The following is a 72,089-nucleotide window of genomic DNA, read 5'->3' on the forward strand; positions in this document are numbered from 1 at the left end:
ACCCAAGTTCTGACCTGGTTTCATAATTCTGTAGATGACCGTATTGGAATGATGTTTTCTAAATACAGTACTGCCAAGGCAATGTGGGACTATTTATTGGGTGTGTATCAGCAGTCCAACTTTGCCAAGCGGTATGAGTTGGAAACAGCTATTCAGAGTGCTCGTCAGCGAGATCAATCTATTCAGGACTTCTACATTGAGATGACAGGTCTCTGGGATCAATTGGCTCTCATGGAACCATCTAGCCTCAAGACACTAGACGCTTATGTTAAGTTTCAAGAGTAAGGTCGTTTAGTGCAGTTCTTAATGGTTCTCTCCCCTCAGTGTGAGGATATCCGTGGTGGCATCCTCCACTGGTCTCCTCTCCCCTCTGTGGATGCTATTGTTCATGAGCTTCTCTCCGAGGAAACCAGTCTTAAGACGGCCAGTCAAACTCTGTCTCCATCTATCTTCTTGGCTCCTACTTAGCCTCCTCTGTTGTCGACACTACCACCTCATCAGCTTCAGGCCAATGCGAAGCCCAAGATGGGGCCACTAGCCTTTGATGAGTGTGTTTTTTGCCATCAGAAGGGCCATTGGAAGTACAACTGTCCCAAGAAGGGACGCCAGTCTGCTTAGTCTTCTCAGTCGTCTCAGACACAGTTCCAAGGTCCTGCTCTGAGTACTTTTCGACCTCCTGCTGTTTAAACTGCGTCTGCTCCGACTTCTGATCCTAACTTGGCTTCCTTGCGTACCCAAATTGCTCAGCTTCAGCATCTCCTGTCCACCTCTCAGCCATCCCCATCTGCCTCTGCTCTCACCTCTCTTCATTCAAGTTTGTTTGGGTTCTCTTCAGGTATCTCATCTTCTGTCTATCTTTTTTACTCTGGTGCCTCTCATCATATGACTCCCCACCTTTCCTTACTTCAAAACTATATCCCTCCTCCGTCTCCTATTATTATTAATACTGCTAATGGGTTTGGTATGCCTGTTCTATCTGTTGGATCTATCTTACCCTCTGCCATGTCTGTTGTTACTATTCCCTCTGTTCTTTATGTTCCTCAGCTATCTGTCAGTTTATTATCTATCAGTCAACTTGATACTTTTGGCTTTGATGTTATCTTTTCCTCTTCTGTCTGTTGTGTGCAGGATCGGGTGTCTAAGAAGCAAATTGAGACTGGCCGTAAAGTTGGAGATCTCTATGTGGTAGAAAGCTTGCATCTCCCTCTATCCACCTCTCCAGTTGTTTTTTTCTCATTTCAATTAAATTCTCAGTCGAGTTAGTTTTAGTTATGGCATTCTTGCCTAGGTCATTTGTCTGTTAATCGCTTACTGTTTTTAGCTCAGTCAGGATTATTGGGTAAAGTTTCTCCTAGTCAAATTGATGAATGTTGGGGGTGAAAACTTGCTAAAATGTCAGCTTTACCTTTTAATAAAAGTACTTCTGTTTCTATTTCTCCATTTTTTCTCGTGCATACTAATGTCTGGGGACCCTCTATTGTTCTCACTAAAAGGGGTTCCGCATACTATGTGTCTTTTGTTGATGATTGCACCCGTTATACTTGAATTTATCTTATGACTCATAAATCTTACTTCTACTAAATATATCGTACATTTCAGTCTATAAACACTACACAGTTTAGGGCTACCATTAAATTGTTACAATCTGACTTGGGTGGAGAATATTTTAAAACTGAGTTCTGTAAGTGTTTGGCCAATTTGGATACCATTCACCAAACTTCTTGTACTGATACACCTGATTAAAATGGTCAAGGCGAGCATATACACCGTCATCTCCTTGAGACAGCTAGGTCTCTTTTTATTTCTGCCTCAGTTCCAACTTCGTTTTGGAAAGAGACATTTCTTACTACTGCTTTTCATCTTAACCGCAAGCCTACTCCCTTTCTTTCTGGTCGGTCTCCTTATGAAGATCTGTTCTCTCAACTTCCCAATTACTCCCTCCTTCATGTGTTTAGGTCTGCTTGTTTTGTCCTTCTTCCCTGTAAAGATCGGACCAAACTTAGTGTCTGGTCTGTCCTATATGTCTTTTTGGGTTATAGTCTTACTCAGAAAGGCTATCGGTGTTACGACCCTATTTCCTGTCGCCTTTACGTCTCCCATCATGTTTCTTTTCTTGAACGTCTGCCTTACTTTCAGCTTTCTCCTATCACTGCTCCAGTTTCCAAAGAGGATTTGGTTCACATTGATCCATTTCCTTCTGACGTCCCTCCTGATGAGTACATCTCTATTGTTCCCTATGACCTTGTTCCCTCTTCTCCTCCTATCACCCCTCTTGATGTGTCTTTCTCCACTGAACCCCATGAATCTACTCCCTCTTCTCCTCCTCCTCCTCCTCCTCCTCCTCCCCAGCCTGCTCCTTCTCCTCCTCCATTGTTAGTTTATTCTCGTCGCAAGGCTCCCCCTCAATTGTCTCTACCCCTACTGCTGATCCTCTTGCTTCTGATGCCTCTGATCTTACTCACCGTAAGTATCCCCTTCGCATCCGTAAACTGGTTATGAAACTTGATTTTGCTAAAATAGTCTTTTCTCCTTCATATTGTACATTTTTGTCTGTTATTCACTCTTTTTTAGAATCTCAGTCTTACAAGAAAGCCTGTCAGGATCTCCATTGGATTCAAGCTATGTAGAATGAGTTGTCGGCTTTACAGAAAACTAGTACTTAGGAGTTGGTTCCTTTGCCTGCTGGTAAGAATCTAGTTGTTTGCAAATGGGTCTACAAAGTCAATACTCATTCTGATGGTTCTCTTAAGCGCTACAAAGCTCGTCTAGTTGTCTAAGGCTTCTCACAAGAGTATGGTATTGATTATGATGAGACTTTTGCTCCTGTTGCCAAGATGACTGTTGTCCGTACTTTGATCTTTGTCGCTGCTGTTCGTTCTTGGCCTCTTTATCAGATGGATGTTAAGAATGCTTTTCTTAATGGCCATCTCACAGAGCAGGTTTACATACGTCCTCCCCCTGGTCTTCACATTCCTCTGGACAAGTTTGTCGCCTTTGGCGTGCTTTGTATGGTCTGAAGCAATCTCCTCGTGCTTGGTATGATTGCTTTCAGACTGTTGTTGCTACGCTTGGGTTTCATCCTTGTGCTCAAGACTCTGCTTTATTTCTTCTCCACACCTCTGTTGGATTTGTTGCCTTATTACTGTATGTGAATGATATGATCATCATTGGCTCTAACTCTTCTGTTATCTCTGAGGTCAAGCAGTATCTTTTCCATACCTTTGAAATGAAGGACTTGGGCCCCTTGCGGTATTTTCTTGCTATTAAAGTAGCTTCTTCTCTCAAGGGCTACTTTCTATCTCAGGCTAAGTATGCTAATGAAGTTATTCATCATGGTAGTCTTACTGACACTAAGATTTTTTATGCCCCATTGAGCTTAATGTGAAGCTCACCATTACTGATGATGTTTTTCTAGATGATCCTACTTTACATCGAGAGCTTGTGGGTTGCTTAGTCTATTTGACGGTTACTCTCCCTAATCTTACCTATGTTGTTCATGTGGTTAGTCAGTTCGGTAGCCAAGAATAAGAGTCACCTGACATAGAGACCACACTGACCCCACACTCACCGCAAAGGGGACAAGCAGCATGCACAGTGAAGAATCATCACCAAGAAATATCAAGATAAGGCCAATCCAAGATATCTATAACGTAACCAGACACATGGATGAAGACTTTGAACTATTCTGCCTCTTCACAAGCAGTGATCCAATCAAATTTAAAGAAGCTCAACAAGAAGCCAAATGGAAAAAAGCCATGGATGAGGAAATAAGCGCCATCAAAAAGAATAACACACGAAAGTTTACAACTCTTCCAAAAAGATACAAGCCAATTGGCGTGAAATGGATCTACAAAACAAAGAGAAATGCCAAAGGAGAAGTCGAGAAGTATAAAGCAAGACTTGTAGTTAAGGGCTACAAGCAACAGTATGGAATTGATTATGAAAAAGTTTTCGCTCCAGTTGCTCGAATGAAGACAATCCGACTTTTCATCTCCTTAGCCGCACAACAAAGGTGACCAATTTATCAGATGAATGTCAAATCAGCATTTCTAAATGGCTATCTAGAAGAAGAAGTCTATGTTGATCAACCACTTGGGTATGTAAAGCAAGGACAAGAAGATAAGGTCTACAAATTGAAGAGAGCCCTCTACGGACTCAAGCAAGCCCCGCTAGCCTAGAATGCCAAAATCGACAAATATTTTGTCGCCAATGGGTTTATCAAACGCCCATATGAACATGCCTTATACATCAAGACAACCAATGGGGGAGATAAGTTATTTGTTTGTCTTTATGTTGATGATTTAATTTTTGCTGGCAACAATCTCAACATGATAAAAGACTTTAAAGCATCTATGATTCAAGAGTTCGAAATGAGATATCGGACTTATGGCATATTATTTTGGCATTGAAGTCAAACAAAGTCATGAAGGCATATTCATCTTACAAGTCCTCTATACCAAAGAAATCTTGGCAAAGTTTGGAATGGAGAATAGTCATCTAGTTGACACTCTAATTGAAGGCGGAAGCAAGCTATCAAAATATGATGAAGGCAAAAATATTGATCCAACTTATTTCAAAAGTTTAGTCGGAAGCCTCCGCTATCTCATAGCTACACGTAGGGCTGCAAATGAACCGAACTGTTCATGAACAAGCTCGGCTCGGCTCAGCTCGTTTAGCAAACGAGCCGAGCTCGAGCTCGAGCTCGCATAAGCTCGGCTCGTTAAGTTCAACTTGTTTATTTTTATTTAAATTATATAATAAATATATTATTTATGTATTAAATAATACATAAATATATATAAATATATTATTTATATATTATAAATATATATATAAATAATACTAAAAAAAATTTATCGAGCCGAGCTCGAGTTTCATTAAAATTAACGAGCCAAGCCGAGCTCGAGCCCAATTCCTTATCATGCCGAGTTCGAGCTCAATAAACGAGTTCGATAAGTAAATGAGCCAAGCTCGAGCTCAACTCGGCTCGGCTCAAATATTTTATATGGAGTTGGTGTAATCAGTCGCTTCATGGAAGAGCCCAAGACAACTCATTTGAAAACAACCAAGAGAATTCTTTGTTACTTGAAAGGAACAATAGAACATAGATTATTTTATCCATCTACAAATAACCACAGTCATATCGGATACAACAATAATGATTGGGCTAGTAATGTAGATGATCAGAAAAGCACCACAAGTTTTGCTTTCTTTCTAGGAGAGATAACATTGACCTGGTTGTCAAAGTAACAATCCATTGTGACTTTATCAACATGTGAAGCCAAGTACATTGCAGTTAACTCAGCAGGTATGTCATGGAATATGGCTAAGAAAAGTATTGAAGCATTTGGGTGTTGTACAAGAACAACCTATAGAAATTCATGTTGATAATCAATTAGCAATTGCACTAGCGAAGAATCCAGTGTTTCACGAACGAAGCAAACACATTGATACATGCTACCACTACATCCGAGAGCAAGTAAAGAATAAAGAAGTAAAATTAATCCCTTGCAAGTCTCAAGACCAAATAGCAGATATCTTTACAAAGCCGTTAACACATGAAGTGTTCAAAAGACTAGAGATACTTCTTGGAATGAAGAAACCCAGTGAATTGGGTTTGAGGGGGATGTTGAAAAATCCAAATCCAATTCCGTCAAGAATGATTGTCTCAACCATGAGATCATCAACAAGAAGCTTCATCATGAAGCAATGAAAGCTAGAAGCTTGCAGAATGATGAAGAAGATTGAAGAAGCATGAAGATGAAGATGGAGAAGCTTCATGGTCAAAACCTTCGTCATGAAGGAAATGAAGAAAACGTGAGGAATTGAGCTGTGACTAGCTCACAGCCATGAGGTATTCACACCTGAACGGAAATCTATAGATAGATGATGTATGTTATTTTTTTAAATTATGAGATAGAGAAATAAAATCCTCCATTAAAGAAATAGATAAATACTACATTTATTCCAAAAATTCAAGAAATAAAAATTGAGTGCTTGTTCTTCCAATTGTATTCTCAAAACATCATTGGGATTCCATTCCCATATCTCATCAGTGGAATTTAATTTTCCATCAGTGGTAGTGGGGTGGTGGCAGTGGTGGAGTTGATGGTGGCAGTGATTACTTTATTCCGGAAAATGTTTTTCACCTTTCAGAAGTAGAACACGTTCTGTTCAAATAAGTTTGTTTTCCATTGACAACGAAAAGCATTTCTTTTCAGTTGACTTTCATTTTCTGTTATACCAAACGCTAGAAAATGCAAAGAGTGAATGGTGAATGAAAAGCAAACATAGCAATTACATGTCACTAGTGTGAGGGCAATCACATTAGGAAACAAGAACAGACCCACTACCAACGACAACTATTGCTATCACTAAGACTAAACATGAAATGCCCAAAAACGGTTACGTTCACAAGCAAGTACTGAGCAACCTCATTTCCAGCTTGTGCACATTTGTATAACAACCCATTAGCTTGCTGGAATAGCTCATATCAATTTGTGACACTCAAATCGTCAAAACGCACAGCTTTCGGGTTATTTGGGTCTTCAGCAATCTTCGTGAACAACGTTGAATTTGAACTGAACAGAAAGGTTAAAAGAATAAAAACTGAAATTTTAGCGAACATTATGAAACAAAAACAAACACAAAAATAAAAAGCATTAGCCATAGTAAAAGTCGATATTGTCAAGGCAAATACTCAGCCAAGTGAATCAAACACAACCAACTGAGCTGAATCTAAATCTCTCACATTAAATCAAACCTAACTGTCCAATTTGCAATTCAGTTTCAAGCAAATTTTGTTAACAACAATATTAAGTAAAAAACCTTCCGAAATTCCATGGTATGTATAAAATATAATATGACTAACTATTGGGCTTTGACAAGTGTCATATTATATAGATCAATTCCCGAGATGGACCATTCTAACAAGGAAAAAATTGTAAGTGCAGAGAATCGGAAACAACCCTCTCATATTAGGGTGGATCCCATTCCATGTGAGAGAGTTATGTCCAATTTTGTGATTGGAGTATGTGCACATCAAAGAACTGCACTACAAGATATCAATCCTCAGCCAAGCCAACTGAGGATGGGTTTTCATATTATTAACCAAGAGAGGATCCACTTGTAAAGGAAAAAAAAACTGAAAAGAAAAGAACAGTAATTTCAGATTGAGTAAATGGGTATGGTTCATAGCAGGATAGTAATCTAAGTTGCCAATTACTTGTGAACTGCAAAAGGCCTTTAGAGAAGAGTCTTACACAATCATTGCTCTCAAAAGATTTCCTGGCCTGTGTAGATTCCACTATTAAAATCATGATAAACTTCAAAAGATCGAATGGCAGATCCGTAATTGTCACGACCATTGCTTTCGAAGTTTGAACTACTAGTAACATATGAACATGAAAGTCAAAAAATTACAGGGGTAAAAGAACCAAAAAATGATCAACAATCAGCCATAAAAGGAAATACCTTGTAAATTCCACATAAATGGATATGGGATGTAGACAATTTGTTCTTTTTTGTATACCAAGAAAGACACATCTCCAAGAAACCCATCAATACCAAGACAACTAATCCATGTTAACCAAATGGATTAGCAGTTTCAGAGCAAAAGCATTTTGAAAGTGACATCCTGAAATAAAACCTAAATCATCATTATATCAAAGATTCTTCTTATTAAGATTATATAGACAATTTCAAACAAATTAATTGAAAAAACTAATTATTTTACCGTGATGACAAAGAAAGAAAGTACAAGAGAAGAGATATATGAATCGCCTTTCTTGCTAGCCTCTAAATTAAGGCATATCCACTATGTTTAAAAGGATGTGTGAGAGGAAGCTATTTAAATTTACAAAAATGATACACCATAGCAACTAAAAACAATGCACAGCGATTGTATTTTAAGAAGAAAGTTAGAAGGAAATCGGCGATCAAAAGACTAGTAAACTTGCATAGTTTGATAACAAAATGCACATAATTCCATTTGACCCCATTCTTGCACAAACTCCTAATCTTGAGTGGAACATAAATACCAAATTCTTCAAGGGAAAGATTAGGGCACGGGGGTGGGGAAGAGAAGGTTCACAATAAAGCCTGATATGTCACTAAGGTGCAGAGGCACAATATGAAGAAAGTGTTGGGTATACCTCCTTATTGGAGTGTGGGACCCAATTGGTTTGTTAAAGAATTTTAATTTGACTTGATTTAGGTATAATATATTATATTTGTGGAGACCCAATTCAATTTGGTTACAATTAGGGTTTGATTACAAAACCCAATACCCAATTATATATATATATATATATATATTGTTCAATAGTTGAGATAGACATATATTGGTTTTCACCCAAAAAGAAAAACTGTAGCGGCTGCACTATTATTTTTCGATTTTTCAAAAAGGGGAGCAACCATTGGTTCTCATTGATAGTTGGTGAGATTAGTGCTTCCTAATTGATTCAGTGGGTTTGCTTGGGGATAACAGCGGCTGTTTGATCTGCGTTGATTGTGCTTTGTTCGTGACTGTTGTTGTCTCTTGATTCGGTTGATTTGGGATAATTATTTTGGATCTTCTACAACTCTGGTTCTGAAGATTTTGGTTCATCTATTTGGTGAGGTCTTTCCTCTTGTTTATTTGTGATTATTTGGAATTCACCTAAGGGTGGTTTTGTGAGACCATTAATGTCTCGTTTGTAATCGTTTGGAACTTATTTGGTTGATAGTGGAATCGGATTTCGATCCCGTGGACGTACCTCACATTGAGAGAACCACGTAAAAATTCTTGTGTTGCTTTTGATTTAATTTTTCCACATTAGTTTTTATTCCCATTGATTGATTTACTTGTGGGGAATCACATATTTTCCCTAACAGAAAGCACTTTATTTTATCCTAGGGGGCACTTAAATTTGTGATCTCTCTCCAATCTAAAATTAAAAATTAAAAAATTTGTGATCTCTCTCTCTCTGTATCTCTCTCTCTCTTCTTTTTTTAGTTTTTTTTCCTTTTGTACAAGGGTGGTGGCCCCTAGACACTTTCTCAAAAAAATAAATAAATAAATAAAATTATGGTGATATTGAGTGAAAAAGTGGGAATCAAAATTGTGTTACAAACAAGGAAAATGTAACCCCCATTTTTATATACATATATGATATTTCACTTAACTATCTATTCGCATGATAAACTCAAAATAATTATCATTTTTCCAAAATTGGTAATATTATGAGATATAAAAATGTTAAGCAAACAAAGAATCCCATAGTAGCTTTTAAATTTGCTAAGCTCTATTTTTACAAAATAGTTAGTTGCCAAATTTTCTAAATATCTAAATCTTAATCAACCTAGAAGATAAATGAATGAAGTTGACTAAAAAAAAAAAAAAACAAATTTATTGAAAGGAAATAAATATTTAAAGAAAAAAGGGAAACATATGTGACAAGCCTACTCGACCCTGCCCATCTAATTCCTCTCAAATAGGGATGGCAAGTCAGGTATGGGACTAGGCTCCCTCTTCCCAACCCTGCCCCTTTGGAAAGCCCAATCCCACCTCAACCTACATAGCAAAGTTGTTAAAATCGAAATCCTACATAGGATCCTTCTTGAGGATTGGATCGTAAGATTTTACTTTTAGTACAAAATGAGTGTAAACTTATCAATAATGATAATTTACATCAAATCATGAAAAATTATAAATTTGATATAATTCATTTACAAAAAATTTAAATTTCTCTCCAAATATTTTAATTCAAATAATTTAAAGAAATCTTATTCTATAAATAAATAGAAGATTTTCACATTCTCTTCATTGTCCCAAATGAATTTCCTCACAAAAGAAGACACTTGAAGAGGGAGTTTCTGGTCAAAATTTTGATATATATATACACAGACATACACATACATATATGAAATAAATAAATTATAAGAAAAAGGTTGGTAGAATTGGAATTCCCGTAGGATTGGGATCATATTGCAATTCTATAGGATTTTGTGATTAGGATCGCAGTCATCCTAAGATCCTATAAAATTTTCGATCCAGTGCGATCCAGATCGTTTATCCAAACTGGGGTCATAGAATCGTAAGATTCGGATTGAGAATCCAATATCCTGTTATATAGTAGTGCTTCTCAAACTTGCACTGCGCCGATTTACCTAATTCCATTACTGCCCCACTCATATCCCAAATAAGATCACAATTCGAGATCTCATGTATTACCTTAGAGGCAAACACAAGAGAGGACGGAGATAAATGGCAATTAAGAGAATGGTATCTCCATAGTTAGACACTTAGATAAGTATAGTTGAGATAAATGATGAGATTCATATCTCTCAATGTATATACACATGCACATATGCATACAAATGCCTACAATATATACAAATCAATGAATTTGATTTAAAAGAGAGAAACTTGCGAGGAATTGGAGAAATGGCATAAGCAAGGGAGCTGATAGGGGAGGCGGCCAATTAGTGAGATAGAGGAGTTTATATCAAGAACCCTAAAGTCTAAATATGTTATATATATTTGAGGTATGCTTAGAAATATGAATACAAATCTAGGGGTATTTAAGTAATAAAGCACAATGCTCCCTCTTTGACCCCACCTCACTCCCAATTGGGTTTTCATCTTCTACCCCGAACACGCCCCTAATTAAATTAAACTTGAACCAAAACCTATCCCATTAGGGTCAGGAACTAGGTCATGCCTGTTAAATTTCCATCATTGACTTGACCCCAACTTGTGTTACATGGACTCCTCTATTTCACCTCTTATACCTTTACCCAATTTAAAGACTTGGATCATCTTATTTTTTACTATGTTTGAAGAAGAAGAAACTCACATTTTCTATTAAAGAAATATTTCTAACATTTCACATGGATGAGAGATAGAGGGTTCGTTTGGTTTGTGTTTGTGAAAAATTTTTGGGAAATTTTCTCTACAAATAAGTTTTTAAAAGTAATCAAACCAAACAAATTTTCCCAAAAAAATTTCTCAAAACTTGTAAACCAAACAAGTTTTCCAAACAAATCTCTCTCTCAAACACAAACCAAACATACCCAGAAATTTCACATTTCTATAAATCTTATTTAATTTTAAGTACATTTCTACATAATTTACAACATTTTTTTTTTTTTTTGATAAATTACATAATTTACAACATTTTATCTAAGAATTTTATACAATTTGCAATATACGTGTGTGTGTCCATGATGTGTCTGTTAGCATATTATATTAGCCGAAAGTGTTTGGCATATTATATTAGCCGAAAGTGAGTAGGGTCTGTAATCATTTTATACCCTCAGGGATCATCTTGTAATTGTTTTCTTTGTAAACCCTAATCTTCATTTATAAATAAGGGGTGATCTTCTATCATACCCTAAGCTGGTTACCCAAGCTTCATGGTATCAGAGCTACACCTCTAGGGTTAGGGTTCAAAAACGTACCTAGTTGGATCATCTACTGGGTCGATCTTCAGTCACTGTTGTCACGCTGCTTCGTCTTCATCAACCGGTTGGACCATCTGCTTCGTCTTCGTTCTTCGTCTTCGTTCTTCTCCTCTGCTCGTCGATCTCCTCTGCTCGTCGATCTCCTCAGCTCGTCGTCGTCTTCCTCAGCTCCTCAGCCCCTCTGCTCGTCACTCGTCCTAGCATGGTCTCAAAGCTTGACTATGTTTTTGAAGAGCAGAGGGAAGATGGGATATGTTGATGGCAGAATACAGGCACCTAGTACCACTGACTCAGGTTATGACCAATGGGAGATTACCAACTCTTTAATTATGAGTTGGCTTATCCATTCGATGGTTCCAGAACTTGGTGAGGACTACTTATCTATGGAGACTGCCCAGGACGTTTGGGAGGCTGTGGCTGCTACCTATTCCCGCAAAGGGAATTTTTCACAGGCATTTGAGTTGCGCCGCTCTATTGAGAGCTCACTTCAGGGGGAGCAGACTGTTCTTCAGTACTTCACTTTCCTCACCAACGGCTGGAAACGCCTTGATCACCTGGAAGACTATAAGCCCGTTTGCCTTACTGATTCTGTCGGGTACAAGAAGTTCATCTCACGGGAACGGGTCTTTAAATTTTTGGCCGGCCTAAATGTAGAGTATGATCCAGTTAGGGGTCGAGTTCTGAGTATGGATACTCTTCCTTCACTTCAGGAGGCATTTTCTTATGTACAAAATGAGGAGAGTCGCCGGTCTGCTATGATGTCCCCTGTCTCTACTGATCGTTCCGCATTACTGTCTACTCCTCGAGATGGCCTCAGCCTGCCTCATCCGTCTGCTGCTAAGGAGTCTGTATTCTGTGATTATTGCAAGAAGCCGCGGCATACTCGTGAGACGTGTTGGAAGCTTCATGGGACTCCATCTGGGGGTCGCGGTGATCGGTCTGGTTCGCGAGGAGGTCGGTCAGGTCAATCTAGGGGCCGTAGTTCCTATTCCCGGGCTCATCAGTCTAGTGCCGTTGATACCCTTGATTCTAATTCTACTTCTGTTACCCAAGCTTCTGATACTGAGCTGGAGGATGCTTTGCGCCAATTGTTGGACCGCCGATCTTCTACTGCTCTCAGTACCGCTTCCTCGTCCTTTGCCCGCTCAGGTAACTTAGCATCTTCTCCTTGTGCTTTCCTGTGTCATCCATCTTTGCCGTGGATTATTGATTCTGGTGCCTCAGATCATATGTCTGGCTCCTCTGATCTTTTCTCTGTCTATAAGCCCTCTTCAGGTCAGGACAAAGTTAGGATTGCCGATGGAACTGTTTCTTCCATTTCTGGAAAAGGTTTAGTCCAAGTCACTCCTACCATACATCTATCTTCTGTTCTCCATGTTCCCAAGTTTTCTGTCAATCTGTTATCCTTAAGTCGTCTTACCCAGGATTTAAATTGTCGTGTGACGTTTTTTCCTGATCATTGTCTTTTTCAGGACCTTGTCACGGGGAGGACGATTGGCAGTGGTAGTGCAGAAAATGGTCTCTACTTCTTAGATCAACCGGACAAACTTGCTTATTCTACCACTACGTCTTCTACTACCTCCGCTGATGTATGGCTATGGCATCGGCGTCTTGGGCATCCCTCATTTCATTTACTTAAGCATTTATTTCCTTCTAGTTTCGCAAATCATCATGTGTCTGACTTTCTTTGTGAGTCTTGTCAACTTGGAAAACAACATAGAGCTTCTTTTGCTCCCAGTTTGAATAAAAGCTTAGTTCCTTTTTCATTAATACATTCTGATGTTTGGGGTCCCTCTCGTGTTCTGTCTGTGAACGGTCATCGCTGGTTTGTTACATTTATTGATGATTTTTCTCGTGCTACTTGGGTGTATCTCATGAAAGATAAGAGTGAGGTTTTCTCTGTGTTTCGCACTTTTCATAAGATGATTTGTACTCAGTTTGGGGCCACTATCAAAATATTTCGTTCTGATAATGGCGGGGAATACATAGCTTCTGGGTTAGGACAATATTTCTCTACTCATGGCATTATCCATCAGACCTCTTGCACCAATACCCCCCAACAAAATGGGGTGGCCGAACGCAAGAATCGGCATCTTCTTGACATAGCTCGGTGCATGTGTTTTTTTATGAATATGCCTCGACTCTATTGGGGCGACGCTGTTCTCACCGCTGCCCATCTTATTAATCGTCTCCCTACCCAGGTCTTGGACAAACAGGCTCCGCTTCACGTCCTCCTCGGTTCTCAGTCCTTGTTTTCTATTCCTCCCAAAATATTTGGTTGTGTCTGTTTTGTCCATAATCACTCTCCCTCTCGTGGTAAGTTGGACCCTCGCTCCCTCAAGTGTGTTTTCCTTGGTTACTCTCCTACTCAAAAGGGGTATAAATGTTACCACCCTTCTTCTCGTAAGTGGTTTGTGTCCATGGATGTCACTTTCTTTGAATCTCAGTCCTATTTCTTGTCCTCTCCGGTGTCACCGTCCTCATTTCCGGGAGAGCCTTGGTGTGAAGTGAGCCCTGTGCCTCCTATGGAAGAACCAGTTGCTCTTGCACCACCCTCTACTACTGTGCTTCCTATGGTGGAACCAGTTGTTGTTCTTGCACCTCCCTCTACTGAAACTATAGAACCCACTGTCACCAAGAATAAGGACGAGAATGTTTATGTCCGGGACATAGACAGAAAACAAGTTAACTGGATACACGGGACCGTTTCTGCTACTCCACTGCCATCTCCTGCTTCTGATGAGAGTCTAGGTAACTTTGAATCTCGTGAGACCATTGATCTTGATGTTCCTATTGCCAAGAGGAAGGGTGTGAGATCTTGTACTCAACATCCTATCTCACAATTTGTATCATACTCTCATTTGTCATCCTCATATAGAGCGTTTGTATCCAATATTTCCTCTGTTAGCATTCCTAACCATTTTCAGGATGCTCTTGCTACCTCTGAGTGGAAACTAGCCATGATTGAGGAAATGAAAGCACTTAGGAAGAATGGCACTTGGGAATTGACTGAGTTACCCACGGGCAAACGACCTGTGGGATGTAAATGGGTATATACTGTGAAACACAAAGCAGATGAGTCTATTGAGCGTTACAAGGCAAGACTTGTAGCAAAAGGGTTTACTCAGACATATGGCATTGATTATCAGGAGACCTTCGCACCCGTGGCTAAAATGAATTCAATCAGAGTACTTCTCTCTCTAGCAGCTAATCTAGATTGGCCGCTTTATCAGTTTGATGTCAAGAATGCTTTTCTCCATGGTGACCTCGAAGAAGAAGTATATATGGACATTCCTCCGGGTTTTGAGGATCATCAAACAGAAGGCAAAGTATGCAAACTTCGGAAGTCATTATATGGTCTCAAACAGTCTCCAAGGGCTTGGTTTGAGAGATTCACTCAGGCTATGTTGAAATTTGGCTTCAAACAAAGTCAGGCAGATCACACATTGTTTGTGAAACATTCCTCACGTGGTAAAACTACAGCACTTATTGTTTATGTAGATGACATAGTTCTTACAGGCAATGATAGTGGGGAAATACCTCTGTTGAAGAAATATTTAGCCAACGAGTTTGAAATCAAAGACTTGGGAAGCTTGAAGTATTTTCTGGGAATTGAAGTTGCTCGCTCTAAAGATGGGATATTTATCTCACAGAGAAAATATGTGCTTGACCTGTTGAAGGAAACTGGGATGCTTGGCTGCAAGGCATGTGCCACTCCACTGGAACCAAATCAGAAATTGGGGGATGATGAAGGAGGAGAAGTTGTGGATAGGGGGAGCTATCAACGATTAGTGGGTAAGCTCATTTACCTATCTCACTCCCGTCCTGATATTGCTGTTGCTGTCAGTATAGTTAGTCAATTTATGCATGCTCCTCATCAGATTCACTATGAGGCTGTCATGAGAATCTTGAGGTATTTGAAGTCTGCTCCTGGTAAGGGTCTGTATTTTTCAAAGTATGATCATCTTCGTGTAGAGGCCTATACAGATGCTGACTGGGCTGGGTCAGTAACTGATAGGAGATCAACTTCAGGGTATTGCACATTTGTTGGCGGCAACCTAGTTACTTGGAGGAGTAAGAAACAGAATGTGGTTGCCAGGTCAAGTGCAGAAGCTGAGTTTAGAGCTATGGCACAAGGTGTGTGTGAACTTTTATGGATCAAATTATTGTTAAGTGATCTAGGTATTGATCAGACGGACTCCATGCGGTTATACTGTGATAATAAGGCCGCCATCAACATCGCTCACAATCCCGTTCAACATGACAGGACAAAACATGTTGAGATTGATCGCCACTTCATTAAGGAGAAACTCACTAGTGGTACCATTTGTACTCCTTTTGTCCAGTCTGGTGAACAACTTGCTGACATTCTCACCAAGGGAATTGGGAATAAACCATTTCATGACATATTAGGCAAGCTGGGCATGAGAGATATCTTCGCACCAACTTGAGGGGGAGTGTTAGCATATTATATTAGCCGAAAGTGTTTGGCATATTATATTAGCCGAAAGTGAGTAGGGTCTGTAATCATTTTATACCCTCAGGGATCATCTTGTAATTGTTTTCTTTGTAAACCCTAATCTTCATTTATAAATAAGGGGTGATCTTCTATCATACCCTAAGCTGGTTACCCAAGCTTCAGTGTCCACATCCCCATAGCCAACTTTTGGATACATATCCCAATGGTTTATGAAGATTAGATGCTTGGATACACACCCGTACCCCATACTTGTACCTAAGTGTATGTAACATAGACCCCAACCTCAATAAGGATGTGACTCCAACCCCATCCCTATCTTGCCAATACCATAGAATAAACCAAAGAAGAAGAAAAAATGGAGAACTAAAATGTTCAAATACCATTTGAAGTTTAACATACACAACAAATCTAGTGCTAAGATTAAATGTTGAAATTAAAAAAACAAATAAATCAAAACAAATGAAAATATGATGATAAGATTAATGGAGTTAGAGAGGCTCTTCAAGGACAATCTTTGGCTACAATATGGCAAGATGATAGCAACTTGGTTGTACTGCTACTTGTCTGGGATGATGCACATGATGAGACTACAAGATGATGGTGATCAAAGATGGTGAAGTAGCAAAGTGATGATGATTTCCAAAGGTGAGATACTAAGATCCATCTGCATAGGAATCTGATTTTGTTCACACAGCCAAAGAATGTGTGAACAATACATACATTTTGATTGGTGAAGAATAGTGGGGCCTGCCATTTTGGGTGTGGTCATTACACTTTTTTGGTATGGGGTCCATATATTTGGGCCAATCATATTGTGTATTGTTCACACACTAAAAAAAGTGTGTGAACAAATTCATTTTCATCTTTGTAGTGTTAGAGATAACACGGCTTGAAAGAAACACTGAGTCTCTATAACAATGTAGAGCTTTTTATAAAGAAACTAGCCTAAATTCATGTGTAAAGAACATACAAGTCTAAATTTCCATCCCTAATTCCATCAATCAATGTTTATAAACAAATAAAATTCTACTCCAATGCAAATTTTTTTTTTAAAATTTTTAAATTTTGAGGAACTGGTCTAAATGCACACGCTACCTGTGACGTATTGTCATATAATTGTTTGGTACCATGGATACCAAGCTTTGGAATTGGAATTCAATGTCATCTTAGTTCAAAACTTTGACTAAGATGACCTCAAATTCCAAATCCAATACATGAATTATGTAGTGCAAAATGTGGCAATGAAGTACTTGGATAACATAATACTTGAAAAATATATTCTGTACGTAGATGTTTTGGATGGACAATGCATATATTATTAGTTTGTGTGACACACAAATTTGAGTTTACCCTGAGAAGCCTGATTCCATTACTATCTCCAGAAGGGCCAAATTTCATTCTTCACCTGAGATTCATATACTAGAATCAAGCATCCAGTTGAATCCTAAAAATTCAACTTTAGATTCTTTACTCCATCATAGAAACCTTTTGACAATAGGATAAGCATATGTATGGTATACGTTCAATGAGAGGGGGTAAAAAAAAAAAAACGAGCATACCTTCATGACATGAAATGTCTACTGTGAATGGTGTGATAAAAGGTTTCTTGTTCTTGTTCTTTTAATTCCAATTGTCTGACATAGTTTGTATTTTGCAGCACAAATTGACTCCGCTAATGAATGCTTGCCTAGCCAATTGGCCCAGTTCAGGTTTGCATCTCCAAATGCAGAGTTTGGATTTAAACTTTTAGGCAACTCGAAATGCACAATGATTGCCTACAAAATTCTTTTTGATGAAAGGGACGGTGCTGACAAGACTCTACTCTTATAAAAGTAAGCTAGAGGCACGGATACATTACCAGAAAATTGGCTGACTCTTGCTTCCTTTGCAAAGTTCTGCTTGTTGAAAGAACAAAAAAGGCTCCTTTGTCCTGGTTTCAGGCCATGAACCACTAAAGGTATTGTTCTTTGATGATTTAGTCTGAAAATTCTATAATGTACCTGCTAACAAAATCAATATGCTTAATAAGGTCCTTGTGGTTAATGAAAGGGACAGGCTGCACAGAAAGGAAATGAAGAATGTTTTATCATAAAAGGAAAGCATATGAAAAAATTTAAACTGCCGTTATTGCAAGTAATTATGACTTTATTAGGACAGTTTGTGTGCTTCAAGTTATAGACATGTAAGATTATAGAAGTTTTCCATCATCCAAATATGCAGAAAGGTATGGAGTTGCTCACATGAAAAAGCTAGTTATGAGTATGACCGGTGTTACCAGAAAGCAGTAATACCCTAGAGATTTATGTTTTGAAACACACATTCTGAAACATGATACACTTCCGGTCCAAAATACTGAACTTATCCATCTAAAGCAATCTAAAAAAAAAAATCTTATTTATTCCTAACATTATCCTTAAGAGGAAAGCAATCAAATATAATGAATTAAAATCTAGAAAGGGAATTGTGGCAGAGCGAAATGTAATAAAAGATGACATAATTCTCCTAGGAATGCATTTTTACATGATTAATTTGAAGAATAGTAGGCTATGCTTCATTCGATGTGTAATTGTTAACAAAAAATTGTTCTCGCAGTTAGAACTGTATAAAATCCAAATAGCGTGATCTTTTTGCAATCTACCCCTATTATATCACATTTTGGAACACATGGCTTACCATGTTCCTGTTCCTATTCCTTGTATTGTTACAATCAGCATTCCAAGTAACTTTGAGCATGACTTAACACAGTGTAGGCATCTAAAATAGATGGAACATGCCTAGCATGGCTAACTAAAAAAAAAGTGAACAGCAGCACGTACTACAGTCAAAATAATGCACATAGTACCAACATCTCCAAGACATTCATCTGGAAGAAACTGCAAACTATTCAGCCCTTAAAGATAAAAAAACTAAAGCAAGCAATCACTCATCTTACATACAGTGACATTGTAGTATATTAACAATATTGAAGTGACATGTAACTTATGTACCAAAATGTGAGATTGTCAAATCAGATTCTGAAGCATGGTTATTAAGCCAAAAGGAGGGAACTGCAAATTGTTTCCCTTGTTCATTCTTTCATCAGTTTGACATTGAAATGAGCTCTGATTGGTATGTTGAACTTATTTAAACTTTTCAGCAGCCTTTGAAGACTATTTCCTATAAATAAATAAAAAATCCTGGCAAGCACTAAAGAGAATTGAAGCCTTTCTTCGAGAACTTATTTAATTAGATTTTTTAATTTTTTGATTAGAGGACAAGAGAGAGATAAAATAGCATCCCCCAACCCTGAAAGACACACACTCATGCACAAAGAGACACAAATTGAGTGTGAAGCTCAGGCTTCAAAACACAACTTCAGTAGGTTCCAAGTCCTAATGCCTCAAATGCCAATGCATATACAGTCATGGTGAAAGGACATCACCTGGGAAAATTTAAGGCTCTATTTGGAAGAGCTTTGGAATTGTAATTCCATCTCTTGGTTTGCACGTGGTGTTTGGTTGTAGTTTTCAAAAATTAATTTCACACCCACTTTTGAAAACTCCTTTCCAGGCGAGAGAATTTGGCTAACCTAGTCGTCCCCCCGGACGTCCGAGTGGTTGACCGGCTAGTTGACCAGAATAATGTACATTTTTTTTTTTTTTTTGCACTGTTATTTTTATATTTTAAATAAAAAATATTTCCAAAATTTTTTTAAAATTGGATTTTGGGTTGTGTGTTTGGTTATGAGTTGTAAGTTTTTTAATTAAATATCATATGTCACATCATTCATTTCAAACTCAATTCAACCTTCTTTCCAAAACTCTTTTCAAGACTCATAACCAAATAAATTTTCCACACTCAAATCATAATTCCAAAACTCACAAACTCAAAATACAACTCCTATTCTCAAATCATATTTAGAAAACTCTACCAAACGCTACCTAAATTAAAATTGAATTGTAACTGTATAGACTATTGCCATGGACTTTCTATTTTTGCACCAAGGAAAGAAAGAAAAAGTTTGTGAACTGTACAAAAGAATATAAACTTCCTTTTATGCAGTTTTGAAGAGCAATGACCAGATGAAATTAAATTTAAAATGATAAACTCACATCATTGTTTAAAATAATTGAATAGATAAATACACATTTAATTTAAAGGCAAGCCTATCATTGCAGAAAGTTCATGCCCCTTCTAATAAGCTCTCCATTTAATTGGTCCACTTGTGAGTGCCATATCAACATCTTTCTCTCAATAAGATGGTTATACTAGTACAAAGTTGGAAGCAAATACTCAGAACTTGGCCCACATGTATCAAACAAACAAACCAGATCAAATGGGACTATGTGTTATTAGATCTGATATTGTTTTTAAGTGAACTTCTAACCGTAATATGGCCACACAATGTTTAATCAAATGGTAAGTTGTGTCTCAATTTACATACAATGCTGGACCTAAATATAGGGGTCTCAAGAACATGAGCAGAAACTCATGATAGATTTTTTAAATATAAAAAAAATAATAAAAAAAAATTAATGATCCACAATTAATTTATTGAATGACAATACTTACTTTATGATCACGTGGAGCTAAATTGGCAATTGACCTCATTTCCTTTTCTTTTTTTTCTTTTTTTGTTTTGGATTACTAGAGATTTCCTTCTTTGACATTTTTGGGATAAACTTTTTTTTTTTACTTTCATATTTCACCGGTTCACTATAATTCCCCAAAGCAATTGCAGTGCATTAAGAAAAGTTCAAATGGGCTACAATGAACATTATGTGATGTAATAAACAACTGGAATCAAAGGGCCATTTATTCAAAGCCCAGTATTCATTTCTTCATTCATGAAACTGTCCATGGCTGGCCGTAAAATGAGTGATGAAAGACAACGCTAGAGAATTGCTTGGGAGATAACACAACCAGACACCTTGACTATGGGGAAGAAACACTGAGAAGATTTTAGAAGGTCCTTATGTACTCTCCTCTCCAACTATTGGAAGTGTTTACAAATATTGTCTGCTTAAACCTGAAAACAGTGACTTAATCTGCTTAATTGCAATCTACGCATTTAGCTGTGAACAGATGTCCAAACTAAGGTTGGTCAGAAATCCCTTAATTCCAAATTTGAATTTGACAATGCATCATTTTGAAAAAGATAACTTTTGTCATTCACGCTATATGCCCAATTGGGGTTGATTTACCGTTTACTTATTTATTTATTATTGGTGTGGGGAGAAGAAACCCAAAAATAGTATACAGATAAACTAATCAGGACTGGCTTAGTTCACCAGAATCCTTGCATCTTACTTGGAGGTCAATGGCTCGAGTCTTGCCACAAGCCCCTCCTCCCAAGCTATGGCCTCCGATGTACCAAAAATATTTTTTTAAAGAAAGTGCATGAATAAAACTCAAGGGGTAAACAAGCTCAAGTTTGAACTGCCAAGCAAGATTCAGCAAATACCAAGTAAATATGAAAGTAACAACTACAGAAAATATGCTCGAAACCCCTTAAAGCTTAATAGATAGGTACTACAGTTACTCTCCAGGGAAAAAAAAAAAAAAAAAAAAGGAGGGCTTGAAGAGAATGATGAACATGGACACCAAGTACCTTAAACAAAATTATCAATACTGCATAGAGAGGGCAGATGCCTTCAAAATCCATTTTTGTGGAAGAAAATGTCATCCAAGGCAAAAGTTGCATTTCGTCGATGTGATTCATATACTCTGCCGAGATCTTTGCATTCCTTCTTCAGCTCTCTAAATGTAGAGCTGGAAAGTTCATTGGTCTCCTGAATTACTGCTTCCTTGAAGGTAAGCCAGTGCTTTACAAGATAGTAAAAAAACCTTTCTCCCAGGTCAATATACCGAATATTGGCTTCCTTCTTTCGCTTTCCAAGCTTCACTGGAATCAATTGTTCAGCTATATCATTGCATTCCCTCTTCAGCTCTTTTAGATTTGAGCTAGATGGTGCATAGGTCTCATGAAATTCTTCCCTTTTGAAGTCAATTTCCATGAGCTTTGCAGGACAGTGAAAAAGCCTTTCCCCCAGGTCAATACACAGAGCATTGAGTCCTCTATTTCCCTCTCCTGACTCTACTGAAAATCCCTTCAATTTTTGACATGGATACCACATTTTTCCTTTCTTACCCAGATGTACAACAGCTTGGAGAATGCTAGACATCCCATTGATGCTATAGAAGAAGTTGAGAGAGCCACTCACAGATCCAAAGAAGTACTTAAAGTAATTATCTAAATGCGGACGCATAGTAACAAAGTCTACAAGGCCGCATAGTAACACGAACAGTCTCACAAGTTCAGCGTGAGTTAAACTTCCACCTGATCTTTTGCTAGTACTTGCTTGGTCTGCCATAAAATGGGCCATGAAAGAAGCTGTAGTATCTTTCTCAGCAACCAAGCTGATGCTTGCTAGACCAATGAGATCTTTTGATGCCCTCTTCCACAACTGAGAAGAAGTTACCAGTATTATCTGCTAAAGGCAAGAAAAACATGTTCTTAAATTTAATATGAGTTTGTCAAGCACATTAAAAAGAACAAGCAAAAAAGATTTGACCGGTAAAAGACATCACCTAAACAAACAAAAAACTTCTACTGCTTTCAACTATGAAGACCCAAAAACATCAGTTGGTGACCCAATACAATTACCTTTGATAACATGTACTGGGCAGTAACATTTCCAGCTTGAGAACATTTGTTTATTAAACCATGAATGCACTGGTATGATTCATAGTGATCTGATAGCCCCAAATTGTCAAAATTGGCAGCTCTTAAGACATCCTCATCATTAGCAAATTTAGCGAAATCTCTGTTACTACAATGAAAGGTTGTCAGAACAGAAGGGACACTACATGGAAAACAAAATTGAATAATTAACTTGGAAATAGGTTTTAGTTAATAAATTTCCAAATTATCGATGTTTTCAAAATGTAGAAAGCCATGTTACATGTACTCTTCTAAATTTGTGAAGTACCCATCTCGGACACTTGGCACTTGGGTAAGGATAAGGGGTATGTGTTTGATATGCATAGTTGGAGATACACCTAACAAGAATGTATAGTCGAGTTTATTCTATAATTATGCATAAGACTTCTATTTTATACATAACATGATGTATTTTAGCATGCCAAAATCATTTTACCCCATAAAAATAATGCTAGTACTTAAAAAATATGAAATAAAGCCATGCCTTGGTGTCTTGAACATGAGAATTAAATGAATCCTGACACTTTACCTGCATCCGACACCCTTACCGAAGTTCATGTAACATAGGTAGAAAATAGAAAGTTGCTGACTAAGAACCAAGCAAAAAATAAACCTCAGAACCAACACAACCTTAGCCTAGAAACAACACAATCAACCCAAACTTAGATCAACACTGAACTATTTAAAATTGGGCCAGACAGACTAGTAGAAGTAGTATTTAGACAAATCAATACTTCTTGAATCTCATTTATACTCACAAATGCGCACAAAAATGCACACATCAAGGCAGAAAGCAAATCAGAAAGATATTAGCGTAGATCAATTTCACCATCAAGTTTAATTAATTTCCATCCAAACAGATATAAGCTCATTTCTTTCATTATCAACCAACATCCAACCAATTGATGCGCAAATGCATAGTTGTACAATGCAAGCGAAGGTCGTGTGGGCAAATGAAATATTGTTTGGAGTTGCACCTGTGATAGTAAAGTTATAGGCTTATAGCAATTTCAAAAATAAAAATAAAAAAACTTACACAGATATTGCCCTTGCCAGATGTACTCCGCCTTTTGATGATTTCACCACAAAAAGCATAATTATTTTTAACAGATCATAGTGCAAATCAGTAATCATCGCTTGCATCTTCTTCATTGCTTCTTAAACTGCCAACAAAATTTATAAATAGTCATGACTGAAAAATAAGGCACCACACCCATGCACAAACAAATTGATCAACAAACAGCTGCAACAAATTAAGCACATATATAGGCTGCAAATGTGTGTCACATTGTTACACGGTCTTGGGTAGAACTCAACCCCAAAAGCTAGCTATTGAAGTGAAGGTGCCCTCACGGTTATATACTTCACATTATTTTAGTACCTAGGCAATGTGGGACTCTATAAACAGGATCTTTTGTGCTGATACAAAAATAATGTAAGACAATGCAACAAACAGTCTCCAACAAAATTTCACTTGAAAATTGATGTAGGTCAATAGTTGTGGAGCCAGTTTAGGAATAACATAATTAGGAAGAGACATGAGATTTTAAGTTTTGAAAAGGCATACTAAAAAGGTAGGGTTTCAGGGCTTTACTAGGCAGTAAAAACCAAGTTTTAGGCTTTTTCTGTGCTGGATAAGTACCCATGATAGAGCTCTTTGCTGATTTTGGCTTTCTTTTGTAGGCAATAGTTGTATAATTGTAAAGGAAATTAGGATATTGGCAAAACAAAGGCTAACCATATCTAGGTGTGGCCCTGTGAAGACTTTAAAGATAGAAAAAGAAATGAATTAAAAGAAGAGTCTAGACATCACATTTAGATTCTCATAGGCATCACATCTGAAGTTAAAAATGCATTACACATGCAAGAGCAGAAGTACTGAAAGTTTCTCTGAATCAAGCTTTATATTGAACTAAAAAAATATATAGGCTTCCAATGAGTCCCAACTCTAAAGGACTATGACTCTACAGTTAGAAACTACAGACTCTAACACTTACTTGCTTAGAAGATCCAAAAAATGGAAACCAATTTATCGACACCCATCTCTGTTTTTTTTTCTTTTGCCAATCAATAGGAGAATAATTGCAAATACAAGAAGAATTACATCACACATATCTAGAAACCCAACAACTGCCATAAGAAAGCCCATAATGGCAAGAAATAAATAACTTGATACAACCCTAATAATTGGGTAGAAATAATCAACCTTTGCCTTTGACAAGAATTGACCCCCTAACTTTCTGGATAAAAGTACACAAGATTGGCCAACTGAACTAACCCAGTTTTGTTTTTATCTAAGTCAATTCTCTATTCCATTAAGAGTCCATAAAAAATATATAGTCTTGCTACTTGACAAATGTCCGTTTGTTTTCATTTTTGTTATGATATGTTTTAAGAAGCAAATTAAAGCAGCACCTAAAACACACACCCCCCCCCCCCCCAAAAAAAAAAAAAAAAAAAAAAAAAAATCAAAACACACACATGCACACACACTTTAAACTGCAGATTTCAATACCATAGGCTACAAGGCTCATGGTAGATGCTTTCCAAAAAAAAGGCCATGGTACACATTAATAAATTTAAACTATCAAAGATACCTTGCTTATAACATGATAAAAATACATTTATCTAGAACTACATAATTTTGGTTGCTCTTATATTTGTGGCACAATGGACGTTGCAATTAGAGTGAAATTCATATCAAGAAGGCTAATCACATCCTTGATGTATAAAACCACATCCGCCATATCAGCCATCTCCTAGGAAGCATGGGCATAGACACGTGACACGATACGGACATGCAAATTTTTTAAAAATATAGGAAACAACACGTTGGGGACACGTGTAAAACGTATAATTTTATATATTTATTATGTCAGATATTTAAATATTTAATATGTATTTTATGTCAAATATTTAATTTTATCAAATTTATCAACCTTAGGTATGCTATTTGTTAGTAAAAAAAAAAATTATATTATTTTTTGAAAAAAATAGTCCTTAACGTGTCCCCAACATGTCCAACTCTTTCCAACATGTCTGACACGTGTCTAGAGCGTGTCCGGCACGTGCCAATGTCCAACACGTATCGGACACTTGTATGTGTCTTCCAAAGAGGTGTCCGTGCTTTATAGGCCTTCTCTATACCATGTCTCATTGATGTTCATAAAAATTACACACACACACAAAAGGCCTTGATTTTTCAATTTTCAGTCATCACACACAAAATCTTCTTCATCCTTGCCCTATGTCCTTCATATATACTTGTATACATGCATACTCACACTATCATTTCAGGAAGCTCCATTAAATTTTTTAATTTCTCTCAAAATATTTTAATTCAAATAATTAAAGAAATCTAATTCTATAAATAAATAGAAGCTTTTCACATTTTCTTCAAGTTTCCAAATGAATTTTCTCACAAAAGCTGACACTTCAAGAGGCAATTTTGGTCAAAATTTTGATATAAAGATATATGTATATATATATACAGACATACACAGACATATATGGAAAAATATAAATTATAAGAAAAAGGGTTGGTAGAATCGGGATCATATTGTGATTCTACACGATTTTGTGATTAGAATCATAGTCACCTCAAGATCCTACAAAATTTTAGATCTAGTGCGATCCAAATTGTTTATCCAAACTAGGGTCATAGAATCATAAGATCCAGATTGAGATTTTGATAACCATGCTACATAGTAGTGCTTCCCAACCTTGCACTGTGCCAATTTACCTAACTCCATTACACCCCACTCATGTTCTAAATAAGATCATAAATCGAGATCTCACAGTGTATCACCTTTGAGGCAAAAACAAGAGGAAGGAGAAAAATGGCAGTTAAGAGAATGGTATCTCCATAATTAGACACTTTGATATAAGTGTAATTGAGATAAATGATGAGATTCATATCTCTCTGTTAAAACCTATCACCTACTTCACCCACTTAAACCTACTCCACTAAACCTAACCCACTAAACCTAACCCACTACACCACTACCACCTCACCTACTCCACTAAACCTAACCCACTACACCACTACCACCTCCACTTCACCTACTCCTTACCTACTACACACTCACCCTCTTCTATATATAGGAATCATGAATCATTGTAATAAATTGAACATTATATCAATCAATAATACATCAGTTTTTCTTACATGGTATCAGAGCAGGTTTAGAACCTAATATTTTCGCTTCACCGGCGGGCGGCAATCTCGCCTTGGCCGCCCGTCGGACCTCAACCTAGCCCACTAGAATTTTCTACACATACCTTCACTCTTCTTCACCGCCAGTATATCAGAGCTTTGCAATCATCGAGGAGCACCGCCATTCGCACGCTGCCCACTGTCGCAGCTCCGACTGGTACCGACGCCAACTCTACTCCGCCATTGGTGTTTCACTTCTGTTCTTCATCTTGCTTGGGAGCTTCTTTAATCTCATCTGCTCCATCATCCTGCATATCTGAGGTCCACAGCGTGCGGTTATCCCTAAGAAGTTGCATAATCAATGTGCTATCCTTGTAAGACTCCTCTCCCAAGGTATCCAATTCAGCAATTGCTTCATCAAAAGCCTGTTTGGCAAGATTGCAAGCACGGTCAGGAGAGGTTGCGCTCCTCCACAGTCAACTCCTCCGACTCCGCCGCCGCCGCCGAGACCTTCTCCATGAAATCACGTCCTTCCCACTGCTGCAACAAGAAAGGGCAGACTGCCTTGCATATGGCTGTAAAAGGGGTTAGTTGGCGTCGCCTGAGAGATCTCACCACCAAACCCTTTTACCCTTCTCTCTTTCTTTCAGGTTGTTGTGTTCCACATCTTATTCTCAAACCTGGGGCAGATTATTCTCTCTCTGTCGACTTCGAGGATATTTCGGAATGCAGAGAGATCAACCCCTTGATTCAATTTGCTACCAAACACACCATGGAGACACACACGAGCTCTCTCTCTCTCTCTCGTCCCTTTCTCTCCACTAGACCCACTTTAATCATATCCATGATTCCCTTTACTTAAAAAAAAAAAAAAAAAAAAAAAAAAAAAACCCTCTCTCTACACAGACAAAAGTAGAACTATCTCGTGTTCCCTCTCTCTTCCACTTTCTTTTATTTTAATATATATATATATATATATATATATATATATATATGTTTCTTTTAATATCCTACTCCCACTCTGTCAACTTTTGCATACAACCCATACTTTTTCTTTTCCTTCTTTCCACACACTCATGTTCCCCACCACATGCTTTCCTCCTTCATATATTATTGTTATTATTATTATTATTATTAACCAAAAAAAAAAACAAAAAACAAAAAACAAAAACAAAATTCTCACCCCTTTTTTTCTGCATGTTCTTCCTATCATTCAGTTTTGCACAACTCATTTGTTTTATTCATATCAGGGGATCAACCCCGATCACCATTTTACACCAACATATAAAAAAAAAAAAAAAAAAAAAAACAAACAAACAAACAAACAAACAAACAAACAACCACATTCACAGGTGGGATTTTTTTCTTCTCTACTCTGTCGCCGGTCTTTTCTTCTTGCCTCCGTCCTGGGCGGCCCTTGCCGGTGTTGCCTCCGTGTTTCCCACTCCACTGGGCATGATCACTACTCCCTGCTCCTCCACTGCAGCATATGGCGGCCCTCCAAATCGGAACATCACAGTGGCCTTCCGTTTCAGCTCCTTGTTTTCCGCCTTTAGCACACTTATCTCTGCTCGCGCATCCTTATACATGCGTTGGAGCAGAGCCAGTTGGGCGTTTAACTGCTGCACCTCATTTGTCCTACTCTGCAGCCGGTTCGACAAATTTGTAACCGCAATCATGGTTTCCACACATGACTTCAATGTATACTGATTGGCCTCCACATCCGACTGCACTGCCATTCTTTGTTCCACAGACCGCATAGGAAAGTTCAACGGAGCAAACTCCGGGGCGCTTGGTTGAGTTTCCAGTGCCACCGCACCAGTTATTTCTCTTGTGGACTCGTTCAGGTCTGGAAAGAGCGTGAGCAGACCACGGGAAGAGGATGCCATATTCTGGGTAACTGAACGGGAAGAAGAGGCCATGTTTTTTGGGTTGCTGAGTGTTTCAGCGAAATAGCAATTTCAGACTGATAATGTTCGGAAGGGGAGTGTTTCAAGATTTGCAGCTCTTAGAGGCAATCTCTCAGAAAATGAAGAGTTTTTCAGAAGTTTTTTCCCAGGTTTTTTTTTGTCTTCGCTTCTGCCTCAAGCACAGCCTCCGCATTGGTTTATATCGACACTGACGACGCGGCCGACACGCCACTCTGTCGCTCACGTGCCTCGCCGCGTCTCCGGCTCACCTTTTGATGGCTCGACGCTTTCTGTCGGGCACGCCTTTTGATGAAGTGGGCGCGCCTTTTGAGGGCGCGACTTTTGAGGGCTCACTATATATATCCATATATATATATATATTTGGGCAGCCTATATACACCATCATACAGTGTATTTTTTATGGGTCCGACAAGACTCTGTAAACTGTCCCGACATTGATTCCGGTTAGCTCCTTCATGGGTCCGACAAGACTCTGTAAACTGTCCCGACATTGATTTCGGTTAGTTTCTACAAGGGTCCAGCAAGACTCCGTAAACTGTCACAACAACTATCACAACATTGTCTGCTACAACGGTCCGACATGACCCCATAAACTGTCTTCTACATCGGTCTGACACAACCATCCAGTGTCCTCTACAACGTTATGACACCACCATACAGTGTCTTCACCATCGGTCTGACACGACCATACAGTGTCTCCTATCCTCTTTTCTTTTATGTATTCGTCTATTTTCTTGTTTTGTTACTCTCTCCAAACTCAAGTTGGCTAGTTCCTATCCCCCTTGAGTTTGCGGGGGGCTGTTAAAACCTATCACCTACTTCACCCACTTAAACCTACTCCACTAAACCTAACCCACTACACCACTACCACCTCCACTTCACCTACTCCTTACCTACTACACACTCACCCTCTTCTATATATAAGAATCATGAATCATTGTAATAAATTGAACATTATATCAATCAATAATACATCAGTTTTTCTTACACTCTCAATGTATGTACACATGAAAATAAACATACAAATACCTATAACATATACAAATCTAAAAATTTGATTTAAAAGAGAGAACAAACACAAGAACTGGAGAAATGGCATAAGCAAGGGAGTTGATAGGGGAGGCGGCCAGTCTATCAGTGAGATGGAGGAGTTTATATCAAGAACCCTAGAGTCTAAATGAGTTATATATACTTGACGTGTGTTTATAAATATTTCTGCAAGTCTACGGATATTTAAGTAATAAAACACAATTAGGTCAAGGATGGGGCAAGTTTGCTCCCTCTTTGAACCCACCACACCTCAAACTGGGTTTTCATCTTCTACCTCCTACGTTGCACGGACTCATCATTTTTGGCAAAGTACCCATGTCGACACAACACGACACAGGTACAGGTATGGAATCCAGCATAAATAAGTTAATAAGAAAATGGATACGGCATACCTATGCTTCTGATTATCTTGATTTGTCTTTGATCTCCTCTTCTGTGATCTCGCCACGATCGACTACTCTTCTACAATCTTGTCTCCTTCTTCTTCTTCTACTTCTTCTTCTTCTTCTTCTTCTTCTCTCTCTCTCTCTCTCTCTCTCTCTCTCTCTCTCTACTTTTTATCTCCTCTTTAATAGATAATAACCAAATTATTTTATTTTATCTTTTTAAGAAAAAAAATTTAAAAAAAATCATTATTTTTTAAAATAAATCTAATAAATCGTATATAATATAATTTATTTTATGCCTAAAATATTTTTTATTTTTTATTTATTTTAACAGAAAAATATTTTATGCAATGTTGTTAGAAAAATACATAATATTTATCAAAAAAATACACTATTTTTTTTTACACATCCATGTTTAGTTGTATCCACATACCCATGTCTAATTTTTGGGTACTTTTTAGACGTACCCGTTTATCCCTCGTTTAGAAAAGTCTGACCTCTAGATGCATACCCGCACCCAACACTTGTACCCGAGTCCATGGTACGAGTCCATGTAACATAGTCTACCCCAAAAGCACCCCTAATTTGATTAAAGATGAACCATAACCTATCCCATTAGGGTTGGGAATCAGGTCATGCTTGTTAAATTTCCATCCCTAACTCGACCCCAACTTGTGTTACATGAACTCTTCTAATTCACCTCTTACACTTTTACCCAATTTAAACATTTGGATCATATAATTTTTTCAACTGCATACATACACGCACTATCATTTTAGGAAGGTCCATTAATATCAAAACCCTAGGGAAGTTTTCACAATAACGTACAATCAAGTCATCATATCATCAATTGAAATAGATATTATCATTCAAATCTAAACAATACAGCTAGTGATTTTTGTATGATTCTAAATCAATTCACACAGGATTGATCTAACCCAAACAATTTGCCAAGAAAATGTGATAAAGATGTTGCACTTACTAATGAACAAACTGACCACAAGTTGCAAGTAAGGCAATGGCAGCCTCAAATCTCTCTCGCTCTCTCAGACATAGCAATGTAGGGTACCTGTCTCCAAATTTCCAAATGTGCATAGCTTACCCAAGCAACTTGTTTTGGTTAGCATTGAATGGTATGACAAATGGCTTTAGGATGGTCATTATTCATCACCCCCTCCCAAGCTCAAGTTGGCTCTGTTATGGGCTAAGAAGGATGGACATGACACATGACACAGCATGGATACATGGACAAGTAAATTTTAAAAAAATGCAAGACACGACACGTTAGGAACACATGTAAAAAATATAATTTTATATATTTATTATGTACCTTATCTCAAATATTTAATTTTATCAAAATTATCAACTTCAAGTATGTTACTTTAGTAAAATAAATTAAAAACTTCAATTTTTTTAAAAAAAAAATAATCTTCAACGTTTCCTCCAATGTGTCCTCAGCGTATCCCAATGTGTCGGACACTCGTACGTGACCTCCGGAGAGGTGTAGGTTTGTAGACACAAATTCTAAAGCATGAAGCATTTCAACACATTTCAAAATTTTATATTACAAATGTCCACTGTTTAGTTTTTTGACTAAACAGTGTTGATTATTTGAATAGCAGGTTCTTATTTCCGATCTGTATTTCAGATCATTAATTACACATTTTATACAAATGAAACCTCCGATTAATGAAGAACAAAATAAACAACATATGACAAATTAAAAAAAGAAATATTTTATTGAGATTGTTATGGGTTTTGAACCCTCGAATACAAAATGCAGTTTGGGTTTGGAACCCTTTACCTATTCATCGCCATTAGCGTAGGCTCTTCAGTTCTCTAGGCTTCTCTTCTTCTTTTTTTTGTAACGGCTTCTTTAGCTCTCAATTTCTTTCTCTCTCTCTCTGATCTTTTCCCTTTTGATTTTCTCCTCTCCCGTCTTGTGTGATGGTCCTCATATTTATGGAGGGCCATCAGGTGATAGGAATGCTTCATCTTCAATTTGAATTTCAAATTGAATGATAGCGCCATTTGAATTGTGAATAATAGCGCTATCTGATTAATCGTATATCTTATTAACCGGATTGATGGTTTCATCCTGTGTGGTGTCCTTGCTGTAAACTCTACAGGTGTCATCTTTCGTAGGCTCCACGTGTCATTTGAGCATCTTGAATAACGTTGTTGAGATACAACGTCGTTTTACTTATGTACTTCAACGGATCATATTGATCTTTTTTAGGAAGTGATTACCTACAGCCTTCTTATTATAGGCTCTATACGTGTCATAAATTTAGTTAAAATTTATGTGCCAACAAGGTTATGTGGTTTTTTGGGTTGCAAAGCCCTATTAAGTTCCTTGATAATTAATCGTAAGTCCCCTTATGATCCAAAAGAAAAAGATATAGGAATCCACCAAATTACGTATCTAAACAATTTAGACAACTAGACAAAAGATAGGATATGGATATTAATATGAGTAACGTTAAATAGGAGAAACAAAGGCAGCCCAAGGTTATCATTCTACAATTGACTTCGTAATAAATTTATTTACTTTAGCCACTAATATTGTTGCTAGTTTGATTATATCATACAGAGAGGGCTGGAGTTATTGATTTATCATAGTTTTTGCAATTTACAAAACCATAAGCGGCTATAATATTCACTATTTTTGGCTTACCTGAGCTAGTTTCCATTATGTCAGCTAATCATTTACACTATGTTTGGTTGGGGGATTTGGGAAGTGATTTGGAAAGGGAAAGGGAAAAGGTGTGTGAAACTAGGTGAAATATAGATATGTTTTATTCACATTTCACCTACATTTTTCATTTCTCTTTCCAAATCCCTCCTCAAGTCCCCCAACCAAACACAAAATTAAAGTAGATAAACAAGTACCCTGCTCACTATTTTTCAAACCACCAAATATTGGAAATAAATGTATTAGATTATAAATCAGGTACCTTAAAAAGGAAATGTTAGTACTAAAGCATCATTTATTACTTTGTAAGAAATTCAGTGAACATCATCTAATAAAGTATTTTTTAGTGACTTCAAATAAAAAGAATATATTTTGTAAAAATTAAGGCTTTAGAAATAACCACATCACAAGCATAAGAGATTAGAAATTCAGCAATAACTAGGATGACTGTTACTTACAATTTTAGCCTATTTTTATGATGTATATAAATTTTTAAATGATATGAATTGTTGTTCAAACGACTGGAACACATTAAATTTAAGTGCTAACTTGAGTTAGCAAACAGCCTCTTAGTTTGAACCACCAAAATGAGACCATTCAAAGTTTCCACATCCATAGTGCATCATAAAATCTACCATATATTATTATTATGGATAAAATATATTTATCGTCTTTAAAATATGCGTTTCTTGTCACTTTGGCCATTTCAGTTTTAATTTTGTCAATTTTGTCTTTAAAATTTTCAACTCGAGTCAATTTGGTGTAATTCCAAACGCACCGACTAAATAGTTAACAGAATGGTAATAAAATACACATATGATCCTTAAATATGTGTTTCATGTCACTTTGGTTCCTAAAGTTTTTAATTGTCAATTTGGTCCTAAAACATTGATGAAGAAAAGGGAACATAATCTTACAATATTGCGAGACAAAATTGATACTTTGGGGACCAAAATGACACAAAATATATACATGCGGACCATAGTTGAAATTTATAATTATTCCATTAACAATTTAAATGATTGTTTGGAATTGGACAAATTGAACTCAAATTGAAAACTTTAAAGATGAAATTAACAAAATTAAAAACTTTTAAAGGACCAAAGTGACATGAAATGCATACATTAAGGACCATTGGTGTATCTTATCCTATTACTATTATTATGAGACTTGAACCTACTAATTTGATATACAAAAATGTAAATCTAACCTAGAAATCATTCAATCAATAAGAAAATAAAAATAAAACTTAGAAATCAATTGACGTTGAACCCACATGAGACTTGAACATACATGATCAAAGCAGTATGTTGAAGTTAAAATTCTCATAGACCCAAAATCATACAAGTGGTGTGCACAATAGTGGAGATTGTGAATGCATAGTATCATCAGTAGTATTGGCTTCAATGACCCAACAAAAACACAGAATACTTGCATTGAAACCTAAAATGATAATCAAAACTATCAAATCTTACACGCTAAACCATTCAAAACATCTTTTGCTTACTTGTTGTATTGCCTCAAATATTCCGGCCAATGATCCTCGCCAACTGCCTATTAGTTTTTGAGCTTTCGTCATATTTCGGTTTTTCTCAAGGTTTTAAAATTACATTCCTTCTCGTTGTAATTAACACTGTTGACAGACATAGTAAATTGATTAAAATGTTTCTAATTATGCTTAAAATGTTTCTAATTATGCTATGCAGAGAAATGATGATATTTAATTGATACATCATGTCAATTCAGTTAATAATTTTTCAGTATTTGTTTTAAAAGTTTTTTTTTTAAATTAAAAATTAATTTGGTAAAGAAATAAAAAATGATAAATAATTATCATTTTATATAATTTTATTTTTAAGAGGTTAGAAATAATTTTTACAAATTTAATATATTTTAATTAGTTTCTATTTTTTCAAAGAATATTCTGAATTTTTTTTTTAAATAGCAAATCAAACATGATTCTAAAAACTTAGGTAGCGTTTGGGTTAAAACTCAAATCATGATTTGAATAAAAAAATTTCAAAACTCATAATTAAACTCTTTTCAAAATTCTATTTAAAAAAATTAATAAATTCAAAATAAATATTTTTTATTTTGTTCTTTAAATTATTATTTTGAAAAAATATTTTTTATTTTTTATTTTTTTGAAAAAAATTATTTTATTTCAGAATCATGTTGCTATTGATTCGTGTCGCTACTTAAAGTGCTATTTTTATTTAATCAACTCTATTCCTTTCCTCTACAATTGTTTCCAATTCTCTTAATCTGTCAAAACTTTATCTGTGTCTTTCCACTTTGTCACTAGCCACCCATCTTTCGTCACAGGTCCTAGGTAAGTCCTTTGGTTAGACAATATTGGATACATAAGGGTTTTCCGGAATGGGTATGTGTGAACACATCGTATATGAAAACATAATAAGTTTAGACAATGTATTAAGCTCACTGTAAGCCATTTTAAGAAAAGGAAAAAATGAGTCAATTATTTAGAAGTAACTCTTCTGCCAGCTCCAGGTCAATAACACTACCCCTATACCTAATCAAGGTTTAGTAATTAATGAAGAAGATGTAGAAATACAAAATGATAACATTGACATAAGTTGGAACATACCACAATTACCGATTAAAGAAATATATAAAACTATTTTCCTGCAGTCTACATTCCATGTAAACTTTCATGTTAAAACCTTAGAACAAGTTTATGCTTCAGAAAAACCTAGAGAAACATGTCAATTACTTGATGTTAACACTATTAAACGTCATTTAAAAACTGGTCATAATTTTATTTACTTAGGATTAATTCAAGTTAGAATCAAACCATTAATACAACAAGGAAAAAAATACTTATGTTTTATTATGTTTAAGAGATGCTCGTTTTCTTAACTATAATGATAGTTTAATAGGTATGATGGAAACTGATCTCCACAGAGGACCCGTCCATTTTAATTGCTTTCCTGATTTTACTCTTAGTGTTAGAGATCCACACATATTAGATGCTTTAACTTTGAATATTCAGTTAAATGGTTCTTTTACAAATATGAAAGAAAAAGTTCATAATATTGCATTAATTTATCGTGTTTATTACAAATGTATTAAAACTAATTTAAATGTTCAAGTTTTACATAAAAGTCCAAAAAACAAAACTTTACTGATTCAAAGTAATAAAATGATACTAATATAAATATTCCTAAAATGATTGAATGGAAAGATATTACTCTCAATGAAAATTACAGACATAACAAAAAACAGTCTACTAGTCGAGATATCGAAGATATTCAACAATTTACTGATGGCTCAATTAGAATTAAATTTAATAGATCTACTCAAATTTATTGGGGGTATGACTTAAAAGTCAGTTTGTGTAGGTGAGTCCTGAGAGATAGTATCTTCTTCAGGAAGATGAGTATAACTTGAATAGACAGGTTTACTAATTTGGGAAATTGCAGAATCATCGACTCCTTTCATTTTACTATGTGAAGTTTGACCAATATAAATTTGACTGTTTTTCCTAAATAAAGGTGTATTAAATATTTCATCTTCTGTTTCAGTATCAATATGTATACTAGAAGTACTACGTCTATCAGGAATAGAATTTTGACAACTAGGTATATATTCAATTTCAAAATCAAAATACTTAAAATAGATTGCCAACAAGCAAAAATTTGCTCTCCAGCAAGATTTTGAACATTTTTTTTAAAACATATTTAGCAGATTTGCAATCAACACGAAGTAAAAATTTTTGATTTAAAATATCATATTGAAATTTACTAATACATAAAACAGTAGATAAAATCTCTTGTTTAGTAGTATTGTAATTTTTTTATGCTTTTAATACAATCTTCTCGTAGCATTACTCTGGATGTAAAAACATCTTTATACTAGCAAAAATCACTTAATGTTGGACAAGTAAGGTTACTAAGTTGATTATGTATTCGAGAATATATATTAGTAGGTGTGCCAATAAAATGTCTAAATATGGTATAAATTAGGGTATTGATACTATCAGGTTTATAATAGCCAATTGTTTTGTCAAATATGGGTAAATCATGTTCATATTTTTGACTTGCATGCAAAATAGATTCTCTTTGATCTTCAGTGAGATATTTTTCCCACCAAGATTTTAACATACCAGTAAAACCAGGGGTTATTAATGAAACAATTTCAAGTTAAGTATAATCTGGGTAGTTAGGCAATCATGGATAAATGATTTAATTTTTGAAGGATTTGATCTTCACTAAGACCATCTATGTTCCATTCATATAGTTTTTTAGCAGAAACAGAAAATTGATTATTAAGATTGGTTTCTTCATATTGGAGATCAGGGGGAGTAGGTCTACAGTACCAATATTTTGTAAGAGATGTAGGATTTACTTTAGGATAAGTAATTCTATTAAGATTAGAAGATTGAAATTGTTGAGCTAAAAGATTTATTTCATTGTCAGATGTGTCAGTTTCTGATTGGTGAGAAATAATATCTAAAGTAGGTTGTTGGTTTAATATAGTAAGACCTTTTTCAATTGAAGGAGAAGCGGCTTTTTCATTGGAATGAGAGGCTAACTTAGTGAATAATTGTTCTATGATTTTAACGGTAGAACTATCTTGAGTAACTAAACTATCTCTTTTGGAACGTTGACTAGGTAAATTAATTAAAGGCTTGTCTAAAGTTTGTTTGGAGGAAGAACTAGGTGTATAGTCATCTAAATTAGTTTCTATTTTATCTAATTGTTTACTAATTGTTTTTAAACATTGATTAGTATAATTGTTTTGTTTAATGACTTTCTTTAATTTAGTATCATTTCCAGGTAACTTAAATGGAGAAGCATTAATAACAGCACCTTGGTGTTCGATGATAATAGTGGCAAGGAGAGGATGACTAGAACTAACAATAGTATTATAAGAAGTTTTCCATTTGGTTTTTGTAATAGTATTAACTTTTTGGTAATAATTTTCTAAGTATTCAAAGAAATGGACTTCTATACTATGTTCAGTCATAAACTTATACCATTTGTGAGTAATTTTGGATTGTTGGTGAGAGTCATATTTAAGCCTATAAGCTAGTCGTTTGACTTTATTATTTTTAGATTTAAATTCAATATGTAATTTATCTAAGTGAGTTACATCATGCCAATTCCCTCTATTCCTTACCATAAACACCAGATTAAACACTATAAAACTTTAGTCAAACACACTGCTTCTCGCCTTACTTATCTCAAGTCAACTCATCCAACTACTCAACGTGCTCAATATATTCAATACCATCGTATTAAAGCTCAAAGACAACAACTTGCACATTATCTTAACTGTTTGCATTCTCATATTGATCAATTAGATATCCTCAGTGGATGCTAATATACAATCACCTATTTTACAGATGTCTCATCAAAGACCTTTGCGACCATCCAGCAAGGCTCTTGTGCCTTCTAGTCAACCAGTTCCTCCTCATTTGGAATTAGTCACCAAATGCCATCCTATTGAATTAATCAATCGTTACCAAGTCCTTGATAATATTCATAAACCTAGTTACACTTCTGCACTTGCTTCAAATCCTTTTGCCTTATCCTCAAGAGCATTTACTCTATATCCACCCAATCCAGTCAACACTTCTCGTTCCAACTACTCTCATTCCAACTACATTAAATTTCAGACAACCAATTTATTCTTCAAAGAACCCACTCACAAGAACAAACACGATGTTCTTGATTTAGTCACAAGTTATTTTCCTCCAGGATGGCACTTTGTCCCTCTCCATCCTAATAAGTCAATTTCTTTTTACAAAGACATCCTTTTCAATCACAAGTCAATTGTTATTAAACCCATTTATGATCGAGTTCTCACTAGTAAAATTGTTTACCACTCACTTTAAATTCATAATATTGTCTCTCTTGATGAATGGGGTCTTCCTTTCCTCTTTCATGATTTACCTGGTCATTCAATCTAATATAGTTATTATGACTATATGGACGCATGGTTTAAAGTTTTCTTATATCAAAATGAGTCATATAGTCACTCCTGGTTTCTTCAATTTGATCTTCAATTCAAATCAGTCGTCCCTACATGGTTCCTTCATTGGTGGTCTCATTATGGTGCCATACCTGAGATTTTCCCACCAGTAGTAATGGAACAGGTCAACTATTTTCCCTCTGTTTACAACTTCAGTCAACACCAAAAACAGTTTCCTTCTTTACTCATATTTATATCCAAATACAAAGTTCCCTGGATATTTAAATGGCAATATGCAATTGATAACAACATAGTCATTCGTCAACATTTTGTGAAATGGTAGGATAACTTCAAAGTTCCCCGCATTATTGAACAAGTCCAACTTGAATTCCCAGTCAATGTGCATGCTCCAACCCCAGCCATGGTCAAAGCTCAGCAGAACCCAACTGCTTCAGTCACTCAAGGAAGCTAACTTCCTCTAGTCAATCTTGGAAGTCCTAATGATCCACCATCAAGTTCTTCCAAGCCCAAATCATCCAAGTCTAAGACAATCAAGCCAGATAAATCAAGGCCCAAGTTAGAAAAATCAAAGTCACCCCAATAAAAGCCAAAGGTTAAGCCTGGATCCACCAGTGATAAGTTACTACAAATGGCCCGTCTTCTGATGGATCAAGCCCAGTCACAAATAAAAGATGAACCATCTGATGACGAGTCTCCTGAACCAACCAAATAGTCCAATTCATCTAGCTCATCCAATTCAACTAAAGAATCATCCAGCTATGATCCATATGCGGCACATTTTCAAGATGCTCAGGACCCATATGCATAATACAGTCATTGGATTCTATATAGCTATAATTATTAGCTTCAATCAATACTCTTCTTTTGAGAAAAGCTGCTGATATATATATATATATATATATATATATTGATTCCCTCAGTCACATGCCTCTTCAAAAAGCAATGAAAAATGAAAAAAAGTCAAATTTACTGTTCACTATTCATCAAAAAGTCAACATTACTATTCATTAGTCATCATAATTCATCCAACCGACAAATTCAGAACAATCAAAGGCAACCATCAATTTTAGTCACTCACTGAAAGTTGCAGATAGCTCCCATGTGCTTCTGTCAAAGTCAAATTCCTTCACAAGGCTCACAATAACTCTTCACAAGGCTCACAGTAACTCTTTTCATCTATAAAAAAGCCTCTTCAGTCAAGAATAAGGCAGGGATAGAAAAATTGAGAGCATTACTTCCTCAAGAAAATAGCTATCTTTGTAACTTTATATTTTCAAAATTGTTTTCAAGTTATGTATTTTGAAGAACTGATTCCTTCATTCTAGTAAACAATTGTAAGTTTTAATGTTTAAAATGTTAAGTTTTATTTAAGTTTTTATTTTACTATTACTGTTAGTGCTATTTTTTATTTTTTTGAAAAAAAATATTTTATTATTTTTTAAGTACTGGCTAAATAATTTGTTATCCAAATTTTTTAAAATTTAAAAATATTCAAAAAAATTAAAAAAATAATTTTTAAAAATAAAATAAAATATTTAAAACAAAAATTTAAAAAAATATATTTGAAATAAAAATTATATATTTAAAATATTTAAAAAAAATGCAGTGCACAAATATAGTAATTACACCACACATTAAAAAATAAATAAATATTTACAATAAAAAATATTTACCCTAAAAAATAAAATTATGAAAATTTTTAAATTTTAAAAAATACAAATCCAAAAAATTTCAAAATACAACTCAAAACTAAACAATTTTTCTCTTTCAAAATTCAAATCATGATTCAAAAACTAAACCAAACGGAGCCTTATTTTATTTTTCTATCTAACAAAATTCTTTTATAAATTTTGTTGGCTTATCAAAGGGATTTCAGGTTAAATCAGGTTGTTCAATGCTTTGGAAAAGTACCAGGAGAAATATCGTCTGTCAATAATAATTCCTAACATTTACTTAACGACAGGGCAAAATTGTTATGCAAATATAAACCTTGGAGGGCAAGATTTAATTTTTGAAACCTTAAAGAGGAATCTGTAACTTAGCTAAACCTCAAGGGGGTGTAGGTAATTTGCCCTATATTGTTTTGGCAAAAAAAAAAGCTACATCTTCTTTCAATTTTATTTTTATTTTTAGTGATTTTTTTTCAAAATTAAATCATTTTTTTTTTTTGGAAAAATTATAATTTTTCGGTTCGTCTTGTCAAGTTGAACCTAAAAGGTTAGATTACACTTTGCACCCTTACACTAAATTTCACTTTGACTCCTACACATGAAATCATGATTGCCAACCCCTTGCACTTTTAGTCAAATATCACTTTGGTCCCTACACATGAAATCGTGGCAGTCAACCCTTACACTTTTATTCATATCTCATTCTGGTCCCTACACAAGTGTCAATGTTCCTCTTTTGTTGTTTTATTTTTAATTTTTTAACAAAATCCAATCATGTGACAAAATTTTGACTACAAAATCAGGGTAAGATAGGAAAATCATCCATATTTTCCACCAATACACTTTTTTCTACATGATAAGCACATTAGAGTTATATAATACAATATATATGTTCTTACGGTAAAAATTGGGACAAAAATGTAAGAAAGTAAAGCTTTTGAAATAAATAAAAAAAAAATGCAACAAAGAAATCAAAAAGAAAGAAAGATGAATAGACAGAATACTGTGTTACCGTGAAAAATAAAGTTTCATGATTCTAATTTATGGAAAACTCTAATTCATCTTCTTAATTATTCACAATTTGCATTTTGTTTTAACCTAATACAATCATATTTTGATGTAAATTTTGAAAAAAGTGTGTATTAATAGAAAATGTAGATGTCTTTCCTTACCCTCATGTCATATTCACATTCTTATCACATGACTAGATTCTGTTAAAAATTTAAACAATTGAGTAACAAAAATGAGACATTGACACTTGTGTAGTGACCAAAGTGAAATTTTATCAAAAGTACAGAGGGTTGATTGTCACAATTTCACGTACAGGGATCAAAGTGAGATTTGACTAAACTACAAGGGTTGGCTGTCATAACTTCATGTGTAGGGGTCAAAGTGAGATTTAATGCAAAGTGCAGGAGTGCAAAGCGTAATTTATCCAATCTAAAAAGTTTTTTTTTTTTTGAAAAATTCAATATATAAAAAAAATCACTAAAGACAAAAATTCTATATTTTGGCCTAATTTTGTCTTTTTTGGATTTTTTTATAAATTTTTTTTAAAAAATTATAATTTTTCGGTTCGTCTTGTCAAGTTGAATTTAAAAACCTAAAATTTTTTGAAAAAAATTATAAAAAATTTAAAAACGAAAATAGACCAAAAAAAAAAAAAGGTCAAAAAATACACTTTCCAAAACACTCCGTCTTATCATATTGCATCATTTTTTATTTGTACTTTCTTAATCTGTAAAATAAAAAAATTTCATTTTTAATTGAAAATATGTGTATGAAAAAATTAATTTTTTTCTCTACAAATTAAATTTAGGCTTTGTTTGAGAACAATGGTTTTTAGCCACCCAAAAAAAAAAAAAGGAGAGTTAAAAAATACTACAAATTGCTAAATTATTTTATTTATTTTTGTACACATCTTTTCATAAACCTCAGGGAATACATTTTAAATAAATTCAAGAGTATATTTGTAAGTTACTCCTTTTTTTTTTCTTATTTTGAATCGATAATGTAATTTAATTTTGTAAATGAATTTGTGGGAATAAATAAAAATTTGATCAACTATAATTTTTTTTTTCTTTTTTTTTCTTTCATTATTTTTGCTCCCATTATTTGGATGGATAATGAAATCTAAAGGTAAACTATCAATAGCTCTTAATATTTTGACTTAATTCTTATTAAGTTTTGTTGAAAATAAATCATAGTAAAATCGTCGTTATATGTAGCTAAAAATTAACAATTAGTGACTTTTTTTTTTAGTATGACTTTGATAAATTATTGCTAAAACTTTCCATTAGTGACTTTTTTTGTGACGAATTTTTCAAATTGCTGTTAAAAGTTGAAAACTAGTGACTTGCTTTGTGATGATGTTTTTAAATTGACACTACAACTTACAATTAGTGACAGACAAAGTTTACAAACTGTTGCTGATATAGTAATGTTTTTTAATGGTATTTAATGAAAAATGTCATTAATTATCACAAGATCTATTAGGTAATAAGTTCACTTATTAAAACCTATATGTAAATCCCCCAAGCTTAATCTTGTGTTTGGACATTTGATTTTGTGAATGAATTTGTGGAATAAATAAAAGGGAAGGGAAAACTTTACGAATATAAACTTCTTCTTCTTTTTTTCTCTTTCATTTTTTTCCCCTCTTTTTACAAATAGAATGTTCTAAATTCACCCTAACTTATGGAAAAATATATTTAAACAAATGGTGAATATGAAGAGCAATATCAATTTAGTATTAAGTTTTTCAAAATTTAGCCATTCATAGAAAAATAAATAAATAAATAAATTAAAGACATGTAATTTGTTTAGGAAAGGGCCTGGCTTCCCTCCAGTCCCAGATCAGATTGGAGGGTGCTGTTGGACCTTTGGAGGTGCACCATAGGTCCCATTTCGATAATCCGAATCGTTCAGTGTATAGAACTCGTCGAGTACTATATACCTATAAAAAAATCACGTTGATTGGATAACGATAGCTACATGATCAAATTAGTTTTGTATAGAAAAAATAAATAGTGAAAAAATAAACGAATGACAAAAAACTGATCCGATGATATAGCTATCGATATTCAATCAATATGATTTTTTACAAGCATATAGTACTTGATGAATTTTACACATTGAACGGTTCGAATTATCGAAACGGGACCTGTGGTGGACCCCCATAAGCTCAACAGCACCCTCCAATCCGATCTGAGACTGGAGGAAAGCCACCGCCTTAAGGAAATATCATTTTATTTCTCACCTATCCTATCACTCCACTAACAATCGAGGGTATTTAATAACCAAATTCAATACTTAAAATTAAATGTATTAAATGATAATCAATTAAATTGGTTTGATAATCACAATTGATATCACTTCAAAATTTAAATGTCTCATAAAATATAAATTTAAAAATAAATTTAAGCCATATGAAACTTACTTAATTCTCACTGAATTTATAAATGGAAAATGCTAGAGCTCTCAAATTTTCTACCAAATAAATGACCAAATGTCTCACATGAGTGTGGGATCCACAAAATTGCGGACCCCACACCCGTGTGAGACATTTGGTAATTTGTTTGGTAGAAAATTTGGTGTCCCTAACATTACCCTTTATAAATACTAAACGAGTAAATTACACTTACCTCCCATGAACTTTCTGACAATTATAAAGACCTTTCATGAGGTTTCAATAATCACAATAATCTTCCATACTTTTGTTGACATTATTAAGATTTCCCCAAAAATAGATTGTCATTACACTAAAGTAACAAAACCTGCCGTTGTGGATCATTATAAAACATGAAATGCCAATATTGCCCTTGCCCTTGCCTTGAAATTTTTATTAAAATTCTAATTTTTCAAAAACGTATTTTTCTTTAATTTCTTGACTCAATCTTTTTTCACTACAAGTTTTTAAAATTTTATAAATAAAAATTCTTTTTTTGGATGAATGAAAAAAAAAATAATAATAAAAATAAAAATTCAACTATTAATGAAGGTGATAAAATAATTTTAAGATTTAATTTAATAAAAATAGTTTATTTGAGATAAATAAAAATGGAGAAATAAATTTTAGGTGTCATACATAGCAAATTAATTATAAGTATTTTATTATTCTCAAATAATTTTTTTATTTAAGTAAAGTTTAATTGTTTATTATTTTTTGGGGTTTTTATTTATAAATCGTATTTAGGAGTGTTCTAACCCAAGAAGTTCATAAAGGAAATTTATAACCCACTTAGTCTCATGTATTTATACCTTTATTTCATAAGGTCATTTTTCTTAATTTACACTATTTTTTTAGACTCTTATACCCTTATATTTAATGTTGATATGCATTAACTACACATCACTATTTAATGTTGATATACATTACACACAAAAAATTAAATATGATTCTTTATTGATTGTCATTATGTTTTGGTAGTTCCCATGTATCCAAATGTTGACGGTACGTGATAACGTGAATATCCACATCAGATGACGTGAATGTGAATGTTCACATCAGATAGCGTGAATGTTTACACTAAAACATATAAATGTGAATACAAATGTTAATGTTCATAATGTTAACATCATCACATACAGTCAACCTTCATAATGTGAATTCATATGTTTTAGTGTGAACATTCACGTCTTGTATATATTCAAATAAAAGTTAAGGCTTGTGGTTGTGTTATTTGATGCAATACTGTTGTGAACCTTAACATTACCTTTATCACAACGTCATCTAATGTGAACATTCACATTCACATTCACATCATCTGATGTAAACATTCATATTCACGTCATCTAATGTGAACATTTACGTTATCATGTAGAGTCAACATTTGGATACATGTGAACTATTAAAACATAATGGCAATCAATAAAGAATCATGTTTAATTTTTTGTGTGTAATATATATTAACATTAAATAGTGGTGTGTAGTTAATACATTTTTTTAAAGTGAAGATATAATGACAATCAATATTAAATATCAACATTAATGGGGCATGAGAGATTTAGGGTGCTTTGGTCTTCTTACCTCAAATAGGACTTAATGGAATAGTAAAAAAGAATATGAGTTGGATGGAATAAAACTCTTAGAAAAGGGATTTATCAAAAAAAGCTCCCATATTTTTAATTGATTTCTTGATTTTTCATTCCTTGTCAACTAATTTTAATTAATTGTGATGGGGTTAGATTTTTTTCTGTTTTATATTTTTTTTAATAATGTGAAAAATATTGACTAGTATTTTTTTAAATTTGCATCAATTAGAAGTTTAAGGACTTAAAGATAAAAATTAAAAATTGAGAATAATATATGATTGTGAAAGATAATTTTCTTACATATGAATAAATAAGTGGTGCAAATTGAAAGGGTAATTTATGTGAAAATTGGGCCGCGCTAGGTGATGGGCCGTTATGAGCCACAGTATAAAGGGCCGAAGTGAAATAGCCATGTAAGATACCCTGGTCGTGCGATATTTTGGAGTTAGTCCGGTCCTAAGGACGTGAAGCTAGACCGGTCCAGTAGAAGATCGAAGTTAGATCGGTCTAAAGGTTCCTTGGAATTAGACCGGTCTTGAAGTTACACCGGTCTCGAAATATTAGTTCGGTCTGACCACACCTTGGGTTGTGCATAAGGAGCCGCTGTAAGAGCAATAAAAGGAAGAGTTAGTTCGGCTTACTCTTCGACTGTACATAAACATATTTACTTCGGTCATATTGGAGTTCGGCCATGATAAAACCATCTCACTTGGTTTAAGCAGTGAGGGGGGTGTTAAAGGATAAGCATTATCCTTCAGGAGTATGAATCCTAGGAGGACTCTACATGGAGGAATAGAAGTCCTACTAGGATTGTGCCACACGAAACCTATAAAAGCTCACAAACATCACCTTTGGATGAGGTAACACACAACTTTGCTTTTTGAATACACAGAGCTTTTGTCTATTTGTCAAGCTTACTGACTTAGGCATCGGAGAGGTTTCTGGCACACACCCGCCGGCTAGCTCACGTTTATATTTTCAGGTGATAAAGCGACGACGTACGGAGGAGAGTAGACTTGGTCAACAGGATTATACGAGAAGGTTTATTTCTTTCCTGTACAATTGGCGCCGTCTGTGGGAATTGCAGACAGAACAGAACCTCTTGACTAAAGCTTCTCCTCTTTACAAACGATGGCGCACATTGAAGAATTGCCACATTCCGCCATCGACGGGCAAACCCTAGATGGGGGAACAAGGCGTGAAGGATTACCTTCTATCCCTCCCATGGCAGATTTGAAGCCCCAACGACATAACTCCAAGAGAGATACTAGGGGAAGACGGACTCACAGCCCCCGTCAATCTCGCTCGCAAAGTCCTGACAGGCAAAGACGGAGGATTGATCCTCAAGCTCTGGAAGATCGCGTAAAGGAGCAAGACGAATTAATAAGGAAGATGGCGGCGGACATGGAGGCCTTGAAGCGCCAGATAAAGAACAAAGAAGTGGCGATAGGAGAGGGGCGCAAAAACAAGACGCCCCTCACCACTCAGAAAATCATAGTAGGAATACTACACCCTCGCAAGGAGAGAGTAGAAGCCTCAGGACAGACGATACTCAATCCAGGTCTTCCAGAACTCGTCACTCCAGGTCTGAGAGGACGAGATTTGAAAGATCATATACTGAAAGAAGCACGTATTGGCCTTCGCATACACACCAAACCAGATCTAGACAGACGGAGTTACCCAGATCATCCGACTTACAAACCGTGCTCGAAGAAAAAGCACGATGCAAGGAGGATGCCAGGGCACGTGATCCACACAGAGTTTCTACCTTACAGCGATTGGCTCCTCGGACGCATGGAAGCGTCGAGGTTGGAATGCCAATACCGCGCCCTGCCTACGAACCAACGGACAAAGCATTAGCAAGGCTGCAGACTTCGCCGTTTGTTCCGGCGATTGAAAACGCGCCCCTACCATCAGGCTTCATTCAGCCCAAATTCATTACATATGAAGGGAAGACGGACCCCTACTCACACTTGAGCCACTTTCCCCAAGTCATGGCAGTATACAGGCGAAACGAGGCCTTAATGTGCATACTCTTCCCATCTAGCCTTGGCGACTTAGGCTTGACTTGGTTCGAGAAACTTCCAGAGGGCAGCATAGCCTCTTGGGCACAATTGGTAGAGGCGTTCGTAACAAGGTTCCGAACGAACACAAAAATCCCGGTAGAGATTGACCAATTGCTCTCCATCGATATGGGCGATAAAGAGACCCTTAGATCCTACAATAGTCGCTACTAGGAGACATTCAACCAGATTAGGGACTGCCCCACCAATCTCGCCATTGCACAATATAAAAGAGGCCTTCCAGTCGGGAACAGACTAAGGGACTCAATCACCATGACGCCGCCCCTCACCATGGAAGCCTTGATGGAAAGAGTGCACTAGCACATCAGGGTAGAAGAGGATGGCGCACGTGCCAAAGCAAAATCTGGGGCAACCACAGTACCAGAAAAGAAGACCTCAGCAAAGGTCAACACGGTAGATCGAAGTAACAGAAACGGACGTGGCAGACGAGATAACGGAGAAGACCAGGATAAAAGATGGTTCAGAATCCGTACTGCCATAACCACGATGTTCAAGAAATCGATATATCGGATTCTGAGCGAAATAAGAGATGAGCCTTTCGTCAAGTGGCCAGCCAAACTAGGGGAAGCGCAGAAGGACTACGACGAAAGATCACGGTGCACCTTCCATAAAGAAAAGGGACACTGCACTAAGAATTGCACGCCATTGAGACAACACCTAGAGGAATTGGTGGCAGCAGGACACTTGGATAAGTACATTGAAGGAGGGACGCAACCAGCCCCCCAGGACCATAATAACCCCAATAGGATGCCAATCGACGCCCCACCTCAAGGCGCTATCAATGTGATACATGGGGTCTTTGAGCCTGAGCGTGTATACGAGCTCAGAGGATCAATCAAAAAGGCTGAACACTTAAGAGAGGTACTAAGTGCCCAACCTGCCACCAAGAAGGGAAAGACAGAGGCAACAAACGTCATGTCTTTTTCGGATAAAGACTTAGAACAGATATATTGCCCTCACAATGATGCCCTGGTCGTCACTCTCCGAGTCAAGGATTTTGATGTCAAGCGGATTCTGATTGACCAAGGCAGTTCATGTGAAATCATGTACTACGAAACATTTAAACAACTGAAGCTACAAGACAAAGACTTGGCGCCTGCTGTATCACCCCTAATTGGATTCAACTCTATGCCAGAATGGCCCGTCGGCAAAATAATTCTTCCAGTTAGAGCAGGAAGCGTGACGAAACAAGTGGAGTTCTGGGTATTGAAGGTCCCCTCCACTTACAACATCATCTTGGGCAGAACATGGCTGCATGCCATGCGATCGGTGGCGTCATCTTACCACCAAGTGATGCAGTTTCCCAACGACACCGGAGTAATTGAAAAAGTCTATGGAGATCAGATCATGTCGAAGCAATGTTTCGTCACGGTGAATGGCAGCCGCACTGCCAAAGGATACGTTCATTCGGTAGAAGAACCTGAAAGTAATAAGCTATTTACAGATGTTGGCAAAGCGACAGATCAGAAAGCAGTGGAGAACTTGGTGGAGGTAAAAATAGATGAAAAGAACCCGGATAAGTTCTTTTTACTCGGTTCGTCGTTGTCCAGCACTGAGAGATTAGAGGTCTTGGAATTATTAACCTCTAACATCGAAGTGTTCGCCTGGACACCCTACGACATGCCAGGCATTGATCCAAACTTCATCTGTCACCAACTCAATGTCCACCCATCCGCCAGACCAGTCATTCAGCGCACACGCAGATCGGCACTTCACCATGCCAAAATAGTGGCAGAAGAAGTAGGTAACCTGCTGGAGGCAGGAGCAATTAGAGAGGTGCACTACCCGAAATGGATCTCCAACACGGTCGTAGTGCCAAAGAAGAATGGCAAAAGGCGTGTCTGCGTCGACTACAAAACGGTCAACAAGGCGTGCCCAAAAGACAGCTTTCCTCTACCACGGATAGATCAACTGGTAGACCTAACGGCGGGGCACAACCGACTTAGCTTTCTGGATGCATACAGAGGCTACCACCAAATCGCCATGCATGAACCAGACCAAGAGATCACATCCTTTACAACTCCGAGAGGACTATACTGTTACAAGGTTATGCCCTTTGGATTGAAAAATGCAGGGGCAACATTCCAACGAATGGTCACCAAGATGTTTGAACCATTGTTAGGAAGAACGATGGAGGCTTACATCGACGACATGGTGGTCAAGAGCAAGGATGAGAATGACCATCTCAAGGACTTAGAAGAGATGTTTGAAATCCTGAAGAAGCACAAGTTGCGCCTCAACGCATCTAAGTGTGCATTCGGTGTAGGATCTGGCAAATTCTTGGGCTTCCTTGTGACCAACCGGGGTATAGAAGCAGACCCCTCTCATATCAAAGCAATCCAAGATTTGGAGAAACCAAACTCAGTGAAAAAAATGCAGCATCTCACCGGTATGGCAGCCGCGCTCAATTGGTTCATAAGCCGGTCGTCAGACAGACTACGACCATTCTTTCAAGCTTTAAAAGCGAAGTTTGAATGGGACGAAGAATGCGACCAAGCACTAGAAAGCCTGAAAGAATACATGTCCTCCCCACCATTGCTGGTCACCCCAATACCAGGAGAAGAACTCTTCCTATACCTTGTAGTCTCTCAGCATGCAATTAGCGCAGTATTGGTCCATGCGGAAGGAATTCAACATCTGCCCATCTATTATGTCAGCAAGACATTGCTGGGAGCCAAAACAAGGTATTTGCCACTGGAAAAATTGGCATTAGCCTTGATGATGGCCTCTAGGAAATTGGCACACTACTTTCACGCCCACACCATAGTCGTCCTCACAGCTTTCCCACTAAAAACTTTGTTTGAGAGGGCGAACTTTTCTGGGCGAATTTTGAAGTGGGCAGTAGAGCTGGGACAATTCGATGTCAAGTTCCAACCTAGAACCGCAGTAAAAGCCCAATCTTTGGCAGACTTCGTCGCAGAGTTTACTCTTGGAAGTCATCATATCTGCCCAGTTGACCTAACTGACACAACCGAACTAGGGATGGAAGTTGACGCCGGAATAGCGCAACCCCTAGCAGAAGGTACACAGTCCGAATCCAAGGCAGACCAGACTATAGACAGCAAGGAAGAAGCAAACCAAGCTACAATAAACCAAGACTCACCAATAAATAAAGACTTGGTTCAGTCAGATAGCGAGGGGCACACAGCAAGCATGGACCTTAAAGAAAACACCAGCAACATTCTTGACCCCACGACATCATCCGACCCCTCCACTTGTTGGAAATTGTTCGTTGGTGAGATGTGGAAGCTCTTTGTGGATGGAGCATCCAACCAGCATGGTGCGGGACTTGGCATAGTCCTCATCTCACCAGACGGCCTGGTTGTGGAGCAAGCAATTAACCTTGGCTTTCCAGCATCAAACAACGAAGCGGAATATGAAGCACTTCTAGCAGGACTCAAATCAGCATACCATATGAAGGCCACCGAATTAATGGTCTACAGCGACTCACAGCTGGTGGTAAACCAAATTTCTGGCGACTATGAAGCAAAGGATGATAGGATGGCCAAGTACCAAGAATTGGTCAGAACAGAGATCAAGAAATTTGAAGTAGTAAGGATAGAACAAATCGGTAGGGAGGAAAACAGCAGAGCAGACGAACTAGCAGGCTTCGCCTCAATGGCAGACACCTCCATCCCTCATCCACTACTAATCGACTACCTACCTAGACCAAGCATTGAGGACCCCGAAGCAGAAGAGGTATGTTGCACAGAACTAGGCCCCTCATGGATGGATCCCATCATACTATTCTTGAAAGATGGCGTCCTACCGGGAGAAAAGAAAGAAGCCAACAAAATTAGAGCAAAGTCACAGCGATTTTGGCTCTCCCCATCTTTGGCATTATACAAAAAGTCGTTCTCAGGGCCTTATCTAAAGTGTGTCCACCCCAGTAAAGTGGAAGCATTCTTGTACGAGATACACGAAGGGGTGTGCGGAAGCCATCAAGGAGGAAGATCGCTAGCTTACAGGGCCATTTCACAAGGATACTAGTGGCCATACATGCAGGCAGACTCAGAGAAATATGTGAAGAAGTGTGAGAAATGCCAAAAATTCGCACACCAAATACATCAACCAGCAAGAGAACTCCTACCATTAACTAGCCCATGGCCTTTCGCAATGTGGGGCTTGGACATAGTAGGACCACTTCCGACAGCACCTGGCAACAGAAAGTTCTTTCTCGCAGCAACAGACTACTTCACAAAGTGGGTGGAAGCAGAAGCATTGGCATCGATCAAGGAAAGAGATGTGAAGAAATTCGTCTGGCAAAACATCATCACTCGGTTTGGCATACCAAAAGCCCTCATCTCAAACAATGGCACTCAGTTCGACGGCAAAATCTTCAGAGGCTTTTGTGCAGAATACAAAATAGAGTTCTATAATTCTACACCGGCATATCCCCAAGCAAATGGACAGGCAGAAGCTTCAAACAAAGTAGTCTTGGATGGGTTGAAGAAAAGGTTGGAGAAAGCCAAAGGCAAATGGGCGGAAGAACTTCCTCATGTATTATGGGCTTACCGCACCACACCGCGACAATCAACAGGAGAAACACCATTCTCCTTAGCCTATGGAATGGAAGCAGTAATCCCACTGGAAATTGGCCTCCCCACAATTCGAAGCGAAAATTTTGATCCCGACTTAAATGGAGAGGCCATAACATTTGAGCTCGACCTCGCCGAAGAAAGAAGAGAAAAAGCACTAGTCCACATTGCCTCGTATCAACAAGAGTTATCCAGGAAATACAACAAAACGGTGCATCTAAGACAATTCAAGATCGGAGATTGGGTACTACGCAAAGTGATGGGAAACACCTTGATACCAGGAGATGGCAAGCTAAGGCCACACTGGGAAGGTCCTTACAAAGTGGTTTGGTTAGCAGGCAAAGAGGCATACCACCTAGAAGACAAGGACGACAAAGCAATCCCTAGGCCATGGAACACGGCCAATCTCAAGTTATTTTATTTTTAGCTTTCTTCTTTTCAAACATGTGTAATTTATTTTTCCTCAATAAAACAAATTGATTCTTTTCAACATAAGTTGTTCTCTGTAAAAGATAGCTTTAGTGAAGTTAGGAATATTGCAAACATTATTCTAAGTTGGCTGAAAAAACTAACTTAGAGGTTGGATGGAATAAACCAACACCTTTCCTAAGCCCAGGATAAGGATCCAGGCTACAGGATGTTTGGTCGGAATAACCAAACATTATTCTAAGTTGGCTGAAAAAACTAACTTAGAGGTTGGCTGGAATAAACCAACACCCTTCCTAAGCCCAGGATAAGGATCCAGGCTGCAGGACGTTTGGTCGGAATAACCAAACATTATTCTAAGTTGGCTGAAAAAACTAACTTAGAGGTTGGCTGGATTAAACCAACTCTTTATACTCTTCAGCCGAAGTAAGGGTATGACTGAAGAGTGGTTGGCTGGATTAAACCAACTCTTTGTACTCTTCAGCCGAAGTAAGGGTATGGCTGAAGAGTGGTTGGTTGGATTAAACCAACTCTTTGTACTCTTTAGCCGAAGTAAGGATATGGCTGAAGAGTGATTGGCTGGATTAAACCAACTCTTTGTACTCTTCAGCTGAAGTAAGGGTAAGACTGAAGAGTGGTTAGCTAGTAAGCGTAGTTAGTTTGACCAGCTAAAACCGAGATAAAAGTTGGAAGTAAAAAGCTCATGGAAAAATCATTACAAGTACAAACATATAGATCAACCGAAGTAAGAGTTCAAGAAAATTTTCATTCATCGAAAGAAAATACAAAGGAGGGGCCATAGCCCGGTTACAAGATTAAAAAAGTAACAAAAAAGAAAAGTACAAAATCAACTGAAAAGGTCTTCAATCTCGGCGTCAATGTCAACTTGAACACCGGTTGCAGATGGAAGATCAGTCTCAGTAGCAACTGGTAGAACGGTATCAGTCGATAGCTCAACAGTCAGGTCTTCGACTGTTGCCTCCAACCGAGCTGATTGATCGTTGACTTGCTCGTTGACTACCGGAATAACAGTTTGTTCATTTTCATCGTCTTCATCATCTGAATCCTGCAAAAATTGTTCTTGGACCGAAGCAGCATATTCCGCAAGCGAGGCCGGAATGAAGTACTGAGGAGCATTGTAGACCTCGGTTTCAGGCCCACAACCGAGCTGCTCCACAGCACTTCTCCAGCCGCACTTGAAGAACAAATCCTTTGCCCCCTCGCATTGCGGAATGTATAGGCCCTCCTCCTCTTTGAAACCTTGGGCGTTGGCATCACCGACCTTCTTCTTGAGATCAGCTATTTCGGCGTCTTTTTTGCCTTCGAGTTTGACCAACTCGCGCAAGTACTTGTCTTTCACCGTTGCTACAATTTTTTGTTTTTTAGCTTCAGCCGAGCTAACAAGTCCGGTCAAGCGACTGTTCTCGAACTGTAGCTCGGCTATCTGCTTCTTGGCTCGCTCAAGCTCGGCTATCTTTGCCTCGGCTTCCGCCATGGCATGCCTGGTTGTCTTACGGAGCTCTAGCACTTTCTTATGTGCGATATTGTTCTTCTGAATGGCCTGCAAAAGAGTAGTAACTCTCTTTAGCTGGACTGATAGTTGGGAAAAGTTAGACAAAAAAAAGGGAGAGCCATTTACCAGGATCATTGATTTTGTTGAAGACCGGATGGCCTTCAGCTCGGTGTTTAGTTACTTGTTGTGGTGTTCCATATCTTTCGGAAGGCAAACACTCTTGGCTAGATTGAAAGCCATCAAGTGATCCTTCTCAGCAACGACCGAGTCAGTCTCCTGGATATTTCGGTCTTGAAATGTGAGATTTGGAGCCCATTTGGAGGAGTCAGCTCGGTCAGATTGCTCCGGTTGAAGGATGGGTTTAGGACTTGGTGGAGGGATGGATTCGTCCTCATCCACAAGTTGTTGTTCGGTCGAGGTAGATCAGGCGCGCTTAGAGGGGCGTGATGAAGAAGGCTATTGAGAAGGGAGGGCCACAACGGCAGGCTGCGTTTGGCTTGGTGGCGGTACTTTGGGTCTGTTAGTTTCGGTTAGAAGCGCCCTTACTCTGTTCTTTTTAGCCATTTCCTCTTCTGCAGTTAGTGGGATTAGTCTGATTTCTGGCAAGGTTTGGTCCGGTTCTGGGGCCTCCTTAAGCAGAAAATCGGTCACTCTCGCTTTTCGGCGACCGCTGTATCTATAGGTCGGCTCGAATTTTAGCAGCTTGGCCCAACTACGTTCTAGATACCGTAGTGCGGCACGCAAAGTCGCTAGGTTTGGGTAACTGTATAAAGAATGAAGGTGGGCAGAATCTGCGAAAGAAGAACTGTTAGACCGGTTGAAAGATTAAAAAACCGAAAACCGAAGTAAATATACCAGGTTCCTCCTTTTTTCCAATTGATACGTCGGCCAGGAATCTGGGCTTGATGATCCTCAAAGTTCCCGGACACCCAGAAAAAATCGTCGTCATTTAAGTCTTTATCCGGTGTATTCTTTATTATTTTCTCACGACGGCGGCGTATTCTGAGATAGTATACCCAGCCGTCTTCCTTCGAACCAATGGAGTATTGGTGAAAGATTTCGGCCAGACCAAGGTTGAGACCGGCTTGCCGATTTAGTTCGGCTATTCCCATTATTATGCGGTATGAATTGGTGGATAATTGGGTAGGGCATAGTCTAGTTTGCCTAAGAAACTTGCAAATTAAAGGTTGGACTGGAAATCGTAGTCCGGTTTCAATTATGGATAAGAGGGTGAAGGAGACAAAGCCTTTATTGCCCCAAGGAATGACATCTTTTTCGGCTAAAATCAGGTGGACGTCATCAGGTCTATTGTAGTCTTTTCTGAATTCGGCTAGGCCGCCCGGAGTGTCTACTAGATACCTATACTTCCCCATTTATTGTATAATTTACGAATAAATTAAGTTCGGTCCAAAAATTGTTCTCAGTAGCTCGGTTGAGCGCGCAGAGGAGTGCCTGGGCAACCTAAGTTTGTAAAGTAGAAAACAAAGGGGTTAAGCACAGACCATTGGACCGTGCTACAAAACAAAAGTACAAAAAATAGGAGCCCTACTTCGACTATGTGGATGCTACAGGTTCTAACTCGGTTTCTGCAAGGTGATTTGTAGCTCGGTTTGAGCAGGGCTTTGCTAGTTCGGGCTCAGCAGGCGTCTAGACATCTCGGTTGAGGAAACGATTCTGTTTGACCGGCTGATCGCCTAGGGGCAGCTTTCTGAGTTCCATCTAAAAAACTAAGAAAGCTGGTTTAGCCTCAAAGGCCTAGATCGGTTGGAGTTCAGGTATCTCGGTATGCTAAGTGCAAACCTAGTTCGGTTGGTTACCTCGGCTAAGGTCTATCAAGAAGTGGTTTGACTTATTCAAAGCTACTGGTGTAAACACAGGTGTTAGTCCGGTTGTAAGCTGACTAGATTTTTACCTAGCTTAAACAGTATCCTAGTTCGGTTGCATCATGATTTTGGATCAAAAACCTGTTTTCTACAGGATATTACATATACTCATGTGTTCTATGAAGTTTTTTCCATAAAAGTGCAGAAGCAAAACAGAATGGACAAATATGTTTCACAAAAACATAGAAAGCAAAATACGAAAACAAAATAGATGAGCAATACTAACCAGATGAATAGGCAAGGACTGGAGTTGGAAGCAACAAACAGCAATCGACGAGCTCTTTCAGAAAACGAAGAACAATGAAGAACTCGAAGGAAAGGAAGAAGATGGATGGCAAAAGTAGAGGGACTCTGGCCTCAGGGTTTGTTTTTGTTTGAAAGCCCAAAAATTGGGCGGGACTGTTCAAAAAACACGAAGTACGAAGGCGGCGTGACAGCCGTCCTCGGTCAATCAGAACGTGCCACATGTGATTAGAATGGGAAGCGTTACAGTCGCTGTGATTGAAGAGACGTTTTGACCGGACAAGCAGAGCCCGGAGTGAAATTAGCTCGGCTGGAAAGGCTAAAGGGTTTTTTTTTTTTAGCTCGGCTGGAAAGGCTTAAAAACTTCAGCTCGGCTGATAAACAGGTAATCCCTATCATGCTGTGCAGATGGAATTAAGGGGCAATTGAGAGGGTAATTTATGTGAAAATTGGGCCGCACTAGGTGATGGGCCGTTATGAGCCACAGTATAAAGGGCCGAAGTGAAATAGCCATGTAAGATACCCCGGTCGTGCGATATTTTGGAGTTAGTCCGGTCCTAAGGACGTGAAGCTAGACCGGTCCAGTAGAAGATCGAAGTTAGATCGGTCTAAAGGTTCCTTGGAATTAGACCGGTCTTGAAGTTACACCGGTCTCGAAATATTAGTTCGGTCTGACCACGCCTTGGGTTGTGCATAAGGAGCCGCTATAAGAGCAATAAAAGGAAGAGTTAGTTCGGCTTACTCTTCGATTGTACATAAACATATTTACTTCGGTCATATTGGAGTTCGGCCATGATAAAACCATCTCACCTGGTTTAAGCAGTGAGGGGGGTGTTAAAGGATAAGCATTATCCTTCAGGAGTATGAATCCTAGGAGGACTCTGCATGGAGGAATAGAAGTCCTACTAGGGCTGTGCCACACGAAACCTATAAAAGCTCATAAACATCAACTTTGGATGAGGTAACACACAACTTTTCTTTCTGAATACACAGAGTTTTTGTCTATTTGTCAAGCTTACTGACTTAGGCATCGGAGAGGTTTCCGGCACACACCCGCCAGCTAGCTCACGTTTGTATTTTCAGGTGATAAAGCGACGACGTACGGAGGAGAGTAGACTTGGTCAACAGGATTATACGAGAAAGTTTATTTCTTTCCCGTACAACTAGTATTTTTTTAAATTTGCATCAATTAGAAGTTTAAGGACTTAAAGATAAAAATTAAAAATTGAGAATAATATATGATTGTGAAAGATAATTTTCTTACATATGAATAAATAAGTGGTGCAAATTGTTGGGAAAAAAATAAATCCATTTGTTTCAACTTAAAAAAAAAAAAGAAAAAGGAAATTCAAATAATATGTTTATATAGTGTGGAATAATTCTTATATTCAATTATAATTTATTACATTTTATACCCCTAAACTAGGGGTGAGTACCGGATATACTGATCCGATCAAATCAACCGAACCGATTCGCCGCATCTTGGATGAATGCGTGATGACGAGCGGACGGTTCCGGATTGATTTTTTCTAATCTGCCTAATTTTGGACGAATGACGGATTTGAGATTCCTTTAGCCGCAACCGAACCGCCAAACCACGAGCATCTCTAGTAATTTGTAAAACTTTGTGTTTTCAATTTGTTTAAATATTCTATTTGTATTTTCAATTGAAAAAGAGTTTAAATATTCTGTTAAATATATTTTCTTAAAAAAGAGTTTTCAACTTGAATACATTTTTTGAATTGAAAAAATAAATGTATTATTTATCTATATTTTCTGATTTTTAAATCTAACTCTAAAAATAATAAATAAATAAAGATTATATATGTTGGTTGGTTTTTGTTTTCAAAAACAGATATAGATGTAACAATACAGAGGTATATAATCTCTATTACTGCTATATTCTTGGTTTTGGTGGCTTGAATTGTTTTTAAATTTTAAGAATCACATACCGTAATACTTTATGTGGATGAGGCGTGTTATGATTGTAATATATGTATGAGGCATGTAGTGATTGTAATGTTCTAAAGTTTCAAACTTTCTTTCTTTGGATGAGGCATGCAGTGATTGTAATACTTTTTTAAGTCATTGATTAAATACTATATATATATTTTTTTTGGAGGAATAAAATTTGAAACCGCTAAATCGATTCGCATCCATCTGCCAATCCGCCAATTCGCTTAATCCACATCTGCCAGATTGGCAAATGGATGTAGATTGATTTTCTCCAATCTGCCAATTTGGCGAATGGATGGCAAATTGAAAGTTTCATGGCTGCAACCGACCCGCACCCACCCCTACCCTTAACTATCATCAAAATATCTTTTTAGTCCTTGAACTATTGATCGAGTCTACCAAATCTCTAAAGTATATAAACCAAAGTTTATTTAGTCCATAAACGATTGATTGAATCTATTAAGTTTCTAAAATATTTAGTTTAAATCTATTTAGCAATCCAGGTTTTACCCCGACCTTTGTTGTGTTCCGAACTTGGGTTCCGTAGTTGTATGGTGTTGTCTTTGTCTTGTTTCCTCCCTTTAATTCTTTAAATTTGAGTTTTGGAACTCGTTGGGCGAGTTTGGAATGGGTTGGTTGTCTATTGGTGCAAATTGTTGTTGCCCAGGTTTTGGCTTCTTCGCTCGAGCAAGGCTTTTTGCGCTCGAGCGAGCCTTGGGTATTTGCTTCTTCGCTCGAGCGAGGGTTCTTACACTCGAGTGAGAATTAAGAGTCCTCAGGTCTTTTCCTAAACGCAGCTTTTCTGGGAAGGTGAAAGTGCGTTGCTCGAGCGAGCATTGTGAAATTGTTTCTTCGCTCGAGTGAGAACTCTTGCGCTCGAGCGTGCGTCTGCGTTGGTGGCAAACTTGAAGCTTGGCATTCTACGCTCGAGCGACGTTTCTTGCACTCGAGCGAGGTCATTGTTGTGTCTGGTCGCTCGAGTGACAACTCCTTTGCTCAAGCGAGCCTCGCATATATCAGTTCGCAGCAGCGTGATTTTATATCACTTTTTGGTCCCTTCTTCACGCAAAACCCTAGATCGACTGCTTCTCTCTCTAAAACACTCACTTTCTCTACAAATACTACTTGATCTAGAGTTCTACCTTACTTCCTTTGTAAAAAAGGTAGAGTACCGCGTGGGCTTCCTTTTGATCTAAAAAAGTTCAAGTTTGAGCATCTTTAAGTTTCTTCTTCTTCCTCTTTGAGCTTCTCCATTTGAGGTAGGGATAATCTACTCTTTAATATGAGTTTTGACCTAGACATTTGTCATTTTTGCATAAATAGTGGAGTTGGGGAGTTGTGTGAGGTTAGGGTTGGATTTTGGTTTGTGAAAGAGAGGTTTTCTATATGTGTATGTGAGGTCTTGAAAATAGGGTTATTTGTGTATAATGGGTAAAATCTAGCCTTGGGTGTAATATTTGGGAAATGGGGAAAAATGCCCTAGTTTGGATTAAATAAACTATTTTGTATAAATAGTGAAATCAATGTAGAGATATGAAATTAGTTTGGAAATTATGAAATTGGGGGAAAATGTGATTAAATGGTGTAGTTGGATTGGTAAATCACTCACCTATAAAAATTTTGATAAATTATCTGTTCATAGATTTATTTATCTGTTTAGAAATATATGTTTTCGGCTATCGGGGGAGGATAGCTATGATTGTTGTAGAAAATGCATGAGGATTAGAAAAATTAAAACTAATCAATTGTATTATGTCATTGAATATGACCGTTTGAGTAAATCATTGAATATGTGAATTGATGAGTCATTGTATATGACAACGTGTTTAAATACATTGTATGTGTATCTTTGAATGTGAGGAGATAGGGGATGTACTCCATTGTTTGGGAGGAGATAGGGGATGAGCTCCATTGAGAATTAAGTTGGCCGGAGTGTCCAGGGTGAAAGTCCCGAAATCTTATTTATTTATGGGTGTCGGTTCCCTCGGATGTAGTTCCGTAAAATAGCAAGAAATAGAAGTGTCAGATTGATGAAAGCGTTGAATTGTGAACCATTGAGTTGAAATCTCATTTTGGTTGTTTTAATGATTATGAATTCCGTAAATAGATTTACCCAAAATGGATGATTGGAAATGAATTGAGATATGGTTATGTAAATTGAATGGTCATGGAAATAATATGTGTCGGTTGAGAAATATCCTACATTATCTGATGCTTATGCCTTAGTTAATTTTTATATATTGTGTAGCATATCTCTACTAGGTTTTGGCTCACCTTACTTGGGACACCATTTTTCAGGTACCGGTGACATGCTGCCTTCAAGGGCATAGCTTGAGAGGTTTAGGGGCTGAAGGCTCCATTTTTGCTATTTCATTTTGTGTTGGATGCTTTCTTTTTAAGCCGAGGGCTTTACTTGTATAGAGACTAGACTCTTCTTTTGTAGTAACCAAGTGATAACTTGGAAAGATGTAAACCTGTAGGGCATTTATTTTGTTGTTATCAATTAGAGTTACATGCTATAGTTTCAGGAAGAATATTTGTGAAAGTGTAACTCATGTAATATCTTTTGTAATACAGACTCTGATGAATGAAAATGTAACATTTCTATTATGTTTATAATTCTTATGAATGGATGATTTATATAATATTTTGAGGGTATTACAGCAACTGACCCGCGCCCACCTCTACCCTAAACTATCGTCAAAATATATTTTTAGTCTCTGAACTATTGATTGAGTCTATCAAAACTCTAAAGTATATAAACCAAAGTTTATTTAGCCCCTGAACTATTGATTGAGTCTACCAAATTCGGGCTACCAAGCATTTTTATTTAGTAAAACACATATCTAGTTAAAATTTTATTTTAAAAAAATCTTAAATTTTTATTCTATCTTTGAAAAGTGGGTATCAATTTCTGTGGTGAATTTCCATAGTATTTTCTTACTTATCTTCTAAAATGGTTACGTGCTTACCTTTATTTGATAATATATGTCAGATTTCATTTATAATTTCTAATTGATTATCTTTAAGTTTTTCGCTAATTTTTTTTTATAACTTAATTCATATATTATTTTGTTCCATTATTATTTGTAGTGAAATATTATTATTTAAATTATCAAATTTTATTTTTTTCATATATCTAATACTCATATAATTTTATTGGCAAGACGCAGAAATCAAACACTAATACTAATTTAAACACACAATGAAATAAAACACTTTTTACAAAAAAAAATTTAAGATTTTTCTGTAATAAAATCTTAATTAGGTAAGGTCTTTTACTAATTTATAATACTTATGCGTATATATATTTTTTAATAATGTTTTCATGGGACTAAATATGTTTGAATTAAATACTTTAGTGGTTTAATCGATTCAATCAATAGTTAAGGGATTAAATAGACTTGATTTATATACTTTAGGCCCCGTTTGTTTGGGGTTATAGGGAGAGGATTGAGACTACTAATACCTTGGTATTACTAATACCTTATTTGTTTTGAGAGATGGCCTTGGGACTACTAATACCTTGAGGCCATGTTTGTTTGGGTGGACATGAGTTTGGGATTGGACTAATAGTCCAGTAAAATTATTAATCCGATGTTTGATTAAACAATTGAAGTACGGACTAATTATTTTAAACTTGACTATTAGTTAAGATAGGATACATAATCCAACGGATTCGTAGTCCTAAGACTATTAGTCATGGGAATGCTAATCCAGTCTGCCCAAACAAACATAGCCTGATATTACTAATACTCTTGGAAGGGAGATTCATAGTAGGAAGGTAGATATGGTATTAGAAAAATAGTGAGGGGATTATAAAATTTTTTATTTTTTATTTTTTATATATTGGGAATTTTTTAACAATTTCTCACTATTAGAAAAATAGTGAGGGGATTATAAAAATAATTTATCAATTTCTCACTATCAATCCCCTCATTATCAATCCCCTCATTAACAATCCTCTCACTATCAATCCCCTCCATTCTATCTCTTAAAACAAACGGGGCCTTAGGGATTAAATATCGATATGTCAAGGACTAAGTAGATAATTTGGTGATAGTCAGGAATAAAAAATGTAATAAACCCATTAAATTATTAGGGTGTTATCTAATATTAATTTTAGATAGATTATCTTTTTAAAAATATATATATATATATATATGTATATTTTTTTTCCTTTCATTTTTTGTTTTTCTTTTACAAATACAATATTCAACATTTACCCTAACTTATGGAAAAATATATTTTAAAAAATGGTAAATACGAAAAGTGTTATCAATTTAGTAGTAAGTTTTCCAAAATTTTGCCATTCATAAAAGAATATTTGTTTAAGAAATATTATTTTATTTCTCTTATATCCTATCTTTCCTATTTTACCCTTCTACAAATCACTCCATTGTCAACCACCTATCGCAACAACCACTCCAAATCCTTCCACCATGGCCCTCGGTCTTCTTGTATAAATAATACCAAAAATATGGTTGCTCTAAAAATATGAATTATAGATCCAAAAAAATATGATGACTCCATCCAAATGATAGTTCCTGTTATATTGCACCAATTGAAATATGTATATTATTCACACAAATCAAACTTGTCATTTTCTTATATTTTCTTACCTTCATTTGTCACCCTTACCTCTCTCATATCCCCCGTTTTTACTTCCACTTTATCAGTGCTTATCGCCTTTACCACCCCGGAACTACTTATTTGAAACTGTAGTCACTATAGTTTTCCCTAACCCTTTCATACTCTATTCTCGCAACCCTACACCTCCACTGGATAGTTTTTAACTTTGTGCGAAATTTTTTGAAAAAAATTTCAACTTTTATTTGTACCAAACATGATTTCAATCAATTGCATCAAATAGAGTCTTGACAACAAGAATTAGGGGTACAAAATTGCAAGAATAAAAGGTTTAACGTAATTTTCCCTAAAATCTAATGTAATATTCTCCCACCAAATGAAAAAGAAATGTATGTTGAATTTCTTAAATCCTTCCAATTGATTCCCTATTTGGGAAGAAGTTTTTGAGTTAAAATAATTAACAAAGATAAAATAGATTAAAATAGTTAATAAGATATGATGATGCTACAAGAGACTTGGATGGGTCGGACTGATCCACGCTTCTCCAACCGGTATCCGAGCGATGAAGCCCACCAAAGAACCTGCATAAGAGTTCAACGGGGAACGGGGAGTCCCCCAGGGAACCTTCTGACGAGCAAGTTAGAAAGAGAAATGGATTGTAGAGATAGATTAGAGATAGAAAAGCTTAATCTTCTTTCTGTCTTCGACGTCTGCTTATATCCTCTGGTAATCATTTTGTTGTCCCTTCCGACTTGTCACCTTGGCCGAAAGTGTATGCTTTAGCTTACCTTGTTCATAGTGAAGGCATTCTGTCCCGATGGTGAGGGCTTGTCGCAATAAATGCTGTAAGGGGCTTCATTAATGGCGATGTGCAGTGGCAATAACTTTGCAGATCTTTGTCTGCTAATGTGGCTTGCCCTTCTCTTGCCATGTGTCTTGGTGTCATTGGTTCTCATTGCTACGTGAGTGTTGGACTTTAGTATTTGAGATATGTATTGGGCCCTAAGTAGTGGGCTATCATCTTCATGGGCTTACCCATGTCAAGATAAAATATTACATCCAAATCATAATCATTTCATTTTTTCTTTCATCACCATTAAATCAATTGCAAAAAAAAAAGGTTAATTATCTCTCTAAATATAACTTTTTTAACCAAGTTAAAATTATTAAAAAATCAAAAAATTAACTAAAATAGCCAACTTGACAAACCAACCCAATAATTTTTTAAGTAAATTAACTAAATTAACTATAACTTTAAGTAACTCGGTTTGGCCGAGCTCTTCATGCTCAGTCTGGCTGAGGCTTTAAGTAACTCAGTCTGGCCGAGCTCTTCATGCTCAGTCTGGCTGAGGCTTTAAGTAACTCAGTCTGGCCGAGCTCTTCGTGCTCAGTCTGGCTGAGGCTTTGCATGCTTAGTCTGGCTGAGGCTTTAAGTAACTCGGTCTAGCCGAGCTCTTCATGCTCAGTTTGGTTGAGGCTGCGATCAAAGCGTTATTGGAATACCACACAGATAACTGACATATAAGTTTGTTGTCATTAAAGGGTAGCCTATGTGATCATAAATTTACATCATGTGAGAGAAGAACAAGAACATTCAAATGTGTAAATAGCCAAGAAGAAAATACAATAACTGATCAGTACAAGAATGGAAAATTATTGAAAGTAACGCTTCAAGTGCTTAGCATTCCATGGGTGGGGGAGATCTCGGCCCTCCATATCCTGAAGTCGGTAAGTGCCCGGACGAGGTCTAGTTTTAACAACGTAAGGTCCTTCCCATTTGGCTGCCAGCTTGCCCTCAGCCGGATTCTTGGTGGCGAAGGTTGTTTTGCGCAAAACAAGGTCCCCTACAGCAAACTCTCTCGGTCGGACTCTGCGGTTGTATTGAGGTCTCATTTTCTATTGGTATGAGGTGCGTCTGACTGCAGTGGTTTCTCGAAGCTCTTCAATTAGGTCAAGGTCTGCCCGACGCAGCTCTTCAGTTAGTTCTAGATTGGGATGTAGAACCCTTGGGGTAGGAAGACCAATTTCCACTGGGATGACTGCCTTAGCGCCGTATGTTAGGCGAAAGGGGGTCTCCCCAGTGGGAGTTTAGGCGGTAGTGCAGTAGGCCCAAAGCACGTTTGGTAATTCCTCAGCCCAGAGTCCCTTAGCAGCTTCCAGCTTAGTTTTGATGATCTTCAGAAAAGAACGGTTGGTGACCTCAACTTGGCCATTGGCTTAGGGATGGCTTAGGGAGGAGAAGCATGGCTGGATTTGAAGCTCTGCACAGAATTTCCTGAACTTGGCATTGTCGAATTGTTTGCCGTTGTCAGAGATGATGGCTTAAGGGATGCTAAATCTGCATACGATCGACTGCCAAATGAATCTGGTTGTGTTCCGCTCGGTAATTGTGGCAAGGGGTTCTGCCTCCACCCATTTAGTGAAGTAATCAATGGCAACAATGGCAAATTTGGTTTGGCCTCGGCCAGTGGGCAATGGGCCAACCAGGTCGATCTCTCATTTGGCGAATGGGTAGGGACTGCAAAGCGTGACTAAATTCTGTAGGAGGAGCATGAGGGATGTTGGCAAAACGCTGACACTTATCACATTTGAGCACGAAGTCTGTCGCATCCTGATTAAGAGTAGGCCAGAAATAACCAGTGCGAAGTATTTTGTGGGCTAGAGACCGGGCACCCGAATGATTGCCACAGATACCCTGATGGATTTCCCTCACCACATTTGTATAAGAGGTCGCCGACAAGAATGTAGTTGGATGACCAGGCCCTGACTTTGGCGACCTGCTGTTTGTCGACTGGCAATTCCCCCGTTGTCAAGAAGAGAGAGATATCGGCCGCCCAGGGGATAGGTTCGTTTTGGAGAAAGTAGACTTGCTGTTGGTTTGGGGAAATGGCAGGGTAAGTCAGGTACTCGAGGCGAACACCGTGGCTGAGGTCTGACTGGTCGGCCGAGGCCAGCTGAGCTATTTCATCGGCCTTGGAGTTTTCTGTCCGAGGGATGTGCTTGATGTGGAAATTGCTGAAGAGGCGAATGAGAGGGAGTGCAATGTCCCTATAAGTCCGTATTGTGTCGTTTTTGGCATCGAATTCCCCCTTGATTTGGCCGACAATGAGCTGGGAATCGCTGAACACTTGGATATGGCTGACACCAATGTCTCTGGTTAGGCGGAGACCTGCTATCAATGCCTCATACTTGGCCTCATTATTGTTTGCATCGAACAAGAAGCGGAGAGCACATTTGAAATAACTACCCTCAGGAGCGGTGAGGATGAGACCAGCCTCGTTGCCTTCTTTGCGGGATGATCCGTCGACGTTGAGGGCCCAAGAGTGGGGGTTTTCTGGCTCGGTTGGGGGTGGTGGAGGCGGAGGAGCTGTGGTTGGAGTGGGATTAGTGAATTCCAGGACGAAATCGGCAACAGCCTGCCCCTTAATTGCTGTCCGAGGCCAGTAGGAGATGTCAAACTGGCTGAGTTCGACCGACCACTGTATAAGTCTACCAGAAAGCTCTGGTTGTTGCATTATCTTCTTCAATGGTTGGTCAATGAGGACTACAATGGAATGGGCTTGAAAGTAGGGACGGAGCCGTCTGGAGGCGGTGACCAAGGCCAACGACATTTTTTCTAACAATGGGTAATTCTGTTCCGCTCCCCTAAGAGCCCGACCGATGTAGTAGACTGGCCGTTGGACCGAGCTGTCTTCCCTGATAAGAGCTGTACTGATTGCGGTGTTCGACACGGCTAAATAGAGGAAGAGGGGTTCGCCCGTGATTGCCTGAGAAATGAGGGGGGGTTGGCCATGCACTGCTTCAACTGCTGAAAAGCCTCTTCGGATTCAGCCGTCCACTCAAAAGTTTGCCGAAGCACTTTAAAGAATGAGAGGCACTTATCCGTTGCACGTGAAATGAAGCGGTTGAGGGCGGCAACTCGACCAGTGAGTCTCTGAACCTCTTTAACTGTTCTGGGAGACTGCATTTCAATCAAGGCCTTGATCTTTTTAGGGTTAGTTTCAATGCCCCGCTGACTGACCATGAAACCCAAGAACTTCCCAGATCCTACGTTGAAGGCGCATTTCTCCAGATTGAGCTTCATTTGGTACTTTCGTAGGGTGGCGAAGGTCTCTCGCAGGTCGGCCAGATGATCTATGGAGTGACTAGCATATCGTCGACATATACTTCCATGTTCTGGCCTATCTGGTGATGGAAGACAGCATTGACCAACCGTTGGTAGGTGGCCCCAGCATTTTTCAACCCAAATGGCATCACACGGTAATGGTAAATACCTCGATCGGTGATGAAGGAGGTGTGTTCCCAATCAGACGGGTGCATCAGAATTTGGTTGTACCCAGAGAAGGCATCCATGAAGCTGAGCATTTGATGACCGGCCGTGGCGTCAACTAGCAGATCTATGCGAGGAAGAGGGTAGCTGTCTTTGGGGCAAGCTCGGTTGAGGTCGGAGTAGTCGACACAGAGCCGCCATTTACCATTGTTCTTACGGACTAGGACCACGTTTGACAACCATCTAGGGTAGTCTACGTTCTTGATGAATTGTGCCTCAAGGAGCTTATCGACCTCTGCAACAATAAGAGTATTGCGCTCCGGATGAAAGATGCACTGCTTTTAGCCGAAGGGTCGGAAGTGAGGCTCAATGCTGAGATGATGAGTTATGAACGAGGGGTCAATACCTGGCATGTCTGAGTGGGTCCATGCGAATACATCGTTGTATTCGATCAGGAGGGCAGTAAGGTCGGCCTTTGCTTGGGTGGATAGTTAGCTGCCGATCTTGGCAGTTTTTGCAGGGTTGGTGGGATCGATGGGGACCTTGATAAGTTCTTCCACTGGTTCCCCCCTAACCAGCTCGTCTTCGTCTCTGACATCGAGTCCCTCAATGATCATAGCCTCCTTCAGCTTGACTTCTTTGAGTGAGGTGACATAACATTCTCTGGCCACGGTCTGCTCTTCCCTCACTGTGTCGACCCCAAGATCGGTGGGGAACTTGATGGCAAGGTGGAAAATGGATGTGATAGCTTGGAAAGCATTTAGGGCGGTGCGGCCAAGGATGATGTTGTAGGCAGAGGGGCAGTCGACCACAAGGAAGGTGAGCAACTTGGTGGTCTGTCGAGGGTACTCGCCGATTGTGATGGGAAGATCAATGGAGCCGATGGAGGTCACCCGGTCGCTCGTGAAACCGACCAAAGGGGTTTGGAGAGGGGACAGACTTTCTTCCCCGATCTTGAGCTGGCGGAAGCAATTGAGGAATATGATGTCTAAAGAACTGCCGTTGTCGACGAGAACCCGTCTGACATTCTAATTGAAGAGAAGGGCGGAGATGACGAGAGGGTCGTCATGAGGGTAACGGATGCCCGTGCAATCGACGTCTGTAAAGGTGATAGGCTCGGTCCACTGCTTAGGCTGTTTGGAGGGTCGATCCAATGTGGCAACTTCTTTGTCTGAGCCTTGCCTTATTTTTCTGAGTTCTGCTCGCTGGGCCGAGCGGGATGGTCCTCCATAAGCAAGCTCGCCGGAAATAACTTTGATTTCTCCAACAAGTGGGGCGGGGTTACCTTGTGCCCGAGGTTACTGTGGAAGGCGATCATGACCTTGGTTAGGTTGTGCTGGTTGTCGGGGAGGGGTGTGCCGGCGATTGTTTCTGATGGGTTCAGTCTGTTGTCTTTGCTGAGGGTGAGTTTCCGTGAATCGACTGAGACGACCTTGGCGAATCAAGCCCTCAACCTGATCTTTTAGGTTAACACACTCTTCGGTGTTATGGCCGTGGTCCTGGTGAAAATGACAGTATTTGCACTGGTCTCTTTGATTGGAAGGAGTCCGTGATGGTTGGGGCCATTTTAGGGGGTAATCACGCTGGATCTGATTGAGGACTTGTTCCATGGGTGAATTGAGGGGTTGTTCCATGGGTGAATTGAGGAGTGTGTACCGCTCGAATCGGCCGGGCGGTCAGGCTGGTGCTGACTGGTCGGCTTGGGGGGCCGGTCGGTATAATGAGGTGTCTGGTTATTGTATTGGATATTTCTGGTATCTGAATCCTTTCTCTTCTCCTTGGTGGTGGGGTTTTTGGCTGCAGGGTCCTGGCGAGCGGTTAGCGAGTCTTCGGCGTTCATGCATTTTTGGGCTTTGGAGAGTAGGATTGCCATAGAGGTCGCGGGGTTTTTTGAGAGGGAGAAGAGGAAGTCAGATGACCGCAAACCGGCCATAAAAGCTGTAAGGATGACTTTGTCATCGTTTTCCGCTACCTGCAAGGCTTCAGTGTTGAAGCGGGTAACAAAACTGCGCAACAACTCCCCCTCGGTCTGACGGATGTTGAGGAGTTGGGTTGCCGGACGTCGCTGGCGCTAAGCTCCAATGAAATGGCTGAGGAAGGAGTCACTGAGGTGCTGAAAGGTGGAGATAGAGTCCGCCGGCACCTGACTAAACCAAAGTTGAGCTGACCCCTTGAGTGTCACAGGGAAAGCCCGATACATAATTTCGTCAGGGAATACATGGAGGATTATAAGGGTTCTGTAGGTTTCCAAGTGGTCGACTGGGTTTATTGTACCGTCAAAAGAGTCGATGGTGGGCATTTTGAACTTGGTCGGTAAAGGTTTGTCCCTGATGGAAGCAACAAATGGGGAGTTGGCTGTCGTGGATGGTTTATGCTGTATGTTTTGCATGACCCCTTGGAGCTGGAGCTTCATGGCTCGGAGTTCTGCGTCCCAGAGGGGGATGCTGTCACCACCGGAGGGCAACGGGGGCTGGACGCTGCTGGCCTCTCCTTTAGGGGTCGGTGTCGGGATCGATGGCTGTGGGCCTTGAGGTGGTAGGTTTATACCTGGGGGAGGGGGTTACAAGCCTCCCAAGTTGGGTGGATTAGGCTGTAGGATAGTGTGGCTCGGGACTCGTTCTTGGTTGGGGGGAATATGTGGAGGTGGTGGAAGGTTTCTTTGGAGAAGAGCATTAATCAGGGCTTGGTTTTGCTCGGCCAAGCGGTTAATGCTGTTGGTGAGCTCGGTGAAATACGGTGGTGGGTTATTTGGGTTGGGGGGGTTGGCTTGATGATCGGGAACATTGGGGTGAGAAGCCATGGATCTAGTCGTGACCATACACCTTGGCAGGTGGTAGGAAAGGGGTTATTGGGGAAGGGCCTCCGGCGACAATGAGCACAGCTGGCACGCGAAGTAAGAGGTTCCCACAGACGGTGCTAACTAATGATGCTATAAGAGACTTGGACGGGTCGGACTGATCCACGCTTCTCCAACCGGTATCCGAGCGATCATGCCCACCTGAGAACTTGCACAAGAGTTCAACGGAGAACGGGGAATCCCCCTGCGAACCCTCCGACAAGCAAGTTAGAAAGAGAAATGGATTGTAGAGATAGATTAGAGATAGAAAAGCTTAACCTTCTTTTTGTCTTCGACGTCTGCTTATATCTTCTGGTAATCATTTCGTTATCCCTCCGACCTGTCACCTTGACCGAAAGTCTATGCTCTAACTTACCTTGTTCATGGTGAAGGCGTTCTGTCCCGGCGGAAAGGGCTTGTTGCAATAAATGCTGTAAGGGGCTTCATTAATGGCGATGTGCAGTGACAATAATTTTTCAGATCTTTGTTTGCTGATGTGGCTTGCCCTTCTCTTGCCGTGTGTTTTAGTGTCATTGGTTCTCATTGCTACGTGAGTGCTGGACTTTAGTATTTGAGATATGTATTGGGCCCTAAGTAGTGGGCTATCATCTTTATGGGCTTACCCATGTCAAGATAAAATATCACATTCAAATTATAATAATTTTATTTTTTTCTTTCATAACTATTAAATCAATTACAAAAATAAAAATTAATTATCTCTCTAAATATTACTTTTTTAACCAAGTTAAAATTATTAAAAAATTAAAAAATTAACTAAAATAGCTAACTTGGCAAACCAACCCAATAATTTTTTTTCCTTGACAAAGACATAAAAAATAAAACCTATTTTAAGAAGCAAGTAAAAAGTTATTTTTTTAATTTTTAATTTTTAATTTTTAAATTTTTTTTTTTACATTTTAACTTTTTAAATAAAATATTTAATTCCAAACGAATATTTCCCATTTACTAAACCCACAACCCCCTACCCACTCTCTTTCCATTAGCATTGAACCCAGAAATTTCATCAACAAACTTCACTCTCTCTCTCTCTCTCTCTTTCTGTCTCTCTCTCTAGAAATGGCATCAGCCATTCCACCGCCTGGGCGCTCCGAAGTTCTCTCACTGTTCCGCTCTCTCCTCCGAACATCCCGCAAATTCGCCGACTACAACATCAGGGAGTACTCGAAGCGTCGCACCATCGACGCCTTTCGCCAGAACAGAGACCTCTCTGACCCTTCATCGATCGCCTCCGCTTTCTCCGATGGGAAGTCTCAGCTCGAGGTCACCACTAGACAGGCCATCGTGTACTCCCTATATTCTCCCAAGGTCAAGAGCGTCATGGAGATTAAGAATTGAAGAGAAGCCGCGATTTTGGATGGTATTTTTTAGCTTTGATTCATGTCAATTTTCAAACTTTTTTGTTTTGTTGGTTTGTTTTTGAACTGGGTTTGGTGCCCTGTGTTATAGAACTTGAGAATTTGTCGTGAATGTGACGAAATTTCTGAACTTGTAGCGTAAGAATTAAGTTGTTTTTTTGAAATAGCAGAGGAAATTTGGTATGAGTTGAATGAATTTTGGTTTTGTTAATGTATTGGTTGGTCTATTTGGCATTGGATTTTAGGGTTTTGAAATTCTTTGGTGCAGGGGTGTGAGTAAAAGTGTTACCAATTCTTGAATGTGTTTTGGTGATATAGGTTTGAATTATGTTAGATTGAATGATTTGAAAGGAACCCAGATGGGTTTGTCTTACATATGAAAATTTAAATTGCTTGGCTTAGAGATGGAGATAGGATTTGAGCTTAATTTTCACTGTTTTTGGTTTGGTTCGTTTGCTTTTGAACTGGGTTTGGTGCCCAATGTTATAGAACTAGAGAATTTGTCGTGATATGACGAAATTTCTCAACTTGTAGTGTAAGAATTAAGTTGTTTTTTTGAAATACTAGAGGAAAAGTGGTGTGAATTGAATGAATTTTGGTTTTGTTAATTTATTGGTGGTTTATTTGACATTGGATTTTAGGGTTTTGAAATAGGAAGTGTTGCCAATTGTTGAATGTGTTTTGGTGATGTAGGTTTGAATCAGTATGTTGGATTGAATGATTTGAAAGGAACCCAGATGGGATTGTCTTACATATGACAATTATTTAATCAAAATTTAAATTGATTGGCTTGGAGATGGAGTTAGGGTTGAGCTCAATACTCAGATAAGGTAAATGGTAAATGGGACTTGGTAATTCTGGATTTA

The 72,089-nt window shown here is 37.9% G+C and overlaps 1 protein-coding gene across 19 annotated transcripts; it reads right to left on the reverse strand.

The window, feature by feature from the left end:
- Positions 1-6,151: 6,151 nt before the first annotated feature.
- Positions 6,152-34,537, reverse strand: LOC114310468 (uncharacterized). Of its 19 annotated transcripts, none has more exons than XR_014356747.1 (9): positions 34,354-34,537; positions 23,665-23,791; positions 22,572-22,737; positions 21,516-22,395; positions 17,784-17,925; positions 17,485-17,700; positions 7,474-7,636; positions 7,263-7,384; positions 6,152-6,581 (listed from the first exon to the last, which is right to left on the reverse strand). XR_014356747.1 is itself a non-coding variant. In XM_082909194.1 (6 exons), the coding sequence occupies exons 3-5, from the start codon at positions 23,778-23,780 to the stop codon at positions 21,559-21,561; spliced, it is 1,119 nt and encodes a 372-aa protein (XP_082765320.1). In that variant the 5' UTR covers positions 23,781-23,791; positions 31,956-32,104; positions 34,354-34,482; the 3' UTR covers positions 17,900-17,925; positions 21,516-21,558. The 19 variants fall into 19 exon arrangements, 16 of the variants coding, with proteins under 16 accessions (XP_082765320.1, XP_082765311.1, XP_082765312.1 ...); XR_003646137.2 differs by having other exon boundaries at positions 7,263-7,387; XR_014356746.1 differs by lacking the exon at positions 17,485-17,700 and having other exon boundaries at positions 7,263-7,387.
- Between the last annotated feature and the right edge of the window lie 37,552 nt (positions 34,538-72,089).

The sequence above is a fragment of the Camellia sinensis genome, chromosome 15, assembly GCF_055761805.1.
Source record: "Camellia sinensis isolate YWXY chromosome 15, ASM5576180v1, whole genome shotgun sequence".
In the NCBI taxonomy this organism is placed as follows: domain Eukaryota; kingdom Viridiplantae; phylum Streptophyta; class Magnoliopsida; order Ericales; family Theaceae; genus Camellia; species Camellia sinensis.

Bases quoted from the DNA above. Each gene is read 5' to 3' on its own strand.
- LOC114310468 (XM_082909185.1), bottom strand. From the start codon at position 23,780: ATGAAGAAGATGCAAGCGATGATTACTGATTTGCACTATGATCTGTTA. The intron at 22,738-23,664 runs GTAAGTTTTTTT...CTTTCATTGTAG, and splicing joins CTGGCAAGGGCAATATCTGT to TAACAGAGATTTCGCTAAAT. The intron at 22,399-22,571 runs GTAATTGTATTG...TCTTGCCTTTAG, and splicing joins CCCAGTACATGTTATCAAAG to CAGATAATACTGGTAACTTC.